At 39.4% G+C, this 68992-nt stretch overlaps 1 protein-coding gene across 2 annotated transcripts; it reads left to right on the top strand.

Annotated features, from left to right (window-relative positions):
- Positions 1–42388: 42388 nt before the first annotated feature.
- FBXO30 (F-box protein 30) lies at positions 42389–64113 on the top strand. Of its 2 annotated transcripts, XM_061428230.1 has the most exons (4): positions 42389–42475; positions 42863–42945; positions 51037–53086; positions 56438–64113. In XM_061428230.1, exons 3-4 carry the CDS (start codon positions 51053–51055, stop codon positions 56639–56641), a joined length of 2238 nt encoding a protein of 745 aa, XP_061284214.1. In that variant the 5' UTR covers positions 42389–42475; positions 42863–42945; positions 51037–51052; the 3' UTR covers positions 56642–64113. The 2 variants fall into 2 exon arrangements, with proteins under 2 accessions (XP_061284214.1, XP_061284213.1); XM_061428229.1 differs by lacking the exon at positions 42863–42945 and having other exon boundaries at positions 42393–42475.
- Positions 64114–68992: the final 4879 nt, after the last annotated feature.

Genomic DNA, 68992 nt, shown 5'->3' with positions numbered 1-68992 from the left:
AATGAAAAGTAACCACTTATTTCCTTCCAAATGCACATGGGGAGAGCATTAGAGGGGTCAAAGGTGCTAAAATGTGAACTCCAAAAGGGGCTGAAGTCAGGGATGATCACAACTATAGGGAAGAAAATAGTCCAGAATAATGAAACTATAGCAGTTTATGAAAATGTGCAGTTTATGGTTCTAAACATCGCATGCTAGAAATAAACAGAAAAGCACCATGTCTCAAATTATCTGTTTCTGTTTTGAATTTTATTTATTTCATGCTTTAGATTTACTGGACTTAAAAAGAAAAAAAGGACATTAACAGAAAAAGATAGTGCCAGTAACAACTTTGCCTACTGCTAAAGACCTAGATATGTGGCAACTGAAAAAGAAACAAATAATCATTTCAGCGTAAACTGTCTCAGAAATCTGGGATATCATCAAGCCTTGGTCCCTTTGGGCTTTTCACTTGGAAAGAATGATGTGCCTTTTCTTAAAGTTGTCTGTATCCTCCAAGCCTTTTAAAATCTCATTCATAAGCTAAATGACTTTTTAAATGACTTTATCTTTGAACCAGATACCGAAGTGTTGCCTTGTTACAAGAGGCTTTATTATTTGTTCTGTTTTTTGTTTTGTTTTTACTGTAATTGCTATTTTTACTTTTCAAAAAATGTTCCATTTCTTTTTCAAGCATCTTTCTCAATTAAATATATTTGGGGTAAATAAAAATAGTGAGGGTTATTCAGTACTAAATGTCTTTAAGGAATAAATGTGAAGATCCCCGAATTAAAGGTCCAAAGCAAGAAAAGGTAAAAAGATGAAGAATAATGAGGCAAGAAGATGATGCTACAGGCTACAGCCCTGAGGGGTTTTGCCTTAAATTAGAGTCACAGACAAGAGGAGAAGAGGTGAACTAATTTGTCAACAAGATATGAGAATAAACCACTCATACTGAGAAATGCTTTGTGGCTTCATGAAACCACTGCCACCCTTATGATTCAAATTACTCATGTGGATAAATAATAAGTAAAAAAGATTATCATGTAAGATTTTAACACAATCTACTTAGCAACAATATTCCAATAATCCCCTGGAGGAGGAAATGGCAACCCACTCCAGTGTTCTTGCCTGGAAAATTCCATGGACAGAGGAGCCTGGCAGGCTACAATCCATGGGGTCAGAAAGAGTCAGATATGACTGAGCAGCTGAGCACAACACAACAACAACCTCAACAATACATCACGAGAAAGTCTTCAAACCCCGGTATCCTACGGAGCATAGGTCCTGCTGCCTGACAACTAGCCACTTAATGAGTCAGTAAAAGCAGCAGGAAGCAGCAGCCAGAAGATGCTGCTTGTCAAAGTTACCTTTCTAAAAATACTTAGATCACGTCATTTCCCTACTTAATACCTATTCCAGCTCCTTGTTGACAATGGAAATGTCCCAAACTCCTGAGTAGGACACAACTGTCCTTTATTAGCTGGCCCAGCACTACATGTCTGTTCCCATCTCAGCCACTGCTATGAACTGTATTGTTCCCCACTCCCCAAATTCATATGATGAACCCCCGGTGTGATGGAGTATTCCCTGGTGGCTCAGTTGTTAAAGAACCTACCTGCAATGCAGGAGACCACCTGCAATGCAGGAGACCACCAGCAATGCAGGACACACAGGTTCAATCCCTGGGTAGGGAAGGTCCCCTGGAGGAGGTCATGGCAATCCCCTCCAGTATTCTTGCCTGGAGAATCCCATGGACAAAGGAGCCTGGCAGGCTACAGTCCACAGGGGTGCAAAGAATCAGACGCAACTGAAGCAGCTTTCCGTACATGCACGTGGCAAAATGCCAGCTCGCCAATGTCATTTTCATCCAGATGACTTAAAATATTTGTTGCTTATTGAAGGGGCTATACCACTTAAACTTGGGCAATATATTACAACATATGAGCATTTATCCATGCATTTCTTTGGCAACCTGGTCTTACATATGTCCACTTTTTACGGCTAGTCTCAGTTATAGTAAGCGTGTTGTTCTGAAAATTTCTCCTTTGGTTAACCTTTAACCAAAATTTCTGCATTCATTTTTCTTATTTTCAGGCCCCAACATAAGTCGTGCTTCATCTAAAAAGCCTTCACCCCTTCACCTGTGCTTCCTTGGGTTTTCTTTTGCACATTGATGATGGCACAGGGTATTATGAGCACTGTGGTATTTGATCGGCTTACACAGCCGCCTCCAGGCTGCGTGGCTGTGCCAGGTGTACCTTTATATCCTATTCATTATTACAGAGTCCGACACAGTTGTTGTTCAACGTCTGATATCCTTAGAGCCAAGTTCCAGTCTAGTGAGATTTAACACTAGGCAGAGTTTGATCTTCCTCACTCATTCATGCATCCAACCAAAATTAACTGAGCACTTACCACAGGCCAGGTACCTATTTGTGGCAGAAGCTGAAAATACTGAGACTAAGACTTCGTCCTTTCTGGCTCTAGAATCCGGGAAACTTTGGTGGCATGTAAGAGAGGGTTTTCTAAGACACTCATGGAAATAGTTTGATGGAAAACAAAGACAAAATTTTCTGTACTTCTTCAGTACTCTTATACAGGCATAAAATCTCTGTTTCAGAGAGAAATGCCACATCTCATACATTTGGAACATAGAGTTTGACACTCAAAACATGAAAGTAGTTATTTAACCCTGTCTATGCTACTGGTAAACTGTACTTTAGATTTTGTGAGTACAAACATCAGACACAATACCTGTCTTTAAGTACACATTGCACTCATCGATGATAAATACTAATGTTAAAATAATTTTAGCAGTGTAGAGGTTTCTGTTAGCATACAACTTAAATTTAAGTTGCAAAAGGCTAAATGGTGTTTACAGATTAACAATGGTTCAACAAAAATCTACTTTCAATAACACTAATGAGACTGCAAAATATGTTTTATCATTCAGAAGGAACAGAGATAGAATTCCACTTAAGGTTCAAAAGCAGTTTATACTCTTCCTGGCATTCTGACACATGCTGCTTGTCTTTCTTTTTTTCTGTTCTTCTAATTATGGTGTTCACAGCCTGCAAAGCTGACTGGCCATTGTCAGCAAAACTTCCACAGTTTTTCACATTAGTTTGGAATCAGAAACATCAATTAGAAAGTAATTCTCTAATGTCCACTAACATGTCCTCGTTCTAACTGACATCTTATTACTGCTTAGTTGGTGACCCTTACTATACTGACTTTTCATTTCTTTGTTTTTGTACTTGTATTACAAGTGTCTTTCATTTGTCATTTGAAAAGGCGCTCCCATATTGCTTTTTGGAACACAGACAATTTTGTACCCAAATTGGTATTATTATCTCCAGGCATTGATTTGACCAGATGGGTAAGTTATTCTGAATAATAATGATGTACACTTTATAGTACAAGTAAATACTATGTTCATAGAAAGAACAGCACTGAAAAGAGTACATTAAATTGAAATGTTAAATATTTATTTTGATTTTCCCATAGAAACAATGTTACAATAAAGTTCCTAACCAGAAGCCCCATGCCCAAATTCTATAAATTATGTCAAATGTCATACTAAATAAAAATAAGTAGTATATCATTTGAACAGTGTCATTTTTCTAAAGTCCATATGGATCAATTAGAAAAATGCAAAAACTAACCATCAAGAGAAAATTACATTTCATATGACAGGCTAATTAGGTGAGAGGAACTTGTTGGTCTTTTGCTGAATTCCAAGTCTGGATTCACTTCTTCAAAAGCGATTGGACCTACATTTTGCTTACGTCTGCTCTTATCTAAAAGTACATGCGTGCGTGCTAAGTGTCTTCAGTCGTGTCCGATTCTTTGTGGCCCCATGGATTGTAGCCTGCCAGGCTCCTCTTTTCATGAGATTCTCCAGGTAAGAATACTGGACTGGGTAGTCATTCCCTTTTCCAGGGGATCTTCCTGACCCAGGGATCAAACCCGCATCTCTTATATCTCCTACGTTGGCGGATGGGTTATTTACCACTAGCACCACCTGGGAAGCCCACCTATAAGTACATGCAAATACAAAAGCTGCCTGAGCAGAAAGTTTGGCTCGCTTTTCATGTTTCTGGAGATTCCCATGCTGTATATTTTATACCACCAAAATATAAGGTCCATAACAATCCCAAACACAATGGTTGAGATTAGATTTGCTTGGTATTCTGCTATGAATTATATAATGGGTTAGTGAGTCACCAAGTGATGTCTGACTCTTTATGACCCCATAGACTATAGCCACCCAGGCTTCTCTGTCCATGGGATTTCCCAGGCAAGAATACTGGAGTAGGTTGCCATTTCCTTCTCCCCAGGAATTTCCTGGATCAGGGACTGAACTCGTGTCTCCTGCATTGGCAGGCAGATTCTTTACCACTGAGCCACCAGAATTATAGCCGTGAATTATATAGACATAGAGGCAAATGACTCATTTGAAAAGACCCTGATGCTGGGAATGATTGAAGGTGGGAGAAGGGGACGACAGAGGATGAGATGGTTGGATGGTATCACCAACTCGATGGACATGAGTTTGGGTAAACTCTGTGAGTTGGTGATGGACAGGGAGGCCTGGTGTGCTGCAGTCCATGGTCGCAAAGAGTCAGACACAACTGAGCAACTGAACTGAACTGACAGGCAACTGAGAAGAGCAAAGTCAGCGTAGACCACAAGTAAATTCATGTTTGTCAGCCCCGTCGTGAGGAGCCATGAAATCCAAACCACAGAACGCTGCAGGTCTCAGTGCCAGTAGTAGAAGGGCAGGATGCTCTGTCTTCCAGCATTAGTGTTTCAAACCTTTAGATTTTCTGTAGTTCTGTGATGCATTTGTTGAATATTGTAGAGGGAAGAAAGAACAGAAGAGAATTGCTCTGTTCTTTAACAGTTTTTTATTGAGGTGTACATTCACATAATAAACAGCACACAATTAAATTTTCAGCTTTATAAATTTTAACATCAAAATATCCTCATGAAACCATCACTACAGTCAAAACCATGAGCATCTCCATCATCACAAAAAGTTTTTTCATTTATTTTTGTCATCAATCCCACCCCCACCAAATCCCCTCAATAGATCTGCTTTCTGTCACTAGAGATTCATCACATTTTCTAGACTTCTGAATGAATGAAATCAAACAGAGTACACATTTTTTTTTGCCAGGCTTCTTCCCCTAAGCATAATTTTTTGAAGATTTATCCATATTGTTACATGTATCAGTGACAGAGACAATCATAGTTCTCACCCTATCCATTTTTGTCTCAGAAGGATCTCTCTCCTGCATTGCCTGAGGTCTAGAAAACCATTGTTTTATATATTCAATTTTATCAAGGGCAGGATTTATGCTCCTGTTATGAAACAAACAAACAATAGAATTGAATCTGCAATAGCCAATGAACTAGCTACCTGCCACATGTGGCTATTGAATGCTTGAAATGTGGCTAATGTGACTTGGGAACAGTATTTTTCATTTATTTTAGTATGGGTTAATTTAAATTTAAAATAAACCTCCACATGTGCCTAGAGGTTGATGTATTGAGCAGTGCAGATCTGTCTCAAAGAAGTTTCCATTTCTCACCCATGAAAGTGAAGTCGTTCAGTCATGTCCAACTCTTTGCAATCCCATGGACTGTAGTCTACCAGGCTTCTCTGTCCATGGGATTTTCCAGGCAAGAGTACTGGAGTGGGTTGCCATTAGCATTTGTAAGATATTAATTCAAATCTATGAGAATCAAATAAAGGCTCCAGCTTCTCTCTAGAATTTCATTGTAGTCACTCTTTTTCCCCTTCCCCTCCAGACAGTACACACACACTCTCTCTCTCTCTCTCTTGCTGTTGCACTAGATGAATAGCTATTTCCTGAGTATATCTTGGGCTTCCGTGTTGCCCGGACTTTATCGCTATGGTTTTACCTGCCTGGCATGCCCCTCCCCTTTGCCTTGCAAATGTCTCTTTCATTCTCAAAAAGTCATCTTCTCTTTCTTGCTTCCCTGGTTCCCGTGGACAGGGTCCCTGGTTCCAGTGTTGCTAGGTAAAGATGATATAAAATGGAGTATCTATCAAGTCATACACAGCGAACGGATGGAGTAGCAGGGAAAGAAACAGGAGGCAAGAATATCCAAATCCAAATCAATACCACAGAACTGCAGAGGGCATGAAGTGTCCCTAGTACCACATCAAACCTCAGCTCTGCCTCAGTTATCTGTAAGATGGTTTAGGGCATATTGCTGTTTTGAACAGGGTTGCTATAGTTCCTTCAGTTGAGAAATACAAGTTTGTGTCATAAATGTACCCCATCATCTCACGTGGAGCATAGAATTGCCAGTTTGGGGCTTTCCAGTAGAACATGATGGCTCCCCAGGACACTTGGATACAACTCTCCTGAAGGGTAGAGTTCAGGAGTCTTTACTCTGTTACTATTCAATATGATCACGGTGTCCCTAGAGTTGGTAAGAATAGGGCAGACTACAAAAGAAACCTTTCAGGGCACTTTGGAAAGAGTGCTCTAAGTTACTTCTCATTACTAAAGGACAGCTGAGATGTGCCACTCACATACAAAGAACTTGCCCATCAAGCGGATGCAGTGAGCTAACATCCTGCAGCTTTGGTACCTTGGGGAACCTAGACAGCTTCCAGGCACTGCTTGGGCATGGCTTACAGGAGCCCTGCCATCTCTCTCCAATGCAGAGCTCCCCTTTAGTCAATCTTCCCACCACAGCTGCCTTTTGGGTTGGCCCAAAATAAAATGAAAACAGACTGATAGATGAGGGGAAAAAACAGGGGAGAGGAAGGTGGGAGAGGGCAAAATAGATGCAAGGGATTAAGAGGCACAAACTTCCAGTTAGAAAATGAAGAAGCCACCAGGATGGAATATATAGCATAAGGAATATGGTCAATAGTATTTGAATAACTTCGTATGAGGACAGATGGTTACTAGAATTACTGTGGTGATCATTTCATAATGGACGCAAATGTCAAATCACCACACAGGACACCTGAAAAACAAACCTCATCAGTTTTTTCATAACCACCCAGAAGGTTGATTTAGAGAAAATTAACAGTCGAGTTGCAACCAAAAAGGCATAAAATCTGAATGTGCAGTTAACTGTTGGATCCTGTGGAAGCAAAAGCCAAAAAAAAAAAAATGGATTCTTTGGGTTTTTGTCAGTTTTTGATCTATTCTTTAGCATGCAGGGTACAGAGCCTCCCCGACAGGGGTCATTAAAGCCCTTACAGATTACAAAAGAAATCTTCTTGGCTTGCCCCACCCAAGCACACTTTTATGAACGTGTTGATCAAATAAATTTAGTTTATTTGACTAGAAACAACTGTTATCTTCTCAGACAGTGTTTCCAAAAGATAAGGTGGAAATTTTTGAGTTTTCAAGGCCATATGCAATAACATTTCCTTTTAATCAGAAACGAGATCTCAGCCAAAAGGCTGAGAAGTGATTCCCTTTCCAATCAGGAAGGAACATTACTAATGGGGTAGTTGTGACCTCTACTCAGTTATGTTCCTTATTGTCAAGTTCAATTCTTCAGCTGGGTTCAGAGTGTTACTTAAGAAAAAGTTGAGGATGTGGATCATTATTTATGACGAATTCAACATCAAACTTTTCATATCGTATTCATTTACTTCTTTTAGTCGGATTTTAGGCCTGTAATTATCCAGTTTGAAAACTGCTGAGTTATCCATCACACAATGCCAGGTTTGATAGACAAAACTCTACTAGTAACAAGAACAAATAAGAAAACAGACAAGTGCCACATCATATAGGAAGCTCTGTAATATCAGAAAGAGTTAAATCCAGTTTGGTGAGAGTAAGAAAGTAAGACAAAAACTGGAACCTGAAAAATGAGCAAGGATTGGCAAGATTTCAGCAAGGTTTGGGGAAAAGGGAAAATGCTAAGTTAGAAAAAGTAGCATTTGCAAATTTCCCTGAAGCAAAAGAGACTGGATAGTGTTTAAGGTTAAGTATAGAGTTTGGAGGGCGTCTCTGGTTGCTCAGATGGTAAAGAATCTGTCTGCAATGCAGGAGACCCTTGTTCGATCCCTGGGTCAGGAAGATCCCCTAGAGAAGGGAACAGCTACATACCCCAGTATTCTTGCCTGGAAAATTCCATGGACAGAGGAGCCCCGTGGGCTACAATCCATGGATCACAGAGTTAGACACGACTAAGTGGCTGACATTACACTTTTCATAGCGTTTGGAAGAATGAGGGCAGGTGATGCTGAAAGGTAAGATTGGAGATGCAAATGGGACCAGGTCCACAAGGAAGGATGCGTTCATGGAGTCTTCACCTTTAAACTTCGTTGCTAAATCACAGGTATGCTGACTCCTCATTTATTCCCCATGACAAACACGCTTAGAAAGTGTATTGTCATTTTTATAAAAGAAATTAAATTGGCTCGGTGAAAAGTGATTTGCTACATTTATTTCATAAAGGTACTCTGTATTCTGGGCATGAGACAATCCCCTCGATATGAAAGTGACAGGTGGTCGAGGAAGGAATGTTGAGAGCCAGAAGGAATGTTGCCTTTCTTTCTGCAGCTCACAAGCTGTTCCCAAGCCACAGATTTCCACACCCTTCTGCACACCCCATTAGGAAATTCATCCATGACTCTTGTAGGATTAGACCTTAGACTGATTCCCAAGGGGGGTCTTTGGCCAAAATAAAAAGTGACTCATTCGACAGAATTAGGACCCTGAGATTCTTGCTTCTATTTTTAAAGGTATTAGATCCAGAGAATCCAAGTTATAATGACAGACTTCATGGGTAAGTTAACTGAGTAAGAATGACAAACCAAAACTTCCCTGGAGTGTAAATTGCATAGTCACAACTACTTGGCAAGGCTAAGAACAAAGCTTGTACAGTACTTGAGTAATGTGGTGACCTGTCTGTCCTCTCCATAAAAGTGACTGGTCACCAGGCTGACAGATGATAAGCTAAATCAAGATAAAAGGGTTTTAAGTAATATAAAATTAGCATTATTTTATATTGCACTTATTGCTCATTTTTCAAGGGTCCTTGCTAAGGTCCTTATAAAACAATGCCTAAAACATTGTATTAATAAATTCATATGTATTACTACATAATATGTAATAAATTAATATGTGGCAACAGCAGGATTTCTATTCTTTGAGCAAGTATAATCTTTGACTTTAGGTCTTCTCGATACCTTCAAGTTGGGAGGAATAAAACTGTTAAAAATAATGAATAAAATTATCTAGGAAACAAGTCCAGATATTTAGGTCTGTTGAGGTTTCTTATAGTTATCTGTACTCCATATCACAGTTCAACTATATCACAGTTCTGCTCTTAGCAAACTGGCAAGCTTCCCATTGGGGTTAGGGATGCAAAAAGAAATAAAAAGTATGTTCTCTCTTAAAACAAATATGACTGTGTGACTTTGCATTCCAATTAAAAATTAATGGGTATATTGGAACTTTCTCAAAATTAGGTTGGAAATCTATTGTAAACCACTTTAAGCTTTGGGGTGGAGGGGGCAGAATTTATTGCCTTAAGTAACCAGACAGGCCATTATGGGTTGGCTGTGAACAGGTTCAGGAGAACATGCACTGTCGTCAGGCTCTTTTCTCCACCTCAGCTGTGTTGCCCTCATTCCCAGGCTCTTTCAAAGGGCTGGCAAAGATGGCACCAAGCCACTCTAGACTCCATTTCCTTTATGGCTGTAGGTCCCAGTGAAAGAGAGCACCTCTCCTTGACAATTAGAATTCCTTGCCCACCCTTGAACTGTTTGCTGTGTGCAAGGGAGTGAAGGAGTCTTGACTGATCTGGCCTAGGTAGCTGCTACCTTGACCTTGGATGAATGAGGAGTGGGTAATGGGTTCGGTCTCCAGAGAAAAAAAAGTACAGAGTGAACAACAAAAAGAAAACAAAAAGAAAAAAATAGGTTGCAGATATCTTCTAGTTCAGTTCAGTTCAGTCGCTCAGTCGTGTCTGACTCTTTGCGACCCCATAGACTGTAGTACGCTAGGCTTCCGTGTCCATCACCTTCTAGACAGGCAATCAAATCAGAAGTTTCTTTATCAAGAGCTAAAATATAAACATCTTTAGAAAATAATTTTCCACAGTTCTGTCCACACTTCACAAGAATATGTTATAATACTGTTTAGAAGGAAAAACTATTTGTCTGTTCTACCAAAAAGGATTATTTCAGATCACAAAAAATTTCCCAGGACACTATATTAAAACATATTTTAAAATAGTGTATTTAAAGTCAAATGACTATCAATAGACATATTATTTGCAGTGGAAACAAAAACACTTTGCTCAAAATATGTCTTAATGGAAGTTAATTGGCTCACATATCAGGCAAAGAAAAAGAATCAGAATGACATTTTGGGAACTGACTAAAAGCTTGATTTACGTCTGAAACTTATTCATTGTGCTATACAACCAAAACCCACTAGCTTCTTGATGAAAATTCTTCAGTTCAGTTCAGTCACTCAGTCGTGTCCAATTCTTTGCGACCCCATGAATCGAGGCACACCAGGCCTCCCTGTCCATCACCAACTCCCGGAGTTCACCCAGATTCACGTCCATCGAGTCAGTGATGCCATCCAGCCATCTCATCCTCTGTCGTCCCCTTCTCCTTCTGCCCCCAATCCCTCCCAGCATCAGAGTCTTTTCCAATGAGTCAACTCTTCGCATGAGGTGGCCAAAGTACTGGAGTTTCAGCTTCAGCATCATTCCTTCCAAAGAACACCCAGGACTGGTCTCCTTTAGAATGGACTGGTTGGATCTCCTTGCAGTCCAAGGGATTCTGTAAATCCTTAGGGTCTTCAAAACTTTCTTTGTATAAGATACTTTAAATAAAATATTGACAAACATATCTTTATACATAACCTAGAGGGAGTGATCTTTATTCCATTACTGTTAAATAAAAGGATGCTTTGTTGCTGTTTAGTCGCTAAGTTATGTCTGACATTTTTGCGACCCCATGGACTGTAGCTCACCAGGCTCCTCTGCCCATGGGATTCTCCCAGCAAGTACACTGGAGTGGGTTGCCATTGCCATCTTCCTGACTCAGGGATTGAACCTCTGCCTCCCACATTGGCAGGTGGATTATTCTTCACCTCTGAGCCACTGGAGTGGGTTGCCATTGCCATCTTCCTGACCCAGGGATTGAACCTGTGCCTTCCTCATTGGCAGGAAGATTATCCTTCACCACTGAGCCACCAGGGAAGCCCTAAATAGATGCTTGCAAACATACTAAGTCACTTCATTCACGTCCGACTCTGCGACCCTATGGACTGTAGCCTACCAAGTTCCTCTGTCCATGGGATTCTCTAGGTTAAGAATACTGGAGTAGATAGCCTTTCCCTTCTCCAGGGGATCTTCCCAACCCAGGAATTGAACCGGGGTCTCCTACATTGCAGGCAGACTCTTTACCAACTGAGCTATGAGGGAAGCCCTGGAGTGGGTTGCCATTTCCTCCTCCCGGGGATCTTCTCAACCCAGGGATCGAACCTGTGTCTCTTACCTCTCCTGCATTGGCAGACAGATTCTTTACCACTAGTGCCACCTGAGAAGCCCCAAATAGATGCCTACTCTTAATCTGTTGCTATTGAAGCCAATTTTGAGAGTGAAGACAGGAGAGAAGGAGGGGTGGAGTAGGGAGAGAGAAAAGGCTACAGAGAGAAAACAACCAGTGTTTTATGTTAGACAGACAGAAAGAAAGAGACAGAGAGAGAGAGAAAAGAAGAGAAGAAAAAACAAACCAAGAAAAAAATAAAAGAAAGATTGACTTGTGAAAAAGCTGGTACAGTATCAGACCATAAACAGAGCAGATTATACAAAAGGCATTTCACAAGTTAAACAATCCCCTAACCATCAAGGTTGTGAAAGACCAGAAACTAAAAAAGGAAGCAGTCTCTCCTCTCTCTGTATTGGTTAAGACAGAAATTCCTAGTGTCTTTGAGGCTGAATCTCAATCTCATCTTGAGTTTGATTCCCTGACATGCTCTCCAACCCCTCATTTCTTCTACAAGTGTGATATACTATCTATTCCTCATGAAATTAAAGCTAATTTTATTTTAAACACATTTTATTCCACCTTTTAATTTGCTTGGGCTACACTGTGAGCTCTTCCCAAACAGAAAGTGAGGATGTAGAGTTAGCAGATGAGAGCTGCCTGGGAAGGAGCTGACCTTTACAGGCATGGTGCGTGGTGGGCTTTTCCATCCACCCTCCCTTTCTCCACTGGGTACCTAACTATATTTAAGTATAATTTCACCCTGCATGAGCTTTTTCTAGGTAAAGACTGGTTTCTGGGTCAGAACTCTGCTCTGTGAATACTACTAAGGTCCATGTTTTGCACATACAGGCTTTGAAAATCACAATTTATCTTTTATTTTAACAGTTCTGAGCACAAGATGGTTAGGTGCTTAGATAAAAAAGAACCACAGTACCTCCTTCTCGGGCTTCCCTCCTAGCTCAGACAGTAAAGAGTCCACCTGCAATGCAGGAGATTTGGGTTTGATCCCTGGGTCAGGAAGATCCCCTGGAGAAGGGAACGGCTACCCATTCCAGTATTCTGACCTGGAGAATTCCATGGACAGAGGAGCCTGGCAGGCTACAGTCCATGGGGTCTCAAAGAGTCGGACATGACTGAGGACCTAACACACACACCTATACACCTCCTTCTCGAAGAGCAACTTATGGAATTATTACAAGCAATTTTCCCAGTGGTGGAGAAAGCAAGAAAATTAGTGCCTGGTAACCAGATGTCTGCACAAGCTGGTTTGTCTCGAATAATTATTACTAATGCCTCCTTTTACTCTCGAAAAAGTTCTGGTGTGGATGAAAAATATAAGATCACTCTACAAACAACCCTAGAGATATTTTTAAAGATACCCTTGCAGTCTGTGGACATGGATATATACTATGACACACACAAGAGTTCCTTGACAATAAGTGATTAAGGTAATTGCAATAATCAGAAGTCTGAAAACATATCACAGGCATTCACTTTATTGTCCTTTTACAGATACTGCATTTTTTTACAAACTGAAACTTTGTGGTGATGCAGTCCAAAGAAATAATGAGTGTGCTGCTCTGCGTGCAAAGTGGACTCTTGAGGAGAAAACTGCTCCTGGTGAAGATGTTGAGAAGATTGTTGAAATGACAACAAAGGATTTAAAATATTACATGAAATCAGTTGATAAAGGAGCATGGGGTTTGAGTGTGTGTGTGCTAAGTTGCTTCAGTTGTGTCTGATTCTTTGTGACCCTATGGACTGTAGCCCCACCAGGCTCCTCTGTCTATGGGATTCTCCAGGCAACAATACTGGAGAGGGTAGCCATTCCCTTCTCTGGGGGATCTTCCCAACCAAGGGATCGAAGATGCATCTCTTACGTCTCCTGCATTAGCAGGCAGGTTCTTGGAGAGGACTGAGTAATTATGAAAGAAACTCCACTATGGGAAAATGGTATCAAAGAACATTACCTGCAACAAAGACATCATTCATGAAAGCAGGAGTCACTCAATGTAACCAACTTCATTTTTTTTCTTATTTTAAGAAGTTGACATAGTCACTCCACGCTTCAGCAACCACCGCCTTGATCAGAAGCCATCAACACAGAGGTAAGATTCTTCAACAGTGAAAAGAATACAACCCACCAAAGGCAAAGATGATGGTTAGCAATAAAATATTTTTAAGTTAAAGTATGTATACTGTATCTTTAGACATAATGCTATTGCACATTTAACAGTGTAGTGTAAACATGACTTTTGTATACACTGGGAAACCAAAGCATTCTTGTGACTCACTTCATTGCCTATTCAATTAATGGTCTGGAACCAAACCTGCAATATCTCTGGGGTGTGCCTGTAAGCAATTAGTGATCCATTATCTTGTTCAGTTCTAGATTTTCCACTGAACCTGCCTGTCAGTCCTGCTGAGCCCTGAACAATAGACAGTGAGCACACAGGCATGCAAAGAAGACAGGGCTGTCTGGGAAGCAGGGGAAAGGCTTGCACCACCCAGAAGAACTGGGAGAATATGAGCCCTGGGAAGGAACTCACGTGGTTTTAAGCGTGGAAGTCATTACAAAATGATGAGTCCGGAGGGGAGGGAAGGGGTGATAGGAAATCATATGTTGCCTCTGCCTGGTTCTGCTCCTGCCTATTTTATCTCACCTTGTGGCAAGGGGTGAGGAAGTTTTAAAAAAGCACTTAAGTTAAAAGCGCTTGTATTGCCACCGTCCAGCTTAGAATATACTCTGCCCAACATCACACCAACTGTCCAGGATGAACTGCCCCTCGTGGCCGCCCCCCACCCTCCCTGCATGTGTTTACTTCCAACTGTAAAAGGGAAGTTACGGTGCAAGCATGAAGGTGACAACCGCTTGGGAGACAAGTTCCTGACAGAAGGATGGCATCGTCAGTGGTCTGTTCTGTTATCAACTGCAGTGGGGACACTCATAGTCGCAACTCAAACTGCGAGAACATTTACAACCATAATCATCGCTGGAACTGCAGGGAGGAAAGAAAACCATGTGGTGAATAAACACTAGTCAGCTTAAAGAAAAGAATATTGCTCGGTATACACGCGAGTACTTTCTCCACAGCAGAAATGCCTAATTTTTAAATAAATAAATTGAAATTTATTCTTGGTTTTAAACGAACGGTTTCCTCTGGTGTTTGTTATATTGTAACACATTATGAAAGCAGATCAGCAAAGCAAGGATGTCTGCTTGGCATTACTCCTTGAGACTCTTCAGTTTTCACTGATGAAATAAGAGGAAAAAGTCACTTGTATTAGGACTCTCCAGAGAAACGAAACCAATAAGAGATATATTAAAATTTTTGTATAAAAATATATTAAAAGTTTATCTAATATAGATCATTATATATATAATTTACCATACAAATTAGACCTACATGTATATAGATATTTACATTATATATATTACCTCTTCTGTTTTTTATCTCTTCTGATATATATAAGAGAACAAGAGAGAGAGATTCATTTTAAGGAATTGCCTCATGCTGTTGTGGAGGCTGGCAAGTCCAAAATCTGCAAAGTAGGCTAGGAGGTGCAGACCTAGGCAGGAAATGCAGTTCAAGGCCACTGGCTCTCTGCTGGCTGAATTGCCTTTCTTTCTAAGAGGTCAGTCTTTTTTGATTAAAGCCTTCAACTTATTGGATGAGGCCTACTTACATTAAAGAGAGTAATCTGCTTTACCAAAGTCTACTGATTTAAATGTTATTCTCACTTAAAAAAATCCACTCACAGAAATGTCTAGAATAATGTTTGACCAAGTGTCAGGATAGAGTATCCTCACCCAATGGATATATGAAATTAACCATCACAATCAGTGACCCCAGTGTGATGCTACCTTAGTCTTGGTCACACCTTCAAAGCCCACTTAATAGTCAAAGGGACTATATTTGTAACATAAATAAAAATAAGACACCTAATAGAAAATTATTTGCAATTAGTAACATGGAGCAGAGTTCTTTCCTAATTTAGTACGAAATTAATTCTCTTGATTTTGTCCAGGTTTCCTGAACTATATTGTGAAGGATACCACCTCTAGGCAAATGATCATACTGATTCAGTCTTTGCAACTGAGAAACATAATCATAAGATGTAGATAAATACAGAAGGCTACATTGACTCATTCAGACTTGCTGCTTCTGACCTGAATAAAAGAATATGCAGTGGATTTATCTCAGAACATTGTCAGGAAATCGTGTTTTTAACTTGAAAATGCAAAAGGTTTTTTTTAATAAAGCGTACTTGAAATGATATGGAAATGTGTTTCACCACCAGCACAGCCCTTCTATTTTTAATCAAGGGTAGTTTCCTAGTGTGCAGTAGTTACTCCGCACAGCCTCTAGGACAATCTTGGAATGGAGTGGTGACCCAACAGTGACTGTCCCAAGAGGTTCTCTAGATGCCAGAATACCTGAACCCCAAACAGAGGCCCCTGGGCTGACATGTGGGGCTGTCAATAGCACAGATACTTTAAATAGAAACTTGAAACTTGCTGTCCCAGAAAACCATCCCAGTGTTTATTTTTCTTTCAGAGAAAAGTAGGCTGTCAAAGAGATTTTTCAAAAATAGACTAAGACACTTACATAGTGAATTTAATATAAGTTATCTCCATATAAATGTAAGACATCACCCTGAGATGAACTGTTCTTTATAAAAGAAGTAACATTGATTCCTGGAAATGAGAACAAAATATTGTTTGTGGTGAATGATTTCTATTTGCATTTTATCCCTGGTAGTAAATAATTATTTTTACCACTTAAGATTTAGATTAATGAAAAGTGTGAAATAGTCAATGATCTTTTCTTCCTGTTATACTCTCTTGTTTTGGAGAATATTTTCTATAAAGATGATAGTTCATTCATTTTGCTCCTTCAACATATTTTGAAAGCTGTGTGCTGGCATTGTGAGATATGCCAGAGATCGGTCAAAGAGTAAGACTCAGCTCGTAACCTCAAAGAACTCCAGCGCTAGCAGGCTAGGGGAGCAGACAGGTGAGCACCACGGGTATGTGTCATGAAAATAGAGGAACAAAGACACAGGGCAGGAGGGATGAGCCTTATTCAGAGAGAAGAGGTTAATGACAGTGTCAGCCAATAAGAAATACGTAAATTCTCTAAATGTGTGCTATGTGCCCAGCACTAGATGTCATCACCTTCTTTTGCCTGCTGTTAATCCCTCAGCAATGGAGACCCTGAATCAAGTTGAAGCTGTGTTGACCTCATGGCTCTTCAAGTGGGCTTCATGGAACATGGGATCTGAAAGAGGGCCCTTCTCACAAAGCTTGATTACAAGTCAGAACAGAAGCTCCAATGAGAGGCTGATGACTGAAGCACGGTCTTTAGGAAACTCAGAGCACATCTTCCAACATCTGTCAAACATGAGGGCTATTACCCCCATTCTCCTGTCTCGACCATCCTCCATTTGAGAGGTGTGAAATAGTCTGTGTGTATTTACTTATCAACATTTATTGTTCATACCCTGCTGCCTACTTCCAGAAAGAATTTGGGAACTCTTCCTTTTGGTAAAGATATCCATATGACATGGCCATTGAAAAAATAAAACAATACATGGTAAGTAATTGAGGAGGTAGTGAGTATTTTAAGCAAGTTTGCTGCAAGTGAGCATTAAATTTACCTCTATTAGTACACTGATAGTCAAGGGGGGAAAAGGAAAGAAAGAAAGAAGGTGGGGAAGGGTGAACAAGATGGCACTCACGGAACTTTTATCATTAGATAGAAAAGAAAATTAGCAATTCAGAAAAGTCTTTACTCTTCCTCTAGGGCAAAATCCCTAAGAGAGGAATAGTGTAAAAATGTCTCTACAAAGGGAATTATGTAAGCAATATTTAGGCAAAGGATGCAGATACATGCTCTGTGTGTGGTGTGTGTGTGGGGGGTGTGTGTGTGTTTGTGTGTGTGGCATATGTGTGTATAGCTGAAAGCAAATTGTTAAAGCTTCCAAAAGGTCCTTCTATAGGGAGCCAACATAATGATAATAGCTCGCATTTATTATATGTTGACACTGTACTAGGGCTTTATGTGTATTTTCTCTGATAATGTTGTAAGATAGATGCTGTTTCTCTGATAATGATGTAAGATTGATGTTCTTCCACAAGCTACTTAGAAAGGAACTTAGAGAGACCAAGGAATTTGGCTAAGTTGTAAAGCTAAGATATGGATCTGTCTCTGCCTGATCTAAAGTCTATATTCTTTCCACTCTACCCACCAAAGCATGTAGAATTCTGTTGATTTGACATGGAGACAGAAGTAGAACAACCTGGAAAGTGCTAATCATCATGTCCTTATATCTCCAATAACTATTGTCTAAATCCACTTTTGACACAGTCAGAAGACCAAACCATCTGAGTTTAAGATTGCTGACAAAAATCTGCAATGCTGGTATTTTGCAAAAGAAAATTTAAATGTTTTATACACCGGGACTCTAAGAAGCATAGCAGAGTTTCTTTTAAAGGAAGGTCTAGCCAGGTATACACTTTTCAAGGTGCGGACTAAATCCTATCTTCCTGCAAGGTTAGGCTGTGGGGCTGATTATGGTTAAGGCCAAAGCTTTTCTTCCTAGCCAGGTTAGCGCGCTGGATTCTACGCAATTAAGCTTAAAATAACATACGTCAGATAAGACTCTCACTTGAAAGTAACAGAAATCCGATTTGAATAAATATGGAAAAAGGATTAGTGATCTTACAAGATCAAAGGAGAGGTGAACATCCAACCACCTGAAAGGTAGAGATTGTGCCCATGAGTCAAAAGAATTTCCCACCAGGTCTCTTTTCTCTCTCTCATTTGCTGTCTCTTTCTCTGTGCCGAGTTCTTGCACTGAGTTAGGCTTTCTCCATGTGGCAGGAAATATGATCACTCACAGTTCCCGAGTTTTACACAATTCCATCATAGGGTAGGGCTGTCTCATACAAACTACTTCTCCCTCCCCAAGAAACAAATAAACAACCCAAGTAGAACATCTTGGTTTGGTTGCCCAACTGTGGAGTACTCAACACTTTCAAGGGAACAGAGTTGATCAGAGAACTGCATGATTATAGTAGAAAGAAGAGCAATTTCCAGAGGAGTTGTTTTTCCAGAAGTCAGGAGATGATTGGTAAAACAAACAGTAAGTACACTCCATAAGATTGTCTTGTGTCAGTGACTTTTAAAAACAGAGATTAGCAACAGTCAAGTATTTCTGTATAATAAAATAATATTTTTTAACTGATGGATTAAAATTTTCATTTGTTAATAATCTTATTGCAAAAGACATTCATGATCACTTAAAGGGATATATAAAATAAACCAGTTACCAATAATATATGACAGTAAGTCATAAACTACAAATTATATGAAAGTCGAAAAGTTAAACATGGAGGCAAAAGTAGAAGTAGAAATTAATTAGGTGAAGAGTGCAATCATACTGTTTATTTTGAGTTACAAATTTTGCTCTATAAAAGGGAATGATAAGACAATTCATGGTACCCATAAAATAAAAACAAATCTATTTCTCAAAATGACCAGGACTAGTCCTTATAGTAGGTCCAAAAGAGAAATGTTCCTGAGCTGCTTCATAAAGTAGAGAAAGTGTATTCCAATAACACAAGATCCAGAGGAGAATTAATAGAAAAATTCTCAATACAAACCCAGGGCTGCATACCCAGTACAATTCAAGAACAACAATTCTGCAGGGGATGTAACAGTCTGTTCTGGAAATACATCTCCTGGCCCTTAAGAGATTTAATCCAGTGATAGATTTCATACATTTACCCAGTGAACAAGCACTGTGGTGTGCCTACTAATTGCCAAACATGGATGTTGGAGATATAATGGGAACAAAATAGGACGGAAAAAGTGGAATGTGCGTCTTTCCTAAATCATTCTTGGACACTGCTTCTCTTAGTTGAGCTTTTAATAACAACAACAAAAAATAACCTGAATAACAAAGAATTAAAAAATGTACTCTCAGGTTTCCTGCGTGGCACGGTGGATGAGAATCCGTCGGCCAGCACAGGGGACATGGGTTCAATTCCTGGCCTAGGAAGATTTCACATTCTAGGGAGCAACTAAGCCCATGTACAACAACTACTGAAGCCTGAGTGCCTAGAGCCTGCAATAAGAGGAGACACCGCAGTGAGAGAAGCCCATCCACCATAACTAAAGGGCAGGTCTTACTTGCAGCAGCTAGAGAAAGCAGGCGCATAGCAACAAAGATCACTGCAACCAAAAATTAATAAATAAATAAAAATTTTTTTAAATGTACTCTCTGGCAAGTGGCTGCTGCTGCTGCTAAGTCACTTCAGTCATGTCCGACTCCAGGTGGCTAGCAACATTCTATTTTGCCAATTAAGGACACAATCATATGGCTCCTGCAGGGAAGAGTGAGGGTTAGAATAGATAATTTGTGAAGAACGAAGAACTTAACAAAGACATTTTCCCTGAAACAATTCCACTTCCTCCTGGAGGTGGAGGAATTTTTGTAGGCAGAGCCAAGATCTTTCTTAGAAAATGATGACTGTCAAAAGGCTCCAACTTTCTCCACCAGATAATTTGACAATTATTTTAGTTGACCAAAAAAAAATCATAAGGCAGTATAAGTATATTTGAATGCCAATCTCAACATACTAAGATCCCTATAAAACACTCAAGAGCACCAAGTTTTTAACTACTCTCTGATACAGCCTCCAAGAGGGAATATTTGTCAAATATACATCCAGGTAAACAGACAAGACATCATACTACATTGAATATTAATAATAAAGACTGAGAGTTAGCCACCAAAAAATAACTCTGAAGTTCTATTTTGGGGGGCTCCCTTGGTAACTCAGCTGGTAAGGAATCCATCTGTAATGCAGGAGATCCCGGTTCAATTCCTGCATTGGGAATATCCACTGGAGAAGGGAATGGCTACCCATTCCAATATTCAGGCCTGGGTCCCAAAGAGTTGGAAATGACTGAGTGACTTTCACTTTCATTTCTTTTTTTTTTTTTTGGAAGGGAGGCAATAATTGAGTCAATTGCCTGTTAAAGGTCCTACATTATGTTTACAAAATTGTACCAGATATGTCTATAAAAGTACTTTCCAGAAATCTGTAGTACAGACCTGTGGACTAGCTCTCCCTTTTAAAAACTCAAGTATAGTTGATTAACAATATTGTGTTAGTTTCAGGTGTACAGCATAGTGATTCAATTAACAGATACAAATTACTATCCATAGGATAGATGTGCAACAAGGATTTACTGGACTAGTTCTTTTTTGAGCAGACTGTATCCAGATAGACCTGCCTGGTATCCGCAAAACAGGTATCCCAGATAACTCTCTATGTTGCTAATGTTAAATCATTCCTCAGAACAGAGTTACATAGCATTGACTATATATTATTATTACTATTATTATTATAATTTTAGCACCACCAGTCAATAGGTTAAGCTGATTTATGAAACTACTTTAATTCTATAAGGGTATAACTCTTACTACTTGACTTGTCAAGAGAGCATGCATCTAATTAATACAAACCGATTTATTGGCTCTGTTTATGAATGAAATTAACCTACCAGTTCTTATCTACTCTTATTTTTACAGGTAGTCTTGTGGTAAAGTGTCTAAATCTACATTGAAAGCCTGCTATTTATATTGAAATGATCAAGGTTGGCCCATGGATCTCTATTAAACCAAAAGAAGACAATAAATGATGCACAGGTCTGATTTTTCAAAAGACACAGTCAAAGACATTTAAATAATAAGGAGGTTACATTTTCTGATACAAAGGACTTCATTTCCTGGCTACATACAATTTCTGAAGCATTTAGTCACTTAATATCTCAGAATGCCAGTTACCTCATGTGAAAAACAGAGATAAGAATAAGGCCTCCCAAATAAGTTGTCAGGAGAGTCAATCTAAAGGCTCTACTGAAAGTGTTCCTTGAACAGTAGTAGGGCATTGTGATAATTTTTCACGGTCAAGTTAGTAACACATGAATAAAATTCTCAAGAACAAACTTGACATTTGATTGCAACTTCTGTTGCTTGATAAAAATATTAATAGCCACAATTCTCAGGGGTTGCTAATATTCTCCAAAGGCAGATTGCAGATATTATGTGCCTTCTGGCTGCAGTATACTTATTCTTGGCAAGTATTCTTGCTAAAAAATAGAACTTGACTCTCATCAGGTGTCTAGATATAGTGACTGATGTACAGGAAATCTTTACAAAGCTGGAGGGCCATCAGTAAATTCTAGACTGAGGGAAACCCTCTAGGACAAATGACCTGGTTTCTTTAATAAAGAAACTTCAAGGAATAAAATAAAGAGAGGAAAAAAAGATGGAGGAGGAAACTGGAGGTTTAAAGTGATTTAAGAGGTACACAAATCAATTGCAAATGTATGGCACAGCACCCAGTTTATTCAATAAATCCTTTTTAGGAGTTAAAAAGAGACAGGGAGAGCCCAGCATTTAAGGTAGACTTCATCAAAATCTGAAAATATATGTTACTCAAAAGACATCTTAAGGGAAGGAAAAGACATCAGCAAAACACATATAATAAAGGACTTTTATGTAGAATATAATATGAATTCTCAACACTTAAAAGAAATTAATTTGCAAGTGTCAGTTTAAAACATGGACAAATGAACAGATACTTCATCAAAACGACATGGGTGGCAAATAAGCAGATGAAAGATGCTCAATATCATTACTCACTAGGGAAATGTGAATTAAGACCATAATGAGATCCTACCATGTATCTATTAGAATGGCTAAAACTAAAAGAAAAAAAAAAACCTGACAATATCAAATACTGGGGCAGATGCAAAGCAATTGAAACGCTTATACACAGCTGCTGAGCCTGCAAAATGGTTATCCTAGAAAATAGTTTGGCAGTTTCTTACAAAGTTAAACTACACTTGTGAGTCAGCAGTCATACTCCTAGGTATTTAGCTAAATTTACTTAGAAATGTGTGTTCACACAAAAATCTGTATGTGAATGCTTATAGAGGCTTTAATCATATCAAAACTGAAAAAACCCACATATGGATGGTTAAACAAACTGTAGTGTGTCCATACAATGGAATGCTGCTGCTGATGCTGCTGCTAAGTCGCTTCAGTCGTGTCTGACTCTGTGCAATCCCATAGACAGCAGCCCACCAGGCTCCTCTGTCCACGGGATTCTCCAGGCAAGAATACTGGAGTGGGTTGCCATTTCCTTCTCCCATACAGTAGAATAGTACTCAGCAAAAAAATGGAGAAATTACTAATTACATAATCAACATAAATGAATCTCTCTACTTTAAATGTGTTTGAAATTTTCTCTAATACAGCATTTATTTTTTATCTTTTTTATCATGAAGCTTGTTTTATTATAGCAACTAACCTAATAGTAAGTCTTAAAAATGCAGCATACTGTATATTGTTTAACATAAGTTAACATGCTTATTTAAACAAACTTTGGCCACCTGATGTGAAGAACTGACTCATTGGAAAAGACCTTGATGCTGGGAAAGATTGAAGGCTGGAGAAGAAGGGGACGACAGAGGTGGCTGGATGGCATCACCTACGCGATGGACCTGAGTTTGAATAGGCTCTGGAGTTGGTGATGGACAGGGAACCCCGGCGTGGTGCAGTCTCTGGTGTCACAGAGTCAGACATGACTGAGCGACTGGACTGAACTGAACTGAAGTTGCACTACTTTTTGTAATGAAAGATTTTTACTAAATATTGAGTAACAATTTAATCCACCATCTTTATAGTTCTTACTATGGTCTTTTGGCCCAAACTCTGAGTACTGCTCCCTATAGTGAGAAGATTTAAAAAATAAAAATTGCGGACTCTTTTGCATGGAAACTTAGAGTTTGTTTTTTCTTGTAATAAGAACACTTGACAAGGGATCTACCCTTTAACAAATTTGTAAGTGCATAATACAATACTGTTAACCGTAGGCACAATATTGTAGAGCAGATTTCTGGAATTTATTCCTCCAGTATAACGGAAGCTTTATACGTGGTGAATAGCAGTTCCCACTTCCCCCTCCCCCAGACCCTGGCAACCATTTCTGGGTTTACATATTATACATCCAAAATAGTTAGAATCAGGATATTAAAGAGATATCAACATTCCCATGTTCATTATTACATTATTCATAATAGCCAAGATCTGGAAACAACCTAATGTCCATTGACAGGTGATTAGATTAAAAATGTGGTAGAAACATACAATGGGATATTTTTCAGCTTTAAAAAGAAGGAATTCTTGCCATGTGCAGCAACATGGATGAACCCAGAGGACATTATGTTAAGTGAAATGAGCCAGTTCCAGGGCAAGTATACAATTCCACTTATATGAGATATCGAGTGACACTTTTAAAAGAATGGACAATAATTAAAAAAATAGAACTCTTCACTCTATAAATTAAAATATATGTATATATAGAAAAATAAATCTCTGCCAGGGAAGTCAAGGCAAATATGGAAATTTAAAGTGTGAGTTGCTTTTTAAATTCCCAGATGGTACCAATCTTCACTGGAAATCCATCATGCCTGGCATCAGTTCTTATTTCCAGACACTTACTCCACTTTAAGCTAGTTGTAGTTTGATCCTAAGGTATGAAGTCCTGAGCTTCTGAGACATTATTATCACAGATTTGCCTCATAGTCTCACATTAACCTAAAATATTTTAGTGTTCAGTACAAACCATAGGCCTCTGTATATTTCTCTCATTGTTGCTGTCTGTTCTTAGAAATGTTCTCTGCTTTCTGGTTTTAGAGTGCTTTCTCTTCTAGTTAGAATGACTATAAGAGACGGGAAAGGCTACCCACTCTGGTGTTCTGGCGTAGAGAATTCCATGGACAGTCGCAGAGTTGGAGACAACTGAGCAACTTTCACTTTCACTTTTCATACCAATGGTACAAATTTTACTTCATGGAACCCTGCTTCAGACTCTGGAAAATGCAAATGTATTCATAGGGGAAGACAACAGACAGATATATAGGGTCTTATTACAGAGTACTCAATAGTTGGAGGAGGTCCTCTTATGATGGAGTCACTTCTGTTTTTAAAAAGTCCTCCCATTGTATATAGTCTTCAAGTCTTCAGTACGCCTCTGTTCTTCATTCCTAATGAAGTCACAGAGGTCAAGAGTCAGAGCAGGAGAGTCAGGGCCACAGGCAGAGGAACACCACCAAACCCGTGGACCAAGGCCAGCCTGGCTCAGGCCAGAGCAGGAAGCAGCCAGCAGCAGCCAGGCCAGCAAGAACTTGGCATGGGTGTCCGGGTCATGCAGCCAGAGGTAAACAGGTTGGGGGAGGTCAGAGCCGAGCAGGGCCTCTCGGAGCTCACGGGACAGAAGGCTTGGCCCAGCCCTGCCTTTCCCCGTGACCAGGCATTTGTGAAGTGGTTGTATTTCAGGCACTGACTCGAGCTGCCTCGCTGTTCTCGCCTGTCTCCTGCACTTCTGAACGACAGTAAACTCCTTAGTTTTTGCCCCTTCAGCGGCTCATTCTGAATCTACAGTTGCAGTAAATATTAATCAAATATTTAACTAATATTAATCAGGGCAAATTGCAGAAACTATCAGTAAGCAATTTGGACTGTCAGACTTCTATGAGATATGTGGGTTATTTTTTTAAGTTTAAATGCCTCATTTCCAAACATGATATTTTTCTTGTATTAAAACAGTATTTTTTTCCTGTGTGGTTTATAGTAGAACATTTTATGAAATACTTTATTTAAATGGAATTATGAATGAAACAAGACATTTAAATCTATGGTTCTCTAAATCACAAATATAACAAAACACTATTAGGATATAGATGACTTTTTGAGGTGTCTTTTAGTCTAAAATTAGAAACTAAACTACCTTTCTTTCTTTTTTTTTTTTTTTAACTTTACCATATTGTATTGGTTTTGCCATATATCGAAATGAATCCACCACAGGTATACATGTGTTCCCCATCCTGAACCCTCCTCCCTCCTCCCTCCCCATACCATCCCTCTGGGTTGTCCCAGTGCACCAGCCCCAAGCATCCAGTATCGTGCATCGAACCTGGACTTGTGACTCGTTTCATATGTGATAACTGACTTCAATCTGGGCATCACTAAAAAAAAAAATATGAAGAAAGTGGTTTGTTTCCCTTCCAGGAGCTACTGATCCCCACAATCATAGGTATCTTTCTTGTTCCACTGAATTCCCTGGTAATTAACCCACAAATCCTTAATGCCTATAGAATGGATTCAGGACCTAGTTCCTAATCTTTTCACCACCAAAGCTTCCCAAATAGATAATTCCTTTTCTTCTTCTCTCCATGTATGCAGAAATAACACTATAAATGATAATTTCATTGCCACCCTGAGAAGGAATAATATCACTTACAAGTAAAGAAGCTCAATCTTTCCTTAGCCTCTGCAGTATATAATGTGTAGTGGCTATACTCAGATAGAGCATACCGGTGGCCTCATTAGGAACTGCTGGTTGTGAGGTGTACAACTACAGAAAGAAACCCTTATAAACACTCTGAAAAAGAAGGCATCAGTATGTTGCTCTTTTTAAGTGCAGCCTCAAAGTGGTACAGGTGAACTTATTTGCAAAACAGAAACAGAGTCACAGATGGAGAAAACAAACATGGTTACCAGAGGGGAAAGGGAGGAGGGATAAACTGGGAGATTGGAATTGACATATACACACTGCAATATACAGAATAGATAATTAATAAGCTCTATATAGCATAGATCTCATCACTTCATGGGAAATAGATGGGGAAACAGTGGAAACAGTGTCAGACTTTATTTTTATGGGCTCCAAAATCACTGCAGATGGTGATTGCAGCCATGAAATTAAAAGACGCTTACTCCTTGGAAGGAAAGTTATGACCAACCTAGATAGCATATTCAAAAGCAGAGACATTACTTTGCCAACAAAGGTCCGTCTAGTCAAGGCTATGGTTTTTCCAGTGGTCATGTATGGATGTGAGAGTTGGACTGTGAAGAAGGCTGAGCGCCAAAGAATTGGTGCTTTTGAACTGTGGTGTTGGAGAAGACTCTTGAGAGTCCCTTGGACTGCAAGGAGATCCAACCAGTCCATTCTGAAGGAGATCAGCCCTGGGATTTCTTTGGAAGGAATGATGCTGAAGCTGAAACTCCGGTACTTTGGCCACCTCATGCGAAGAGTTGACTCATTGGAAAACACTCTGATGCTGGGAGGGATTGAGGGCAGGAGGAGAAGGGGATGACAGAGGATGAGATGGCTGGATGGCATCACTGACTCGATGGACGTGAGTCTGAATGAACTCCAGGAGTTGGTGATGGACAGGGAAGCCTGGCGTGCTGTGATTCATGAGGTTGCAAAGAGTCGGACACGACTGAGCGACTGATCTGATCTGATCTGATCTGATATAGCATAGAGCTCTAATGGCCTATATGGGAAAAAAAATCTAAAAAGAGCAGGTATATGTAGATGCATAACAGGCTCACTTTGCTGTATACCTGAAACTAACAAGACATTGTAAATCAACATACTCCAATAAATTTTTTTTTAAGTTTGTCAGACAATTAGTTTGCTGAGTTTCAGCTGTTCTGATTCTGCAGTTAACACCATGATCTTGTACAAGTATTCAGTGTCTGTATTTAGTGTCTTTATTTATAAAACGATGGGTTAATCATCTCTAAGGTCCAACTTATTTGCTCATCTTATTCCTGAAAGAAGGAAAATACAAAACCAGCGGACCCCAGCTCTGCTTTCTGTTCTGTGGTTCTGTGTTGTGAGACCTGGAGGTCAAACTCACTTGCACGCTGCTTGCCCCTGTTTCCTCAAGTGCTAAGTAGGGATAGTTTGACTAACTCATGAGATCGATAGTGAAGTTACAATAATTGGTTATATGAACGCTTGAAATAATTTATTATACTATAGTGTATTATACAAATGTAAGGAAACCTCCACTTAAAATTGTGCTCAGTTGCTCAGTTGTGGCTGACTCTTTGCGACCCCATGGACTGTAGCCCGCCAATCTCCTCTGTCCATGGAATTCTTTAAGCAAGAATACTGGATGGAGCATGCACAGGGACCCATGGGGAATAAAGAGCACTTCTTTACCACTTCCCCCCTCAGTCAATTTTTTTTTACCATCCACCGGCTCCGATTCCTGATCCTGAGGTCCTTATCTTTTCAGGCATCTAGGTCAAACTCAAGGGTGCTTTAATGTTGCCCTTTATATCATCCCAAGTCAGGGGCCTTGTAAACCATGAGTTTGTACAACAGTTAGATTAGGTGCATTTACTTTGATGTATTTTGCATCAAGGCCAGTCCTGAAAAGTACTAGAGTAGTCCCTTGGTATCGGTGGGGCGTTGGTTTCAGGACTGTCTGTGGATACCGAAAATTCGAGGATGCTCAAATTCTAGAGTTGGCATGCCATATATGGTAGCTCTCCATCTGCCCTAGATTAAACCAACCGACCCTATACTACTGTATTTGTTGAAAGAAAAACCTGCACACCAGTGGATCCATGCAATTTAAACCCATGTTGTTCAACAGTCAACTGTATTTTTCTCTTCTTTCCAAAGTCTGCTTTCCTCTATTTTACAAATGCATATGTTCTTTAACAAACATGAAAAGCATTTAACCCAATGTGGGAAGCAATTGAAAGTTATTCTAGTGCTGAGGCATCAGTCAGTTCTATTTCTATAATGTCAAGGAACATTATTGTGTGACCTCACTAGGAAGGGAAGAGATAATGTTGTTTATAATGTTTCTCTGCATAAAATATGCTGAGCAGTGAGTGAGCAGAATCAGGGTGTGGCTGGCTGCTTTAACTCTGGACACAGATTAGGCCCCCAGAAAAGATGACGAGGCATTTGAATTGTGGTGACATAGGCTTTAATAAATGAACTAAGTGGGTTTGCTCTAGACCTCTCCATTTCTGGTTGGAAATGAAATTAAGCTTCTGATAAGTAAACTGCAAGTCCATTTACGGTTAATTTAATTTTTTTATGTGTGTTTGTTTTCAATATCTTGTTAATTAAATCACAGTGTATGGTACTTAGGTCCTCGACTCGAATCCTGGATCACAAATTGATTTTGCTGTCCCTTCTACTCACAAATACGGATGATATGAAAATCCGTAATGCCTTGGATAACATAAAATGACAATGAAGTTAGTTCCAGGATTTCCACGAAAAGGATATTAAGGGGAATGCACGTTGGCCTTCCTTTGTGTCCAAAAACTTCGTAAAACTTCTACATGGATCAAAACTTGCCCAGCACTATCAAGGAAAATTGACGAAGAGGATGTCAGAATTGTAACCCATGCAATTCTGATTATACTACAACTTAGTGTACAAACTGGGGCTTCCCTGGTGGCTCAAACTGTAAAGAATCTGTTTGCCAATGCAGGAGACCTGGGTCCAACCCTTAGGTTGGGAAGATCCCCTGGAGAAGAAAATGGCAACCTACTCCAGTATTCTTGCCTGGGAAATCCCAGGGACAAAGGAGCCTGGTGAGTTACAGTCCAGGGGGTTGCAAGCTTAGGACATGACTTAGCAACTAAACCACCATCACTGTGCAGATTGTATGAAAACAAACAAACAGATGCAGACCTAGACCTGGGATCACTGAGACTCTCTCCAGAGTCCATCGGTGAAACAAAAAGGATATGGATATAAACTTCCAGAGCTAAATTTGGAAGCTTCCATTTCTCCTTTTAATCTTCTCACCATCCTGAGCCCCACATTTCAGATCTTCTTCAGACTTTCAACTGTCCATAATCCTTCTAAATAAAGTACTGCCTAGTCAAGGGTTATCTGTCTTTTAATAGGTGATCCTAGAAGACCTCATAGTCATCAAAGAAACACAGTGATAAATTGGTGTCCCACCCAGAGGACTTGTCTTTCACATAGCTGTGTAGACCTCAGATTTCCCAACCTTGAAGAAGACAAGACACATTCTCTGCTAGAATCTTGTTTTCTTCAAAGGAAAGTCGAGAGAGAAACCAGGAGGCCATTCCCCAGACAGTAGCTTCAGCTTAGTAAAGAATGGAGAAAGCTCTCACTCTTGAATCCTCTGAATTCTGGAGGAGAGAATTAGAAAGGCCCACTCTCATCTACACTCTGAAAGACACCTAATTTTTGTTTTACTGGGAAAACGCCCCTAAGTTCTCATTTTGGCTTTCAGTACTGATGTGACAGACCCTTTCCTATTGCAAGCCTTTCCTACATTCCTGCGGACCTGCTAGAATGATCGCTGGTATCAGCTAACACTTATTGGACCTCCCCAGTGGTCCAGTGGTTAAGACTTTGTGCTTCCACTGCAGGGGGCTTGGGTTCTACCCCTGGTTGGGGAAATAGGATCCCACATGCTGCATGGCCAGCCAAAAAAAAACACAAACAAACAAACTTCTTTCTTCCAGCCCCATCATCTATATTTTCCCTCCAGCCCCATCTTCTAAGTTCTGAACACATACTGAACCGTTTGTCTACCTAGAAAGAAATGAAAGTGTGTGTGTAGGCATGCTAAGTTTCTTCGGTCGTGTCTGACTCTTTACAACCCTATGGATTGTAGACAACCAGGCTTTTCTGTCCACAGGATTCTCCAGGCAAGAATACTGCAGTGGGTTGCTGTGCCCTCCTCCAGGGTATCTTCCCGATCCAGGGATCAAATCCACCATCTCTTACGTCTCCTGCATTGGCAGGAGGGTCCTTTACCACTAGGGTCACCTGGGAAGCCCAGAAAAGACATGAAAGTAATGCTGGTTAATTGATTTATTCAGGAAACGCTCTGTCTAAGCAAGACAAACTAACCAGGCTTGTCACTTCAGCTATTTCACTGGGGTGGGAAATAACCCATTGATCCTGAAGATCAGCTTGCCTCTGCTCCTAGAAATATGCCAAGGTAACTGTGGGCAGGTGAAGGGCTAGCCTAATGTTATTATGCACTCTCTTTCTTTTATTCTCAACATGTAAGGTCTTGCAAGAGAAAAGTCTGTGAAAACTTGCTGCCATCTCAAAGTACAAAATAATAATAATTTACTACTACTGGGGCAACACAAATGTCTTTTAACAAACATTTGTTTAACATCATCTGTATCATAATCCCCTGTGTTCTGGGGAAATAAGCAAAACAGACAGTAAACCCTGACTCTAGGTCATTTGGGCTTACTAGATTGGTACTCCAAGGCTTAATAGAAGCATTAAGTTATAAATCTTGATGGTAGGACTCACCGCCTTTCACAGGCTCATCTCACAGGCTGCCTCAGTTGTTTCTGGGTTTTCCCACGGAGTTCAACACATGTGCTCAAGAATAAACCCACTAATGATCTTCTGCACTGCCTCTTCTTCAAGGCCCAGTGCCTTCCATGAGGACATACTCTTACCCCTGGTTTCCATAGGTAGCCCTGTCATTCTGTCAGGCTCTTCAGCAGTTTCTCCATGGTTGTACACAAATGGGAACAAATTTTCCTCTACTCAACACAATATCACAACTTGGCTTGAAGCAGCACAGAAATAGCTCTTCCAGCTTCTACTACTACATCTTCCTGGCTAAGATGCCTGACTTCACTTCTAGAATCTGCCTGAGGATAAGATGCCCAACATTACTGAGTGCTCATATGTGCCAGGCATTGTTCTAAGCACTTTATGTGGATGAACTCATTTAAACCTCACACTAGCCTATGTTAGGCGTAGGTGTGGGCTGTGCTATTACCTTTTCCACCTTAAAGATGGGGAAAATAAGGCATAGTATGTTAGTTATCTACTGGTACACAACAATTGACCACAAAGTTAGCGGTTTAAAACAATAGATACTTATGTCACATTTTCTATGGGTCAGTGTATAACTTAACTGGTGCCTCTGCCTCAGGGTCTCTCATTTGGCTGCAATCAGAGTGTTGGCTAAGGTTCAGGTCTCATCTGAAGTCTTGACTGGGAAAGATCTGTTTCTGATCCCATGTATATAGCTATTGGCAAGAGTCACTTCCTCTGGGACGTTGAATTGAGGGCCTTAGTTCTTAGCTGGCGGTTGTCCTGTGGACACCCTCAGATCTCTGCCATGTGGGCCTTCCCAACCGGGTGAATTACTTCATCAAAGCAAGCAAGGGAAATAGTCTGGCAAGAAGATAAAAGTCACAGTATTTGTAGCCGAATTGTGGAAGTGATACCCCAACTCCTTTGACATATTCCATTGGTTAGAAACAAGTCACAGCTCCTGCCCACACCCATAAGAAGAAGATTATGTAAGTGTCCATACATACAAGGAGACATGAGTCATTGGGGGCCATTTGGGGGTCTGTATGCCACATGCAGAGAGGTTAAGTAACTTACTCTCTTATCCCTTTGGGACAGCTATAACAAAATATCACAGATTAAAGTGACTTACAAATAACAGGCATTTATTTCTTCCAGTTCTGGAGACTGGAAAGTGCAAGACCATGGCACCAGCAGATTCAGTGCCTGGTAAGAGCCCTTCACTGTACCCTCACTTGGTGGAAGGAGCACAAAGACTGCTGTAGGGACTATTTTGTAAGAACACTAATTTTATTTATGAGAGCTCTGCCCCCATGACTTGATCACATCTTACAGGCCCTACCACCTAATGCCATCACCTAGGGGATTGGGTTTCAGGATATGAATTTGGGTAAGAGCCACAGACATTCCATCTACTGCACTTACCCAAGAATTAACAACTAATAGACAATTAAGTCAGCATTTGAGTACAGGAAAACTAGCTCCAAAGGATAGTGAAGTTCAAATGGACTGTAAATTAGGCTACACTCAGAACAAGGATGTTCTCTTTTATCATCCTTGGAATGAGTCACTAAAATAAAAGTTGCTGAAGATGGAGGCTTTTTGTGGTTATTGATTTTTTCCCCCATACAGGTTTTCAAAAACATGAAAACAACACTATGTGACTTAAACACAATTATCTAGATTGCCCTGGGTTCATGGGTGCTCAGGAGTGTCCGACTCTGAGTGTCCACTAGACTCCTCCCTGGAATTTTCCAGGCAAGAATACTGGAGTGGGTTGCTATTTCCTCCTCCAGGGGATCTTCCCGACCCAGGGATCAAACCCATATAGCCTGCATTGCAGGTAGACTCTTTACCACTGTGCTACCTTGAAAACATACTTAGGCTGCCAGGAGCTTTAAAAAAAATAAACAGAAGATGTGGTAAGCCTGTTTCCTTCATTTTCAGGTTGCAACAACTATTGTCTACAGCTAAGTAACAACTTAGTAACAATATGCTTGTCTGATTCCAACAACTCCCTCTGAGCCCATTTCCTGTTACTAGCATGCCCTTTGACTGTAGGCATTTGATTTTGCTACCATTAAAATTGAAAAGAGGGCATAGTAGGCCTGAACACAGAATTAGTTCAGTTCAGTCGCTCAATCATGTCCGACTCTTTGCGACCCCATGAATCGCAGCACGCCAGGCCTCCCTGTCCATCTAGTCAAGGCTATGGTTTTTCCTGTGGCCATGTATGGATGTGAGAGTTGGACTGTGAAGAAGGCTGAGCGCCAAAGAATTGATGCTTTTGAACTGTGGTGTTGGAGAAGACTCTTGAGAGTCCACCAACTCCCGGAGTTCACTCAGACTCACGTCCATCGAGTCAGTGATGCCAGCCAGCCATCCTATCCTCTGTCTTCCCCTTCTCCTCCTGCCCCCAATCCCTCCCAGCATCAGAGTCTTTTCCAAAGAGTCAACTCTTCGCATGAGGTACCCAAAGTACTGGAGTTTCAGCTTTAGCATCGTTCCTTCCAAAGAAATCCCAGGGCTGATCTCCTTCAGAATGGACTGGTTGGATCTCCTTGCAGTCCAAGGGACTCTCAAGAGTCTTCTCCAACACCACAGTCCAAAAGTATCAATTCTTTGGCGCTCAGCCTTCTTCACAGTCCAACTCTCACATCCATACATGACCACAGGAAAAACCATAGCCTTGACTAGATGGAACTTCGTTGGCAAAGTAATGTCTCTGCTTTTGAATATGCTATCTAGGTTGGTCATAACTTTCCTTCCAAGGAGTAAGCGTCTTTTAATTTCATGGCTGCAGTCACCATCTGCAGTGATTCTGCAGCCCAGAAAAATAAAGTCTGACACTGTTTCCACTGTTTCCCCATCTATTTCCCATGAAGTGATGGGACTGGATGCCATGATCTTCGTTTTCTGAATGTTGAGCTTTAAGCCAACTTTTTCACTCTCCTCTTTCGCTTTCATCAAGAGGCTTTTTAGTTCCTTTTAACTTTCTGCCATAGGGTGGTGTCATCTGCATATCTGAGGTTATTGATATTTCTCTTGGCAATCTTGATTCCAGCTTGTGCTTCTTCCAGTCCAGTGTTTCTCATGATGTACTCTGCATATAAGTTAAACAAACAGGGTGACAATATACAGCCTTGACGTACTCCTTTTCCTATTTGGAACCAGACTGTTGTTCCATGTCCAGTTCTAACTGTTGCTTCCTGACCTGAATATAGGTTTCTCAAGAGGCAGGTCAGGTGGTCTGGTATTCCCATCTCTTTCAGAATTTTCCACAGTTTATTGTGATCCACACAGTCAAAGGCTTTGGCATAGTCAATAAAGCAGAAATAGATGTTTTTCTGGAACTCTCTTGCTTTTTCCATAATCCAGTGGATGTTGGCAATTTGATCTCTGGTTCCTCTGCCTTTTCTAAAACCAGCTTGAACATCAGGAAGTTCACGGTTCACATATTGCTGAAGCCTGGCTTGGAGAATTTTGAGCATTACCTTACTAGTGTGTGAGATGAGTGCAATTGTGTGGTAGTTTGAGCATTCTTTGGCATTGCCTTTCTTTGGGATTGGAATGAAAACTGACCTTTTCCAGTCCTGTGGCCACTGCTGAGTTTTCCAAATTTGCTGGCATATTGAGTGCAGCACTTTCACAGCATCATCTTTCAGCATTTGAAAGAGCTCAACTGGAATTCCATCACCTCCACTAGCTTTGTTCGTAGTGATGCTTTCTAAAGCCCACTTGACTTCACATTCCAGGATGTCTGGCTCTAGGTCAGTGATCACACCATCGTAATTATTTGGGTCGTGAAGATCTTTTTTGTACAGTTCTTCTGTGTATTCTTGCCACCTCTTCTTAATATCTTCTGTTTCTGTTAGGTCCATACCATTTCTGTCCTTTATCGAGCCCATCTTTGCATGAAACGTCCCCTTGATATCTCTAATTTTCTTGAAGAGATCTCTAGTCTTTCCCATTCTGTTGTTTTCCTCTATTTCTTTGATTGATCGCTGAGGAAGGCTTTCTTATCTCTTCTTGCTATTCTTTGGAACTCTGCATTCAGATGCTTATGTCTTTCCTTTTCTCCTTTGCTTTTCACTTCTCTTCTTTTCACAGCTATTTGTAAGGCCTCCCCAGACAGCCATTTTGCTTTTTTGCATTTCTTTTCCATGGGGATGGTCCTGATCCCTGTCTCCTGTACAATGTCACAAACCTCATTCCATAGTTCATCAGGCACTCTATCTATCAGATCTAGGCCCTTAAATCTATTTCTCACTTCCACTGTATAATCATAAGGGATTTGATTTAGGTCATACCTGAATGGTCTAGTGGTTTTCCCTACTTTCTTCAATTTAAGTCTGAATTTGGTAATAAGGTAATAAGGAACACTGAATAGTGAGCCTGTTTATGGGGTAACTTAAAATTGGTTTCTCCCTTATATCTAACCTATATCAAGTTTCTTTGAATAAGGCAGTGTTTATACACATAAATTAAATATCACCCTCAAGATGTGCTATCAGCTTAACAAAGTTACACATATTTATTTGTAGACCATTGATATAAGACAATGTCATTATTACCCTCACCTTCGAGAAGGCTAACTTCTTATCTGCTTATGCACAAACTATTCTACCTAGTGGTAGCTACCTGAAATATAAATGCAACACCTTAGAGGAACTCAAAAACCTTTTGGGAAATAGGATTATTCATTTGTTCCTTTATTTGATCAGTAGACATATATTCTGTACGCTAGGGCATGCTAAGTCACTTCAGTCATGTCCAACTCTTTGTTACCCTATGGTCTGTATGCTAGTAACTGTACTAATAGGCCTAATTATAATAACTAAAATTGTGAAACACTGAATGCAGATGATTGATAATATCAACAGTGTCCTATACCAAGTTTGTGGTATACAGGAACAATACCTGGGTCCTTGTTGTTCAGTTGCTCAGTCGTGTCTGACTCCTTGCGACTCCATGGACTGCAACATACCAGGCTTCCCTGTCCTTCACCATCTCCCAGAGCTTGCTGAAATTCATATCCATCAAGTCAGTGGTGCCATCGAACCATCTTGTCCTCTGTTGTCCCCTTTTCCTCATGCCCTCAATTTTTCTCAGCATCAGGTAGCCAAAGTATTGGAGCTTCAGCTTCAGCTTCAGCACCTGGGTCTTCTACTTTTCGCAAAATTCCAAGCTGCCTTGGTTCAAATCCCCTCAGTGGTAGTGGTTTAGTTGCCCAGTGGCGTCCAAGTCTTGCGACCCCATGGACCGTAGCCCCCCAGGCTCCTCTGTCCATGGGATTTCCCAGGCAAGAGTACTGGAGTGGGTTGCCATTTCCCTCTCCAGGGGATCTTTCTGACCCAGGGATTGAACCCATGTGAAAAAGTGTCTCCCGCATTGCAGGCAGATTCTTTACCACTGTGTCACCTAGGAAGACTCAAATCCCCTTGATTATTTAAATAAAATGGCAAGGTTGATTTGGGGTTATGAACATTATCCTTGGCAAGCTGTTTCTAAATTACCATATAATTGTATGTTATTTGTCACATTATCCATACTTCAAATAAACTATATAAGAAATATAATTAAAGCTATTAGGTTCTAAAGTCTGGCAATTAGGTGATTCAAACTGGCTCTTTCTTTCTTATAATTCCTTAGGCACATATCATAAAAGAGGAATGGTATCCCCCACCGCAGCCCCAGCTGGCAATTCTGATTGTCCCGTGATTTCACAGCTGCAAATCGGCCCCCACCCTTTCACACTTGTCTCAGGCCAGGGATGCTTTCTTTAATTAGTACATGACAAACTTGAGTCCTGATTTGTCTGTTGCTTTGGTCCCTGGGTTACCTGAGTGCAGGCTCGTCTAATTGGGAAAGAAAACCTACTTAACCAGTGATGCTATTTGCCTGACACTGAAAAAAGGGGAGAGTAATTTTTCTGGTTGTTGAGTTTGCTTTCTTTATCTACTGCATTTGCACTCACTGGGAACTTCTCTCTCTTACAATTAGTATCATGTCTAAGCTTTGTACCTACATTTCTGCTGTTATTTTCATTCTTATGGTTCTTAAACCTTCTCCAACTTGAAAATGGCCTCTTAAAAAAGCCACTAAGAGCTAAGCCTGTGAGAGACAGCCTGCAGAGTGTGATTTGAGGAGATGCAAGGCCCTCCTTTTTGAGGGCAGAGGTGAAGCAAACCAAATACTGCCCTTTCTTCCTTTTTTATTTTAAATTGTCAGGGTTGCTTAACCACTTCTCTCAGTGGTTAAGTCACATAGATGATAGCTTTGTTCTAGAAGTCCAAGTTGCGCACAGGTAGAGAAGAGAGCTTAGGTAAGGAAATCTGTGATTCCTGGCATTCTCTCTGCTTGAAACAAAAGTTTAAGACCTATTTTCTTAAAAAGTTACCAAGAGGTTTCCTGAGGAATGAGACCATAGGACAGACAGTGAAAATGGGGATAGGATAAAATGAGAGAAGCATATGTTTTATTTGCTTTGGAAGTGACAAACAAACATTAAGCATCTACGTTATACAGGAGGTAGTCAAGGCTATGGTTTTCCAGTAGTCATGTATGGATGTGAGAGTTGGACTATAAAGAAAGCTGAGTGCCGAAGAATTGATGCTTTTGAACTGTGGTGTTGGAGAAGATTCTTGAGAGTCCCTTGGACTGCAAGGAGATCCAACCAGTCCATCCTAAAGGAGATCAGTCCTGGGTGTTCATTGGAAGGACTGATGTTGTAGCTGAAACTCCAATACTTGGGCTACCTGATACGAAGAGCTGACTTATTGGAAAAGACCTTGATGCTGGAAAAGATTGGGGGCAGGAGGAGAAGGGGACAACAGAGGATGAGATGGTTGGATGGCATCACCGACTCATTGGACATGAGTTTGGGCAGACTCCAGGAGTTGGTGATGGACAGAGAAGCCTGGCGTGCTGCGATTCATGGGGTTGCAAAGAGTTAGACATGACTGAGCGACTGAACTGAATATTAGATACTGAGGGGAGATACGAAAACAATGCAAAACATGCTTCCGTGGGGCTGGAGATACTGCAGGCTGATACACACTGGTGAAGCAGGTGACAGTGGCATGAGGCAGAGGTCAAAGTGCTGCACACAGGCAGGCTGTACTACAGAAGTGCCTCGCAGAGGACATGGGGTCAGAGCTTCACAGCTAAGAGGGAAGAAGTTCAGACACTATTATTACATGAGCACAGATGACTTGGAATTGGACTGTGTATAGTGTGTGATGGAGACAAGAAGGAAACTGATCAGGGTAGAATGAAAGATTTACCTCGGGCAGTTGAAGACAGGAACTGAGACTTACCCCATGAGCATTAGATAGTCATCATAGATATCTGAATAGAGAAATGACAAAATGAAATGGATGTCATAGGAAGAATGAAGTTGGTGGTGGTTTTGAGGTGGGAAGCACTGGAGGAGGAAAGACAGGTCAGGAAATAGCAGAAGTCCAAATGTGCTTAGGATGGTAACAGGAAGAAGTGCACAGGATGGGAAGAAAGGATTTTTTTGTTTTTTAACGCCTGCACATAGGATATTATTGAGATGGAGGGGGGCAAAGAAGACTGTGAGGTCTACCCCCTAAATGACTCAGCTTGAGAGGGGTTGAGAGTGACTCAGTGTCAGCTAGGTGACTTAGTAAAGGGGAAAACCCCAGATTTCAATAAGTATAAACACAGAATCAAGAGAATTTAAAGCTACAAAGGGCTTCAGAGATCATCTATTCTAGCCCCTTCATTTGATAGGAGGTCAGCTGAGGCACAGGGCAGATGTGTCACTCAACCTAGGGCAGTGAGCAAATGTAGGGAAACCGAGGAGCAAAGGAGGGCCAGTGTAGCAGCCCATGCAGATGGCTGCCCACATCTTTTCCCACTGGGCCATCCTGCCTGCTTCACCATTCATTCTGTCTAGTTCTCAGGACAGTAGCTCTCAAACTCAGGACTAAGGACCAGGGCCCATCTACTGCCAAATTATTAATAGACAAAATAAAAATAGACTAACTTTTTCAAAAAGCTAAGTTCATTTATTTAAAGAACTAACCTTTATTAAGGGAGTATGTCCTTGTTTAATAGTTGCTGTTACAACCCCCTTTCATTTAGGAAATGAGGCACTGATATGCATGGTACAATTTTTCCTGTCTTTTTTAACACTAGCTTTTATATACTGTTAGTCATCATTTCTTTATCCTTCTCTTGCCTTGGGCAGGAGCCCTCAGGATGGACACTGGGGTAGAGGTAAGGGGAAGTGAGAGTGAAAGTTGTTCGGTCGTGTCGGACTCTTTGCAACTCTATGACTATACAGTCCATGGAATTCTCCAGGCCAGAATACTGGAGTGGGTAGCCTTTCCCTTCTCCAGGTTTCTTCCCAAACCAAGGATTGAACCCAGGTCTCCTGTATTGAAGGTGGATTCTTTGCCAGCTAGGCCACAAGAGAAGCCCATGAGGGGATATAAGGGATAACTACTACCGGGCACTTTTACTCCCTGTCCCTTGGCCTTGGCCAAGGCATGGCAGTAGTAGTGGGAAATGAACCCCAGTTCTTTGATATGGCTCTGTGATATTTCTTCAACCCTTAGTCATTTGCAAAGTAACCTGCAAAAGCAGTTTCTAGCTGCCTTTCCATTAGATCGCACTGTCTTTCCCACAAAGTCAACCTCACTGCTATGGTCTGTGTGGAGGATCATAGTCCCTCACAGAAGCAGACTTTGGTGAGCTGCTCCATCAGGGCTTCGAGACAGCTGCCTGAATCCTGCTGGGCTGAGCTTGGTCCCAGGGGAAGCAGAACTTACAAGAATCTGGACACCCCAAGAAAAAGAAATGCAAAAAGTCAAAATGGTTGTCTGAGGAGGCCTTGCAAATGACTGAAAAGAGAAGAGAAGTGAAAGGCAAAGGAGAAAAGGAAAGATAAACCCATTTGAATGCAGAGTTCCAAAGAATAGCAAGGAGAGATAAGAAAGACTTCCTAAGTGATCAATACAAAGAAATAGAGGAAAACAATAGAATGGGAAAGACTAGAGATCTCTTCAGGAAAATTAGAGATACCAAGGAAACATTTCATGCAAAGATGGGCACAATAAAGGACAGAAATGGTATGGACCTAACAGAAGCAGAAGATATTAAAAAGAGGTAGTAAGAATACACAGAAGAACTGTACAAAAAAGATCTTCATGACCCAGATAACCATGATGGTATGATCACTCATCTGGAGCCAAAGTCAAGTGAGCCTTAGGAAGCTTCACTACAAGCAAAGCTAGTGGAGGTGATGGAATTCCAGCTGAGATACTTCAAGTCCTAAAAGATGATGCTGTTAAAGTGCTGCACTCAATATGCTGGCAAATTAGGAAAACTCAGCAGTGGTCACAGGACTAGAAAAGGTCAGTTTTCATTCCAAACCCAAGAAAGGCAATGCCAGAGAATGTTCAAATTATTGCACAGTTGCACTCATCTCACATGCTAGCAAAGTAATCCTCAAAATTCTCCAAGCTAAGTTTCAACAGTATGTGAACTGAGAACTTTCAGATGTCCTAAATTGCCAACATTTCAGAGATCAAATTGCCAACATCTGCTGGATCATCGAAAAAGCAAGAGAGTTCCAGAAAAACATCTATTTCTGCTTTATTGACTACACCAAAGCCTTTGACTGTGTGGATTACAACAAACTGTGGAAAATTCTTTAAGAAATGGGAGTACCAGACCACCTTACCTGCCTCCTGAGAAATCTGTATGCAGGTCAAGAGGCAACAAACAGTTAGAACCTGACATGGAACAACAGACTGGTTCCAAATTGGGAAAGGCTGTATATTGTAATCCTTCTTATTTAACCTATATGAGCCACCAGGGAAGCCCTAATATGCAGATTGCTGCTGCTGCTGCTAAGTCACTTCAGTCGTGTCCGACTCTGTGCGACCCCATAGACGGCAGCCCACCAGGCTTCCCCGTCCCTGGGATTCTCCAGGCAAGAACACTGGAGTGGGTTGCCATTTCCTTCTCCAATGCATGAAAGTGAAAAGTGAAAGTCAAGTCGCCCAGTCGTGTCCGACTCTAGCGATCCCATGGACTGCAGCCTACCAGGCTCCTCCATCCATGGGATTTTCCAGGCAAAAGTACTGGAGTGGGGTGCCATTGCCTTCTCTGAATATGCAGATTACATCATGTGAAATGCTGGGTTGGATGAAGCACAAGCCGGAATCAAGATTGCCAGGTGAAATATCAACAATCTCAGGTATGCAGATGACACCACCCTTATGGCAGAAAACAAAGAGGAACTAAAGAGCCTACCAATGAAAGTGAAACAGGAGAGTGTAAAAGCTGGCTTAAAACTCAACATTTAAAGAATTAAGATCATAGCATCCGGTCCTATCACTTTATGGCAAATAGATGGGGAAACAGTGGAAAAAGTGAGAGACTATCTTCTTGGGCTCCAAAATCATTGCAGATGGTGACTGCAGCCATGAAATTAAAAGACGTTTGCTCCTCGGAATAAAAGCTATGACCAACCTAGACAGCATATTAAAAAGCAAAGACATTACTTTGTCAACAAAGGTCTGTAGAGTCAAAATTATGGCTTTTCCAGTAGTCATATATAGATGTGAGAATCACACTACGTAGAAAGCAAAGCGCCGAAGAATTGATGCTTTTGCACTGTGGTGTTGGAAAAGACTCTTGAGAGTCCCTTGGACTGCAAGGAAATCCAACCAGTCCATCCTAAAGGAAATCAATCCTGAATATTCACTGGAAGGACTGATGCTGAAGCTGAAGTTCCAATACTTTGACCACCCGATGCAAAGAATTGACATTTGAAAAGACCTTGATGCTAGGAAAGATTGAAGGCAGAAGGTGCCGACGGGGGATGAGATGGTTGGATGGCCATCACCAACTCAATGGACATGAGTTTTAGTAAACTCCGGGAGTTAGTCATGGACAGGGAAGCCTTACGTGCTGCAGTCCACGAGGTCACAGAGTCGGGACACAAGTGGGTGACTGAACTGAACTGGGCCCTATATCACACAAGACTAGGGCACATTGGGTCAGCCGGCAGGAAGGCCTGCTCATCAAAGATTCAGTGACAGCTGCCGCATTTTCTAAATATGACGTAAGGGGAAGACTGCTGCACCCAGAATTAAGGTATTTGGGTTGCTTATCCTACAATTAAAAGTAGTCACTTTCAATTGGGTCTGTTTCCTGAATTCCAAAACTGCGTGCCTAGGATTCCGTTCAGGAATACAAGCTTCTAAAATCGAACAGGATTCGGTAGACTTGCAGGGCAGAAGTCACGTGGAGTCCAGCTGGAACCACCCCCCCGCCGCAAGCTGAACGCGCGGAACCCAGCGAGTTCTGACTCCAGACCACACCCTCCTGCCACGTCCCTTCCGGGGAGGAGGGCGAGTGACGGTGGGAGCTCAGCGTGCGCGCCCCCGGCAGGCTCGGCGCGCGCGTCTCCGCCCGACTTGCCACAGATCCCGTCTGGGCTGGGTGGGCGGGGCACAGCGGAGAGGAGCGGAGCGGGGCGGGGCGCGCGGAGAGGACCGGCGCCCCGATAGGAGGCCGAGGAGGAGGAGTAGGAGAGAAAAGCCGGCGGCCCGGTGGGGCAGAGGGGCGAGCAGGAGGCCGGTTGCACGGGTGTGTGGGGCGCGGAGCGGCGCCGGGACAGCGGGGAGCAGCTGGGCACGGGGGCCGCGGCAGCCGGGATTTGGGCCGCGGTTCGGCCGGGCCGGCCGGTGAGTGTCGGGGGCAACCTGCCCGGGAGGCTGGCGCGGCCCGGGCTGTGCCCGAGGGCAGAGGCGGCGGCCGAGCCGGAGGCGGCGTTGCGGCGGGCGGGCCCGGCCGGGCCTGGGGCGGAGTAAACACGGCCTCACAGGGATTCCGCGAGTCCCAGGCCGGGTCCTGGCGGCGAGAGGGCGGCGGCGGCTTGGCCTCTGCGCCCAGCCCGCTGCCCGGCCGGCCCTGGAGGCCGCCGGCAAATGGCGCCTCAGACCCCGCGGGCCGACCCCTCGGTGCCACCCGGGCTCGCGGGTCTGTGGGTGAGGGTAGGTGGGGGAGAAGCCAGAGTTAAACTTAGGAAGCCCTAAGATCCTCGAAAACCCGGCTTCTCTTCCCTTTTGCAGATTAGAAACTTGCTTTGTTTGGGAACAGACGGGTGAAAGTAATGCTGAGAGGCATCGCAGACTGTCTCCACGGGATGAGTGAAGTTGGTAACTTTTCCATTCATGGAAGTGAGAGGATCTTAGTCTTAGCCTCAGTCCTCGTTAAAGAGGAATATCCTGATTTTATAGGTCTGAGGGATATGACCATTTCCAAGTTGTTTGTGTCCTGTCTCGTGGAAGTGCATTGCTGGGAAGGTAGCATAGCGTGCACGTTGAATTCAAAGTAATCTCCTTTGAGCGCGTTTTTTTACGCGTGTATTTAGAGAATAAAGCCAGAACAGCGTTTTGTTTATCATGGTTCTAGTACTCCATTCCCCGCTCTCCCTGTGTCTTGTTTTTCTTTCTGAGCCATGTCGTAAGTCTTGGATAAAAGATGCTTGGGAAGGAATTGACCTTTTATTCCATAATTACTTTGTTGACTCGGATCCAAGATGAAGTTATTTATGGGCATTCTGGTATCAGTGTAGATTAACTTAAAACTTTACATACAAAACCCCAAGCTTTCTAAGCTTTTAATTTCTGTTTGCTACATTTCAATCCATTTTTGTGTCCTTTAGAGTCCTAGAAATTCTATTAACAGATTTTGCATTTCCTCATATTTTTTAAGCTTTTCCAGAGTTGTTGACGGCCAAGAGGGAAGAGAGTAGCATAAAATGTAAGATGAGGGTTTTCCTAAGGGATCAGGTTTTCAGTTTACAGTTTTCGCTGAATCATGTTCTTTATGCTTAGTCACTGTTTCTTACTACAGAAGTTTAATCGGGGATAACATGATGTTTTGCTAACTTTTTAAGTTGCTAATTTGTTTTTATTTGGTATTTTAATGCGGTGACATAGCTCTTTTGTGTATGTGTGATTCTGGAATTGTTAGTGGGTGGAGTTTTGAGAGTGTTATCAGAGAACTGAAGTTTCCGATATAGGCAAACTTTTATGCATTCCAAGTGTACTAGGTATTTAATTTCAATCCAGTACTTTTGTATGGCTAGCATTGGAGACTTTTTTTTTTTTTTAAATAAACAAAATGTCCTAATATGCTATTAAAGAAAAATAGTACATATTTTGGGATACTGTATATAGTTAGAGAGGTGCTTTAAGGTCACCAAAATAGGTCTTGTTTCATGTGTGTTTACTATTTGATACGCTGTGTTACTAAAATGTGGCTTTTAATGGCATAAGCCTTATGCTATTTGGGGTGGTTTTGGTAACTCTTGTAACTAAGTTACCATGACTGCTTGTTTCATTAAAAGAAGTTAGCACATGCTTTGGAATGACATGGTATTTGTAGAATTTATTAATGTTCAAGTCTTCAGTCAAAAGGCTATAAAATATTATTTAATTTCAAATTTATTTTTGATGAAATAAGTGAGATTGGCTTTGGACTAGTGGTTTTTACACTATAGGTAGCTCAATAGTTAAATACAAGATAAGCATGCCTCAATTACAACCCAGTCTTTGGAAATCTTTTTCCAAAAAGGTTTGTCTTTTTTTTTTAAGAGTGGGTAATGTTAGCATTAGATCCTCATATGATTGTTTTTAATAAACTTTTTAAGTATAAATGCCCTGATATAGAAATATATATATATAGATAAAGTTTTGTGCATGTGTGTGTGTCTGTTGTGTAAAGTGATCTGTCTTCTGAGCAATACTTGTTTGTGTCGTACTGGACACGCTAATAATTATAACCAACCTTTGTAGAGTACAAGGTGGTTTTCACAGTAGAGTAATTACATCACGGTCACAAAGCTGAGTTCTTGGAAGCCCATTCCCCTGTTCCATGCTGCCCGTTGTAATAAGTTGAGTTCCACCATTCTGGTGGATTATTTTTATCTGAGTATCAACTCAAATAGGTTCTGGTATGAATATTAAATATTAATATTTGTTATTTTAATTTCTGATATAAGTCTATAGTAATTTCTTTTGTTTATTTAGTGGAGAACAATTTCAAGTAGTTAGGATTTTCACTTTGAGATGTTACCTGTATGTTACCTATGACTGTATTTAGAAATGCAAGATTTATGTTTTGATTATATCATAACTGGAAGGGTAAAAACTTGAAAACAAAATTCCACATAATTAGGTCATCATTCTATTAAAAAAAAAAAAGGCAGAACCAAAATTTAATAAAAGAATGTATACAGTGTAACCAGTTTAGCCATTTTGAACTCATCAGTAGGCCAGGTAGTTTGAGATGGGAGTTTAATGATCTTGGATTTTTCAGTCTTGGCTAGTCATCCCAGCCCCCCTTTTTATACCAATAAAGTAAAATATCCAATTGAGGTTATATTTTTATTATGGCCTTTCAAACTGAGTGCACCTATCAGTAAATCAGCAGCAATGTTTGTATTTATTGTGCAGTAGCACCTCTGACTATGCAGTAAGCATGGGACTTGCTCTGGAGGAGTTAAAACTGATTGCTAAATATGAAATTTCAGTCATAGACTTACTGGTTAACTAATGAGCCAGTCTGTCTGTCTGTAGTTCCATTTCAGCCTTTCAGTGAAGCAACATTTTATTGTCTCAGTGGAATTTTTTTTTAATCTAATATCATTCAGTTTAGTCGCTCAGTCATGTCCGACTCTTTGCAATCCCATGGACTGCAGCACGCCAGGCTTCCCTGCCTATCACCAACTCCCAGAGCTTACTCAAACTCATATCCATCGAGTTGGTGATGCCATCCAACCGTCTCATCCTCTGTCATTCCCTTCTCCTCCTACCTTCAGTCTTGCCCAGCATGAGAGTCTTTTCCAATGAGTCAGTTCTTCACATCACGTGGCCAAAGTATTGGAACTTCAGCCTCAGACCTTCCAATGAATATTCAGGACTGCTTTCCTTTAGGATGGACTGGGCTGATTTCCTTGCAGTCCAAGGGACTCTCAAGAGTCTTCTCCAACACCACAGTTCAAAAACATCAGTTCTTTGGTACTCAGCTTTCTTTACGGTCCAACTCTCGCATCCATACATGACTACTGGGAAAACCATAGCTTTAATATACGGACCTTTGTCAGTAAAGGTCTAATATCATATTGTAATATTAAGGAAGTAGACTTATGACACTTCCTTTCCTCACCCTCTGCGTACTTAGTCACCTGCACACATGTGGAGACCTTGATTTCTGCTTTTCTTTTTGAATTGCATCCCTCTATAGTCAGTAAACTAACCAGACTGCAGGATTCATTAAAAAGTTAAAGAAAATATACAGTTAAACATTTCCTTCTGTGCCTTTTGTTATTATTTTTTTAAACAATGGAAGATTGAAATTAATTTTCTTTATTTTTCCCTTTGATTTGCTTTTTTTGATGGACAGTTTAGCTTATTCCACATATAATGCCTGGAACATATGCCCTAGATGCTCAGTAAATATTTGAATACTTTTGACTTTTTGTAGAAGGTACAATGAAGTAATTTTTGATTTTGACTCAATCTGGTTGACTAATAATAGATTTATAAAGTATGTTTTTATGATGTATGTAGCTTTCCATGGATCAAGAATTGTTTTGGAATCCATTTGGTTATTTCTTATACTATAATAATTTCACTCATATTAATAAACGAGGCTCTAATTAAGGCACAATCTTGAATACAAGGAACACTGGAGATCCCCTGGAGAAGGAAATGGAAACTCACTCCAGAATTCTTGCCTGGGAAATCCCATGGACAGAGGAGCGTGGCAGACTACAGTCCACGGGGTCATGAAAGAGTCAGGCATGACTTAGTGACTAAACAGCAAGAGCAACATGACTGGTATTACCAAGGAAAAATGCTGTGTGTGATGAACACATGAGTATATGGAATCTGTGTCTTACCTTGCCTTTGCGTATGTGGAAGAGTACCATTTAAGTGATAAAGATTTGAGACAACAGGAAGGGGGGAGGAGAGAGAGAGAGTATGTGTGTGTGTGTCCGTATCTGTGTCTGTCTGTCTTTGAGTCAGAGGCAGACCTTAAGATCAGCCTGAGGCAGCAAGTTGTGTTGAATATTTGGATGACTTGATTTAGCATATTTTAAAATCAAGTTAATTTGCAGTTCTTTATTTATCTATGTATTGTAATGAATTTGGAAAAATAATTCTTTTTTGAAGGCAATATCTTTATGTCTAGAAATAGCCTTAAATAACAAGATCTCATTTCACTGTATGGGCAAATGCCATGTCTTAAAATTGTTTTTATGGATTGCTTATCAGCCTCAGATTATGAGTTGGCCTAGAATTTCTGTTGGAGAAAATTGAAACTATTGTAAAGCATTTAATCATTTACAATATTTTGCAGTCTAATGAAACTTTTTCCAGTCATTCAACTTTAAGTGTAAATAGATATGTTATTTGGAAGATTAAGATTCTGGTTTAGAGTTTTTTAAAAAAACTTAATATTGGGGAGTTTTAAATTAAGCTCATCTTGAGCTTGAAGCTCAGTTGTAACAATATGTTTTCTGCCGGCCCTGCTGTGTCACTGTTCAACTGATAAATCAGGAATCAACATTTTAAACTTGTTTCATAGAATTCCTGAGCGATTGTGAAATACTTTTTGGAGGCATATTTAATTTGATAATAGCGATTTTGAAAGAGGATGGATCTGAAAGTTTTAAATTTTGAAAGAATACCTGAGAATACTCTTTGGGTATTGTCTAGTGCATTCTTAAAAATCTTATTTCTTAATATATTTAATTGTAAAATTGACTTAAACTTGATTGCTTCTTTGTATAACTGTTTTGAGTAAACAGCTCAGTGTACAAACAGTAAATTTGTACTGTTTTGTACATTTATATTGAGCATTACATATGTAAGTTTTTAAAAAAATAATTTAGTAAAACACTAATGTTCAAAGCAAAGTAATGTGCTATTATAATTAGAAAGGACCAAGAAGACTTTCTTGACCACAAGAGTGATTAAGTGCTGGGATAAACTACAAGCAAAGCAAAGTTGTGTAACCTCCATTCCTCAAATAACATCTTAAAATTGCATCACTGGTTACTGAAGTGCTGTCTTATTTTCTTAAACTTTTGTAAGTAAGCATATCTGTTTTTGTCCATATATATTGATCAGATATAGATTGCAGTCCTAGCTCTGCCACTTACTAGGTAGATGACCTTGGGTAAGTCACTTAGCCCTTCTGTACCTCAGTTTTCTCTGGGCTGTTACAAGGATTAAGTGACATTAACATGGTATATATTAATACCAAGAAGGATAGAGTACCTAGTTAATGTTCCTTTTTCCTTTAAGCCTACTTCAATAAATAATAAATGTTATGGACTTACCGCTGTGGATACTTGTTTTTATTATTTTTTTAAACATTTGTCCAAAGGAGGAATAGTGTGGAGGAGTCTATTTATTTTGAACCTTGAGAGCCTTCTACTTCAGCCTTTTAAAGTTGCTGCTGTTATGCATTAACTCAGTTGTTTGTAACAGTTGCTATTTTAAACACATCTGAATTAAGGGATGTTTTGAGATGTGTTCTGTCTGGTGTGGTCATGTGATGTGCATGTAACATAAAGTGTTCCTATTAGTTCTGAGAGCATTGGTCACTTCTGTTGGAACTGCTTGTATTTTTAGGTTTCTCTCTTAGTAACAGTCAAGTTTATAACCTTCAGCATGTGAGATGAACTCAGTCTAGTTGTTGCAAAATAAGAAAGCTGCAGCTGTTTTCACAATCTAATCATTCAGTAAAATTTGTCGTCTTATTAAAGTTTCTCTGCATAAGTTACAGATGTCATCAGTAGCCTGTCATTTGTTCTATTTTGACCCCTTTAGCAGTATATCTTTAATTTATAGGTCATTTCCTTGGCTTTAAATTTCATAGGGATAAACATTCAGAAGTATTCATAATTTGTAACTTTTAAAAACATTTTAAAATGTAGTTTTGTCGATAAATGTGTGCCTTGTTTTCTTCTGTCCCTGGCATCAGTACATACCATAATATCAACTCAGAACTTTGCTGCTTAATCAACAAAAACTCTGTCAAATAGCAAAAAAAAAAAAAAACTTTTGCTATTTGAGTTTGAGGAAAATTAAGTCTGTCCTAGAGACAAAGAAATAGCTATCTGGGGAATAATTATTTTACATTAGCCACCTAGATGCAAGATTTGAATTTATGGAAAAAAATATTGAAAGAGCTAGCAATCTCTTATGCACTGAAGTGAAGAAAATAGGCTAAAAATTGGCTTCTTATCCAGGAAATTATTAATTTGGGGAATTTTGAGGTGAGTTACCTGTGCCATATGCAAGTGGAGGTATATACTAAATACGTAGCTGTAGAGATCTGAAGTTTGGACGAGGGATCTGGGCAGGAGGTACAGATAAGTTTTCAGCATATAAATGGCAATTGAAGCTTTTGAGAAATTGAGAGCACCCTGGGAGAATGTATAGATTGAACCAGAAAGAACATGGATCCTTGAAGAAGAGAAATATTTTAGAAGAAAAGATTAAGGAATAACCAGAAATAGGGGGAAAAGCAGGGAAATGTGAGATCATAGAAACTAAAGAAAGTAGTTCGGAAAGGAGGAGGAATTAGTCAACAAAGTGATGTAATGGCTAAAAAGATGAGGTCTGGAAAAAATGCCCTTTGAATTTAGCACTGGGAATCTTGATGCAGCGGTTTTAATGAGTGGTTGTAAAAATAAAGCCATGTTAGAGGGCTGAAGAGTACATGGGACGTTAACAGGCTTTGTTTATTTGTTGCTTTTCTTTTGAAAGCTTGAGTGAATAGGAACAAAGTAGTAGCAAAAGCAAGATACTGCTTTATTACTTAGGGTTTAAAGAAGAAATAGTCTTCTAAGTTTTTGCTGCTAATAGGAACAAGCCATTAAAGAAGTTGAAGATTTACAGAAAAGAAGACATTGAATAGGCTTAGTAATTATAATTTAAATTGGTGCATTGTGGCAGTGCTTTCTCTGTGTATAAAACTTTTCTTGATAAAAGCAGGGAAAACCATTAGTTATCTGTAATCCTTTCATGTTATTTTATGGCTGCTATTTCTTTGCTTAAAATCCTCAGTGATTTCTAACTACTTGAAGTCTGAACGCTTTAGAATAACATACAGCACACTTTCCGTGATCTGTCTTATTCCTGTCTGGCCTCATCTCTCACAGGTACTTTGCATGTCACCTGTGAGCCAACAACACTGGGAGACTTGAGGGCCCCTCAGCATGTTTTGCCAGTGTTTGCGTTCTGTATTTGCATATGCTGTTACTTCAGCATTGAATACCCTTCTTCCTTTCTAACCCTACCCTCCTATGCTTAAGACTTCTCATCTTTCAAGACTGCTGTGAATTCTTCTCTACTCTCTTCTCGTATTGATTATTTTCTCTGTCGTGTTAATCATATTAAAAAGTGGCATGACTTTACTTTCATCTCTGATCTTGTGCTGTAGCTCCTTGAAAAGTGGCACTGTGTCTCCTAATCTTTATATTGCCATACCAAACACATGGTACATGGCAGTTAAGCAATAAATAAGTGTTGAATAAATGAATGGAAACCATGGCCCTCAGAAGTAAGTGATTTGCCCACTGTCACAGAACTGGAGCTAGAACTTATATTTTTTGGTTAAGTGCCCTCTATGTTTTATTAATAATAAGGCTTACTCTCTTGATTTGTTACAGAATTTCTTAAGGCATATGTAGAAGGAGAGGTCAATAGCTGAAATCTGAATTTATGTATTTAGAAAGAATATAAAGAAAACTTCTAATCAGATTCTAGTTAAGTATTTTCATGAAATTTAGATTATTTTAGGAATATGATGAGGTCTGTGCAATGTGGGGTACATTATAATCAGTTTAATTAAAATGTAAAAAAATACAAGTGTTCTCTGAAATCTCGAAGTTAAATATGTATTAACTTGTTTTTGACATTAATTTATATACTAAACAAAGTACTAGAATTTAAGTATTATATTTTGAAACGTTTGGCCTTTTGAGCAGATTGTTATGTGTTATGTAAAAATGAATTTTTGACTTCTTGAGTTGATTTCTTAAGTCGGTTCAAGATAGATCAATTATATGTAAAATAAACTCGTTAAATGTTTATTTTATATATTTCATTCCGTATAAGCCAATATACCTTCATGATTTGATTTTTATTCTTAAAACATTGTTTTAAAAACCAACTGCTTTTTGCCTAACATCTTATTTCTTTTCCATCTCAATAACCAGAGCTGGACTGGCCATCATGGAGGAGGAGCTGCAGCATTCGCACTGCGTTAATTGTGTCAGTAGACGATGTATGACAAGACCAGAGCCTGGGATTTCCTGTGACTTGATTGGTTGTCCATTGGTTTGTGGAGCAGTTTTCCACGCATGTAAGGCTGATGAGCATCGACTTTTATGTCCATTTGAACGAGTGCCTTGCTTAAATAGTGACTTTGGATGTCCATTTACAATGGCTCGAAATAAAGTTGCTGAACATCTAGAAACGTGCCCTGCAAGTGTGGTGTGCTGTACCATGGAATGGAACCGATGGCCAGTTAGTTATGCAGACCGGAAATCATATGAAAATCTAAGCAGAGATGTTGATGAAGTGGCACAATTAGACATGGCCTTGGCCCTTCAAGACCAACGGATGCTCTTAGAATCTCTCAAAGTAGCCACCATGATGTCAAAAGCAACTGATAAAGTGTCAGAACCTAGAGAACAGATCTCAGTTAAACCAAGTGTCTCAGAAATACCACATACTAATGGTTTGGTGTCAGTTGATGAAGAATCTTATGGTGCACTTTATCAAGCTACTGTTGAAACAACCCGAAGTTTGGCTGCTGCTTTAGATATTCTGAATACTGCTACAAGAGACATTGGCATGCTAAGTACGAGTCTTTGTGCTTCCCTAAATGAAATGAATGAAGAGCAAAAAGCCAGAGAGAGCTTACAGAATAGAAACCAGAAAGACCAGGACCATCTTTATGAGGATGAGATGGGAGCAGTAGGTGGAATTGACCATAAGGACACGAGTCAGAATGCCCAGTTGGAACAAAATGGTTCAAGTGATTTATTATGTGACTTTAATGCCAGTTCTTATGGCACTTCTGCTCTTTGTAATGGCTTTCCTTTGGAAGATATATGTGCACAGGTCATTGAGCAGAACCAGGATTTACATACTGACTCAAAACAAAGTAACTTAACAAATGGAGAATGTGTAGCATCAGGTGGCTCTTCAGAACCTTCTAGTTCACTTTTAGTAGCAGCACAAGTTCGGGAAGTAATACCACCTAATGCTTTGCCTAATGGCACGGTTCAGCATATCCTCATGCCAGATGATGATGAAGACTTGTGTTGGAAAAAAGTAGACTTAGGGGACCTACGGAATGTGGATGTCTTATCTTTCAGTCACCCTCCTTCATTCAAATTTCTTTCGAATTCATGTTGGTCTAAACCAAAGGAAGATAAAGCAGTAGATACATCAGATTTGGAAGTTGCAGAAGATCCAATGGGTCTCCAAGGAATAGATCTAATCACAGCAGCATTACTGTTTTGTCTAGGAGATTCTCCAGGTGGGAGGGGTATATCTGATAGTCGCATGGCTGATGTTTATCATGTTGACTTTGGGACTCAGACTTTTTCACTTCCATCTACCATTTTAGCTACAGATACAATGGTTGGGGAAATAGCTTCAGCTTCAGCTTGTGATCATGCCAACCCACAGCTTTCAAATCCAAGCCCTTTTCAGACACTGGGGCTGGACTTAGTATTGGAATGTGTCGCTAGGTACCAGCCCAAGCAGCGTCCAATGTTTACATTTGTTTGTGGACAATTATTTAGAAGAAAAGAATTTTCATCACATTTTAAGAACGTGCATGGTGACATTCATGCTGGACTCAATGGCTGGATGGAACAGAGGTGTCCTTTAGCATATTATGGTTGTACCTATTCACAGCGTAGATTTTGTCCATCAACACAAGGAGCAAAGATTATACATGACCACCATTTGCGGTCATTTGGAGTTCAGCCGTCTGTATCTACAGTGTTAGTAGAGCCTGCTAGAAACTGTGTGCTGGGTTTACATAGTGACCATCTAAGTAGTCTTCCTTTTGAAGTCCTGCAACATATTGCAGGATTTCTCGATGGCTTCAGCTTATGCCAGCTCTCATGTGTATCCAAGTTAATGAGGGATGTGTGTGGCAGTCTTCTCCAGTCTCGCGGAATGGTCATACTTCAGTGGGGGAAAAAGAAGTATCCAGAAGGAAATTCGTCATGGCAGATAAAAGAAAAGGTTGGTGTCATTTAATTGTATCAACCCCATATTTGACATATAATAGGCACTTAATAATGTTGTTGCTGTGAAATTGATCATCCTTGTTGTGAAATTGCGTGCATGCATGCTAAGTTGCTTTAGTCATGTCCATCTCTTTGTGACCCTATGGACTGTAGCCCGCCAGGCTCTGTCCATGGGATTCTTCAGGCAAGAGTACTGGAGTGGGTTGCTGTGCCCTCCTCCAGGGGATCTTCCGACCCAGGGATCAAACCTGTGTCTCTTAATGTTTCCTGCACTGACATGCAGGTTCTTTACCACTAACGCCACCTGGGAAACCCATTGTGAAATTGACCATCCTTAAAAATAATTCAGTATGATGACAAACTTTTTTATAAAGATAATAAAAATGTGAATACATTGTTAGAATTGTTAGTCATAATCACATATTTACTGCAGACATCCTAGAACTAGATTCTAATGTCATATGACAGAGGCCACTTGTAGTTCTTCAGTTGAGGGGTTCTGTTCCTACTTCTTCTGAAACAACTCCCTTTGCTTGAGTCCATATTAACCACCTTCTTTCTAATTTGGGCTCCATCTGAAACATTTGCACTGTAGGATGATGGAGGAATCAAGGAGAAGGTTTCTTTTTAATTGCTTGCAGTTGTACATTCTTAGCCCTTTCTTTCTTAGAACTTGGTTGTTACAAGTAAAACTTAAACAAGGAGACATGAAAAAAAAGTCTCCTACTAGCAGGTGACCAGTGGAGTATTTGGGGTATGTTGTTCAGTCCCTAAGTTGCATCTGACACATTGCAGCCCCATAGACTGCAGCAGGCCAGGCTTCCCTGTCCTTCACTATCTCCCAGAGTTTGCCCAAATTCATGTCCATTGAGTCTGTGATGCCATCCAACCATCTCATCCTCTGCTGCCCACTTCTCCTTTTGCCTTCAGTCTTTCCCAGCATCAGCATCTTTTCCAGTGAGTTGTCTCTTCACATCAAGTGGCCAAAGTATTGGGGCTTCGGCATCAGTCCTTCCAATGAGTATTCTGGGTTGATTCCCTTTAGGATTGACTAATTAGGTCTTCTTACAGTCAAAGGGACTCTGAAGAATCTTCTTCTGTATCACCACAGTTTGACAGTGTCAATTTGGGATATAGAAAACAAAATGGATGGATGTGGAGATGGCTTGCAGTGAAATAAAGGCAGTAGGATTTGTTGGTGGTGGTGGGGACTTTGGGTTTAGCACGAAACAAGGGTGTGTTGAAGATTGGAAGCTTGACCAGGAGATTTAGGCAGGTCTGGGAACAAAGCCTAGCTCCACCATTTTCCTTGTGTGATATCTTATTTTTGCCAGCTTCTGTTTGAGGCACTATCCAGTAGAAACTAGAAGGCATTACAACTGTCTTTGATTGAAAGTGTTTTTTCATTTTAGAGCATTTATAAAATGAAACTTTGATTTCATAAAGTACAAAAAACTTTAATAACCTTCATATTGGTTGAACAGGGGTCATATTTCTGGGTACTTTGTTTTTACCACCCTTAGGTTTTCTCTTATTTTTACTCATTGCTCCAGTTTTGTTTTTTTTCATTGCTCCAGTTTTTGAGAATTTTGCATCTGCTTCTGTGCTCTCCTGAAACTTTGACCAGTAACTGAGCACGTTAATTATTTTATGTAGAAGATTTCATAGTTGCTGTGTATATGTGAGTATGTGTTTGTCTTCATTTACTACATGATGTGGTGTATTTCTGCCATTGGGCTGGGACACTCAGAGCATGGTCCCTTTTTGTCCTTGCCCACTGGTATTGATCTATGAGGTGAAATATTTTCTGGGGATTCTATCACTACAGAAAATGTCATCTACTCATGGAGTTTAAATTGCCATCATTTATACAAATTGCTTACATGTGTATATCCCTGGCCATTTTCTCCTCTGAATTCCAGGTCATTATATATAGGCACCTACTGGACATCTCCATTTGATTATCTTCAGTAAACTCAGCTTATCCAGCCTACTCCATTTCTCTACCCCTCTTAATCTCAGAAAGTTGCATTAGCATCTCTTAAGTGGCCTAAACTAGGAATTTGGGAGTTAAGGTTAGCCCCTTTCCCCCCTTTATTCCCTTCTCCTGGTATTCACACAGTCCTGCTGTCCCCCTTCTTCACGCCCCTCAGGTTCACTTCCCTTTTCTACTGCTGTTTCCCTGATTGGTCCTGCCTGCCGCTCTCTTCTGGGTTACTATAGCAGCCACTTCCTTACTGGGCTTCTGTTTCCAACTGAGTCCCTCTCCAACATATTGCCTGTAGAAGACGTAGAGTGGTAAATAATTTCTTGAATACAGTTCTTACGCTGTAGTGCTTAAACACTTTTAAAATGTCTGTCCATTGCCCTGGGTTAGGGGCAGATTCCTTAATGAAACATTTAAGAGTTTTCATAATTTTGTCCTTACTTGCCTCTTCAGTTTCCATTCCAGCCATGGAATTTACTAGTAGTTGTTGAATGTTTTCTTCTTGCCTTAAGGTGTTTGAGTACACTGTCCCTGAAACGTCCGTTTGAATGCTTGAAATGTGTAGACAGTGTGCACTTTTATTAGTTTATTTAATCTACTGTCCCTATTTATGGATTAAAAAAAACTGGTTAAGTAACTTGTCCTTGGATTCAGACCTGGGAACCTGTTTCTGGAGCTTGTGATCATCATCTCCTTGGTATATCCTGTTTATTCTTCAGACCTTATCTTGTCAAGAAAGCCTTCTCCAAAAGTTCTTAGGTGCATTTTTTCCCAGAAATGCATTCTATAATGATATGGAATTAAGAACTGTTCATTTTACAAAAAGTTCTATAAAAATTTCCAAAAACATTGAAGTGCTTGTATTCGTCAGTATTACTAAATGCCTTTACTATTTATAAATAGTGAAGAGAAAGGTTCCTCTGCACAGTATCCTAGAGTGTTTTTTAGTATACTTCATATGGTGTAATGGACATTTTTTTGGAGAAAAAACACTTGTATTATCAATATCTCCTATATACATAGTCCTTTGGGTAGGATGAAAATCTAGTACAGTATATGTTATTTTAGGAAGTGACTCTAAATGTTCTATAGAAATTAAAACTTGCTTAATAAGCTAGGTTGGATATGATTTTTTAATGCTAAGTTTTTTTTCTTTTTTGTTATTAGATTTCTTAAAGTCATAATGTCATAGAAGTTATCTTATAAATATTTAATAAAAAGATTTGTATCAAAACGAATTTTGTGGCAAGCCACCTGAAACTTATTTCTCATAACAGAAATGAATGTAGTTCGAGCAAAAAATATGTTTTAATTCTTATAAATTGGCTGGTTTAAATCTGAAGTAGAATTTTGTTCTAGGTATGGCGATTCAGTACTGCATTTTGTTCTGTCGATGAATGGAAGTTTGCTGACATCCTGAGCATGGCTGACCACCTGAAGAAGTGCAGTTACAACATTGTAGAGAAGCGGGAGGAAGCGATCCCACTGCCGTGTATGTGCGTGACACGAGAACTCACTAAAGAAGGACGTTCACTTCGCTCAGTTTTAAAACCTGTACTTTAAAAAGTCAAATTCCACTTGCACATACATGCAAGCTCCTAGTATAATTTCTTTGTAATATGTGACACCTTATTAATGTATTAAAGATTACAACTAGCTAAATTTATTGTCACTATGTATATAATGTTTTGAAGTGACATATATTTTTATAAAGTACTGATTAGTTGGGAAAAAGTTGCCTTAATATTTGAAATGTGTGAATTTTTTGGAACTTGCTGGACAGGGTGATTTAATTTTTGGCTACATAATTTTCAGAATTAGTATTTTTAATGGTGTGCATATTTTGGTTCTTACATTTTTTGCTTCTTAAACTAACAAGATCCTGACCAAACAGTTTACTCCTCATTTTCTGTGGGTTACAACCCATGCATTCAAAAAGCAAAACTTTGATTCTGATTTTTCATCATAGGCTCTTCAGATAAAACATTCAGTTGCTTAAGCACTGCATAAAAACATTATAAAATTTTTATTTTCTAGTGTTCCCGTTACATAATTGTTGATATGGAAATGATCTGTAATGTAAACATAATATTTAAATCGTGAATGATGTTGATAATGCCATTTATCGTGTTTTAAAAATAATCCACAAAAATATTATCTCCTTTTGTATTTACACCTCTCATACAGAGAGTTACCATTTGCACCTTTTTTTGATTAGATGCCACATCCAAAGACTCATAGCAATATGTTACATGACAGGTTAAAGCAAAATCAAACCCAAAAAAAGCCTGTGAATTTAATTTGAAATTGTATATATTTGCTAGGAATTTGATATTTGGAGAGAAGAAAATACAGTCGACCCTTCATATCTGGATATCCATGGATTCAATCAAAGGATGGAAAATGTTTGGGAAAAAAAAATTCCATGAAATTCCAAAAAACACAACTTGAATTTGCCACTCATCTTCAACTATTTACATAGCACTTACATTATATTTGGGCTTTCCTGGTGGCTCAGACGGTAAAGTATCTGCCTGCAATGCAGGAGACATGGTTTGATCCATGGATCAGGAAGATCCCCTGGAGAAGGAAATGGCCACCCACTCCAGTATTCCTGCCTGAAGAATTCCATGGACAGATGAGCCTGGCAAGCTACAGTACATGGGGTCACAAAGAGTCAGACATGACTGAACAACTAACATTACACTACTACTACATTATATTTACAATTATTTACATGGTGTTTTCATTACATTCAGTTCAGTCGCTCAGTCTTGTCTGATTCTATGCGACCCTATAGACTGCAACGTGTGCCAGGCTTCCTGTCCATCACCAACTCCTGGAGCTTGCTAAAACTCATGTTCATCGAGTCGGTGATGCCATCTAACCATTTCATGCTCTGTCATCCCCTTCTCCTGCCTTCAGTCTTTGCATTAGGTACTATTAATAGTTTAGAGATGATATAAAGTGTATGGGAGGTGTGCATGGGTTATGTGCAGATACTGTGCCATTTTATATGAAGCAGTTGAACATCCGTGAATTTTGGTACTGCAGGGAGTCCTGGAACCAATCTTCTGCAGACACTGAGGGACAACTGACTGTATGCCCCATTTTAAGTTTGAGTTGGGCATGTTCTGTGAATAAATTTCAGATATTCACAGTGCAAAGGGCTTAACCTTTTTCAGAAGTGTTTAAAATTTTTGCCTTTTGGTGTTTATAAAAATCACAATTATGTTGTTTTAAGACATGTAAAAATGTGCCATTTGCTGTCCTTTTAAGATGACAATCATGAACTGCAGAGAAGCCTGTCTTGGTTGACAATCTCTTTAAAATATTTCCAGGTTAATATTCCATACACTTCTCTACCAAAAAAGTTAAGAATTGCACCTTTATGTAAAAATCAAAATTTAACAGAAATATCTTCAAGGACCTGTTCTTGAGGTATTTTATTATAGTTTTCAAATCGATTTATGCTATCATTAACCTGATATGGTCAGTTTAAAAAATGAATATATCAGTATTAAGAAATAAATGGCAAAGATGGGGACATGTACTTAAATAATTTAGGTAACTTCTGGCATTTGGTAGTCTGAAATGGTTACAAATTACATTGTTATATATAAAATTTCAAAACTCTGTTTTGTCTTCTCTTCCTACTTTTGTCCCTAAGAGTGCTCTATTGTTAACTAGATTCTTGATTCCCATATATGGCAATCGGGCTGGGAAGAGGCATTCTTTGGGCATTACAAAAGAATTCTGCATTGCTTAAAACCTGATTTGGTTGGATCAAGTCCTTATTACAGTTGAAAAATACAGCATTGAAGACTAATCAGTTGTTTTGCCTCACCTGTCATTTTAACTAGTAGAATACTTATTTCTCAGTACTTAAACTATCATTTTGAACTGTGAGATTTGAATTACATAAACAGTCTATTTCTGTGAAAAAGTCAGAAGTAAGATATCAAATACTGTAAAATATAATTCTGCCTCTTGAAGTTTTGCTGAAGAATATGTCTGGTTAGGATAGCACAAACATTAACTTTTTGTTTTATGGTTGTGCTTTTTAAAAATCCTTGTTCGTTTAAGTTTAGACTCCTTATTTTCACACTAGATCCAGAGATATTTACCATTTTTCACCTTTTATTTTCTTTTACACATCTTTGGCTGTTTTCTTTTTGTCTGTTATGCCACCATATTATTTTGTTAAAATGTTTTCTTTGTGTAGTATTTGTTCAAGTTCTAATAAAATTAATATTTTCCTTTATATGGCTCAGTAACTTGAAAAAAACCTACATTTAAATAAAATATTCATCCTTGTTTGACAAAGTTGAGACACAGTCATACTGTTTCTATAGTGCGGTTTTCTGCATGTTATAGGAGTTGCTTGATGATTATCATTGCTCACCCATGTTTTACTGGTGAACATTATTACTATTTTTATTTAATACGGAAAACTCAATAGTTAGCTTTCTCTGCCCCTTCAGTGTCTTCTTTAAAGTAGCCCCACCTGGGGCTGTTGAATGGCTGAAGAGTTTCTGGCAATAGTATTTTTCTAAAACTTGTAGTGGGAACAATCTGTCTAGCCTTTTAAGCATGAAAAGGTTTGTGTGTTGGCCAAGTATGTTGTTATTTGAGGTCTTTATTGATTCCTTAGTCTTTGCTAGCCAGCAAGATAAAGGCAAGTATTAGGAAGGAAGGAAATACCTGAATTCACTTTTCTCCTCTGCCTTCATCCCCAGAACTGCCTATTAGCTTAATCTCAACCTTTCTTTTCCCCCTTCTCTCTCCGTCCTTGCCTCTTTCTCTCTCTCCCTCTCTTTACCCCCTCTCTGTCCCTCTTTCCTTCTCTCTCCCTCACTCTAGCTTCTGAGGTTCACAGATCACTTAAGAGTAGTATTTCCCAAAGTATGGTCCCTTGACCATCAGCATCACCTGGGAATTTGTTCAAAATGCAGATTTTTGGACCTCTTCACAGACTTACAGCATCTGAAACTCTGGGGTGGGAACCAGTAATCTTTTAACAAAGGCCTCCCCAGAGGATTCTGATGCATGGTAACGTGAGAATTTAGAGGAAAGCCTGGGACATGCCCAGTTTTCTCATGAGTAATACGTTGTTAGAACAGATACATGTGTGTATGTACCTACATGTATAGTCCCCAAATTAAGAGTAATAGTAATTTATTAGTATTACTTAAGTGATTAAATTTAATGATATATGTTGTCTTGATCTTACAGCCATATGACAAATATTAATACATTGGGTACCATGATTGTTGGACATTTTTTAAAAAGCTAGTATTTACTAGTATTTTAAATTTACTTATTACTAGTGTTTCACTAGTGTTTCTTCTGGTCGAAGTAAATTGCAGATTGTTTATTAGCACTAACAGTTAGCTTATCGTCATTCATTCTCTTGTTTAGTGATTGTAGACTTGTGAACATATTAGATTTCTAGGATAAATGGGGTAGATATAAAAAGATACTGGATTAAATTTGAAAAGAATTCTGTAGTAATTCTTTCAGTGCTATCAATAAGAGGTATTAAAGATTGGGTTTCTGATTTATCAGTAATACTGACTCTCTTTTGGTCTTTGACCCTGTGCTACATGTCCCAAGAATATTGTTACTATTATTAACTATCCTTTAACATTGAAGATTGGGATCCTTGCAGATTTGGTAGATTATTCAACAACACTGCTAATAGATTTTTAATTTCTGGCAATTTGTATGTAGGTGTTGGTGTTTAGAAGCAAAACATGATTTCATGTTTTGCATCCCAGTCTAAAAAGACAGTTTATTTTTTAAATTTTCTAAGGGATAGTTTTGGAAACATTAAAAAATATATCATGCATGACACATCACACTGGAAAGTGATTAATTGGAACCTGTAGAGGTGAGTGTTAAGAACTACAGTAGAAAGAAATCCCTCATTCTTTCAAAAGGCTGGACAGAGCCTTCTGATGGAAATAATTTCTCTGATGTGTATTTAGCTGGTTAACTAAATGTAGCTCTTTGCAGTTTTGACAAGCCTGTGAGGTCTTGGAAGCAAGAATGTGTAAGTCATGCCTTTAATGAGTTTATCAGTGACTCATCCATTGTGGTTAAAGTAATTCAGTGATATTTTTAAGAATTTGATATAAATCTGATTTCCGAACAAAAAAGTATAAGGTGTACAAAGTAAAGGCCAACTAGTAAAGTCCTTTTTAAGTAAAATGAAGAGGAAGAACAGTTTCCTTTAAAGTCATCTTTTACACTGTTTTTCCTTGATTTAAAAGCACTAAGTAAGTTCAAAACGTAAGACCTTTCTTTTAAGTTAGCATTGTATGGATGAAAAAACCTAGGTACTGATGAGTGTATTAGAGTGAGAGCAATGTGTTCTGACACAGTTGTTTACAAATGCATAAAGAGAAGGCACATTCAGATGTAGGGAAATTATTTTGGAAAATATTGTTGCATAGAATATTTGATTCCTAACAAGTGTTTTAGAATGAGTTATTGGGTAATACCAAAAGGAAACAAAGTATTAATAGAAATCAAGTGCAGAATGCTGCTCTGAAAATCCTTTGCAAAAATATAGTCTTTTGCTGAGTTTTCAGGAGTATTTTGCTGCATCTGTGATTTGTAAAATTCTGTAAATGTATTGTTTATACATATATTTATTTGTATATGAAATCTCCATAAATCGGCCAAGTATATTTTAATAAACAACATGTTGAGATATACTAATGGAGATACATCTTGAAGTGCTGTTTTACCTTAGGACATTTCAAAACTGACGTTTTGTATTCAGAATGTTCGACATTCCAATGTGTTATGTGGGGAGTGATTTTAAATTAATTTAATAAACTACGTAGAAACGAGTTACATACAAGGATGATGCATGAACATGCTCTATAGAAATACAATAAAATTCATTGATGAATCTCCTATTTTATAATTTTTTATTTTTGACATGCTGTACTGAAGCATCTTATTTACTATGAAGAAAAGCATTTTCTGAAGCAAACTGACAGCAGAAGTAATGGAAATCTGTTTCTTTTTCACTAACACCAGTGGAATTTTAAGCATCCCCCAATCGTATTATTAACCTGTTTGCTTGTAAATATGATAAGAAATGATCCTCCAGTACCTGAGTTGTAGTAGTGGTGTTTAATTGTTTGTTTGAAAGAAAGAAAACTGCATTTCTGTTGAACTCTTTTAAGACTAACTGACTAACCAGGTCAAATTGTCCTTTCTCAGTAAAAGCAAATTTATCAGGTTTAATTTTTCCCTTTTTCTAATAGAAATTATTAGAATTTTTTACTCAGATCTTCAAACAGGTAAATAGGTAGATATATGTGTTGTTTCATCCTTGTGGTGGAGGAACTGACTAGAGTTAGATAGCTTTCTATACCCCTTCCAGTCAGAGAGTAACACTATTAAATTACTATTCAGTGGTCTAATACAAGAACAGGAGCAATAATTTGTTCTCGTTCAAAAGATTAAAGTTGAAAAAAGAAGATCCTGCCTTTTGTTGTCCTAGATTTTTTTTTTTCGCATTGAAGTCTTCCTTTCCATATTAATTGCCATTGTTTCCTGTTTTATCCTATGACTTCAATTTTCTGATCAGGTGATCAAAAAACCCAGATTAAGCACACAGAGTTTTCAGAAACTTTTGCTGATCAGCCTATGTTTTGTCACTTGGTCAAGAAAGTTCAGATTTGATAAAGTAACTTAGTTTTTTTTAAAGTCTTCTTTTAAGGCTCACAAGTTTGTAGGGTTGAAGAATTATCAGTATTCAAGTTTCATCACATTATTTGATTAAAAGAAGTCAAGTCATAGAAATAGAAACAATAATGGGTTACTACATCTGTTCAAGAGTAAAATTACCCAGTGAATATTTAATTATGTCAACTGGATGTCTTTTATATCAACCAATAACTTTAAAAAGCTGTTAACCAATTAGAGATTTGAAATGAATAGTTTTGATTGCCTACAACATTCCAGTAGTCTATGATTAAAAACTCTGACATATGAAATACGTTGTTTTAAATGATTACTAAATCAGTGGATATGAATTCTAAAGACTTTTATGCTGCATTTAAAGTGTTGAAGATGTATTGTTCATCGGAGCAGTGTTTAAGCACCAATCAATCCTGAAAACTTGAATTGCATTCTGAGAGGTAATTGCACTGACTTGTTAACTTACCTCAGATGTCATTTAGTTTCCAAAGTATCTTCTTTTCTTTCTGATTGACATAGTTTTCTTTATTTTAATTGCAAAAGGGTATGGTATTTCTTGAAAAACATGCTAAGCGAAAGAAGCTATACACAAAAGGCCCCATGTTGTAGGATTCAATTCCATTTATATGAAATAATCCAGAATAGGCAATTCCATTGAGAGAAATAAGATTAAGGGTTGTGCAGAGGGAATACTAGGAAGTGACTGCCTAATTGGGTACTGGTTTCCTTTCAATAGTGAAAATATTCTAGGACAAAACATTGTGGATCACACAATGCTGTGAATGTACTGAATGCTACTAAATTGTTCATTTTTAAATGGTAAATTTATGTGTATTTTACCCCAGTGTTTTTAAAAAGAGGGAGTGTTTGCAAGTCATTACTAAAGCCAAAAAGCAAAGTGTTCTCAAGTGTGCATGCTCAAGCTGTGGTTTAGAATCAAATAACAGTGTTAGTAATGTAACACATTTATTCAGTTTAAAGTCCTGGTGAAATTCATGAATTCCATCACAGAAGTACTGCTGACAGCAGCAGAAATAAAATTGTAATTCATCTTAATTCTTCTTATATTTAAAGAACTGTTAACAGGGAGTATTGGCATCCATGTTCATTTTTCACCTTTTACATTTTCTATTGATTCTTTGCGGCACAAATCAATCACACTTTTTAAAGATCCGTATATAAAATCATGCTTTGAAAAAATGTGTATAATTTTCATGGTCATTTTTTATAGTTTTATATTTTGTGTTCCTTTTAAAGAGCAAATACACTGATGTATTAGATAAGACTAAATTAATAAATTGAACTGATGTGTATACATTTTGTATTTTGAATTGTCTTGTGGGAAAATACCTGAATCTTGGGATTAGTAGGGATTTTAATGATTTAATTTCTCACTTTGTGTTTGGAGAAATCGAACTGTTTGTCTGTGTTTGTTCATTAAACAAGAATTTCTTGAGTGCTGATGCCAGGCACTGTGTCGGCTGAATTCTGGAAGGTTATGACATGCCTCATGAATTAGTACTACCTGCTTCCTCCTCCTTCTCCTCCTATGACTACTGTGTATGTGGTAACTAAGCCAGATACACGGACAGGTGGATAAGTTCCAGAAAAGGAAAGACTTCAGGCACTTCTAAGTGTTCTTCATATATATCTTCCTCAAATTCGAAAGACATATTCTTTAGTACAGTAAAATACACATGATTCCAAAGAGTCTACTACTTGAGGAATGCATTTATTAACAGGTTTGTTTTCACGACTTTAGAAAGGAGGTATTTTTAGGTTACTTTAAGCCATTTACTTTCCATTGTGTTCTAAAGAGCTGACTCTGAAAAAGTGTTGATTAAAATTGATGTTAAAAAAGTTAAATTCACAAATAACTGTGCATCTCATGATTGGGGGTATATATGCCAACTAAGGCACAGGTGTGCTCCAACTTGAGCAATAAGTAAAATGAGCTGAATAGACTGAAGCTGCCAGTATGATCTAAACTGTTAAGATAAATGGGGTAGACAAAAGGAGACTTACACCACAATAGGTCCACTTACACCCTGCAGTGAGGTCCACAGTCAAAGACTAGGAGGAAGGGAAATAATTGTGATAATTCATACTCAATTTGTTGTGATTTTTTACTTTCATGATTTATCAATTTTGCGATATTTCTACAATAGCTAGGACTTCTTATCAAAGAGGTTATTTGACCCAGATTTCCTTAATCATTACTTAATCATCATAATCTGTCTTCTTGTAGGCTACATTTCTGCACCATTTCTCAAACAGTTTATATCCTTTCACATCTCTGAGCCTTTACATATGCTTCTTTTGCCTACAATGAAAAGGGAAATTGTTAGTTGCTCGGTGTGTCTGGCTCTCTGACTCTTTGTGACCCCATGGACTCTATCCATAGAATTCTCCATTCCTTTCTCCAGAGGATCTTCCTGACCTAGGGATTGAACCCAGGTCTCCTGCACTGCAGGTAGATTTCTTTATTGTCTGAGACACCAAGGAAGTCTTGCCTAGGATGGCCTCCAAATTCTTTGGTAAACTTCAGATGCTTGGTAAGGATCCAGTTCTGATATCACCTGCTTTTTCATAGACCATCCCAAGCAAATGAGTTGCCCTCATCTATGTCCTCATCCACTTTTTAAAAAAATCGTATCTTTTTTTTCAGTATTCATTACACTGCACTGTCATTTGCTCATATCTACCCTCTAGGCAGAAACCATGTCTTAATTAGCTTTGAATCCCTGTGCCTAGCAGAAGGCCTTACACACACAAGGCATTCAGTAGTTGTCTGCTAAACTAATCATGAAAAACAATTGAATATTTTTAATGCTATTTCAGTTAGCTGTTAGTGGTAAAGAATCTGCCTTCCAATGCAGGAGACTCAAGAGACACAGATTCAATCCCTGCTTTGGGAAGATTCCCTGGAGGAGGAAATGGACTCAATCCCATGGACTGAGGAGCCTGGCAGGGCTCATCAGGCCACAAAAGTGTCAGATACGACTGAGAACCTGTACTTAGCTTTTGCTGCATAACATGCCACCCCAAAACTTTATGGCTTGAAACTAGTTTAATTAACTTATGATTAGTTGACTGGGTTTGATCTGGCCTGACTTAGCTGATCTCTGTCTGGTTGGCTTATGCACCCACGGTCAGCTGATGGGTCAGCTAGAGGTTAGGTGATCTAAGACAGCATTACAGACATATCTGGCAGTTGCCAGGTTGTTGGCTGGAGTGGTGGGGATCATTAGGCCACATGTCTCTCATCATCCCTCAGGCTAGCCCAGGCTTATTTATGTGGCAGCAGCAAGAACACAAGAGAGTAAGCCCCAGTGTGCAAGCTACTGCTTGTCACCTCTGTGAATGCCCCATTTCCCAAAGCAGCTACATGCTAAGCCCAGATGCAAGGGATGGAGAAATAGATTCTGTATCTGGGTGGGAGAAGAAGCAAAGGCATGTTGCAAATGAGTGTGTGTATAGAAATGGGGAGAATCTGGCCATTTAAATCTACCACAAATGCCCAGGAAATTTCCAATCTGGTAGTCCTGCCTTTCCTCTTTAGATTTTTCTAGCAAAATCCCCTAAATATTACACACTATTCAAAAATTAAGAGCCAGTTCCAAAATGGAGGAGAGCATCATGATTTCTAAGGGCAGGGGGAGGGGCTGCACAGGTCAGAGAAGCAGCAGCAGGAGGGGAGCATTGTGGTAGAAAAGGGACTCCTTTTTATACTTTTAATGTTTACAGGATCTGTAGTCATCACCTATCTCTCATTGCTAATATTAGTAACTTGTAAGTTCTTTTTTGTTTTTCTTAACTACTTTTGGTAGGGCTTTATCTCTGAACTTTCTATCCTGTTGATTGGTCTATATGACCCCCCACTCCTAGGCATATACCTGGAGAAAACCATAATTCAAAAGATACATGCAGCCTAATGTTCATTGCAGCACTGTTTACAGTAGGCAGGGCATGGAAGCAATCTAAATGGTGATCAATAGAGGAATGGGTAAAGATGATGTGGTACATATATACAATGGAATACTATTCAGTCATAAAAAAGAACAAGACAATGCCATTGGCAGCAATACGGATGGACCTAGAGATGGTCATACTGAGTGAGCTAGAGAAAGACAAATATGATATCACATGAAATCTTAGAAAAGGTGAGCTTGTTTACAAAACAGAAGTAGAGTCACTGATATAGAAAACAAACTTATGGTTACCAGGGAATAAGCGGTGGGAGGAGGAGAGAGAAATTGGGAGACTGGGATTAACATATGTACTGCTGCTGCTGCTGTCGCTTCAGTCGTGTCCGACTCTGTGCGACCCCATAGATGGCAGCCCACCAGGCTCCCCCGTCCCTGGGATTCTCCAGGCAAGAACACTGGAGTGGGTTGCCATTTCCTTCTCCAATGCATGAAAGTTTAAAGTGAAAGTGAAGTCGCTTAGTCGTGTCCGACTCTATGCGACCCCATAGACGGCATCCCATTCCTGGGATTCTCCAGGCAAGCACAATGGAGTGGGTTGCCGTGAAAGTGAAAAGTGAAAATGAAGTCGCTCAGTCGTGTCCGACTCTTCGCGTCGCCATGGACTGCAGCCCACCAGACTCCTCAGTCCATGGGATTTTTCAGGCAAGAGTACTGGAGTGAGGTGCCACTGCCTTCTCCAGACATATGTACTACTACATATAAAATAGATAACTAATAAGGACATACTGTATAGTACAGGGAACTCTACTCAATAATTTGTAATGGCCTTCATGGGAAAAACAGTGGATATATGTATATGTATAACTGATTCTCTTGCTATATACCTGAATCTAACACAACATTATAAATCAACTATACTCCAATAAAAATTTTAAATAAAAAATTAAAAAATAATGCAAAAGATATATCCTGCAAGCAATAATCAGAAGAGTTGAGTGACTCTACTCATATCAGACAAAATAGACTTCAGTAGAAATGTGTTACTAGATATGAAGAAAGATTTTATAATGATAAAATGAGCAACCCATCAAGAAGATATGACAACTATAAACCTGTGTGTATCTAATAAGGGAAACATAAGATATAAAACAAAACCTGTCAGAATTAAAAGGAAAACTAGACATTGAACAATAATAGTTAAACCTTCAATAATTCACATTCAATAATGGATAGAACAAGCATCCCAGAAAATCATCAAGGATATAGAAAACTTGATTAAATACTATTAATCAATTAGATCTAAGAGACACCTATGAAACATTCCATCTAACAATGGCAGAATACCTATTCTTAAGTGCACATGGAGAATAATCCAATGCAGACCATATTTTAGACATGAAACAATATATTTAAAAGGATTAAAATCACACATAATCTCTGACCACAAGGAATAAAATTGGATGTCAATAATAGAAGGAAATTTGGGAAAATCACAAATATGTGGAAACTAAGCATCACATGCCTAAATAACCAATGGATCAAATAGGAAATCACAAGGAAAATTAGAAAATAATTTGAGATGAATGAAAATAAAAACACAAAATACTGAAATAGGTTGAAGTTAAAGCAGTGCTACAAACACCTTTATAAATGTCTACATCAAAAAAAGAAACATCCCAAATATCTCAATCAATTAGCTAATCATCTACCTTAAGAACGTAAGAAAAAAAGAACAAAGTAAACTCCAAGCAAACAGAGTGGAAATAATAAAGTCTATAGAAGAAATAAAGGAAATGGAGAATAGAAAGTATCAACCAAACCATCAGTTAGTTTTTCAGAAAGATCAATAAAACTGACAAACCTTTCCCCAGACTGACCAAGCAAAAAAGAAAGAGGACCTGTTACCAGAACAAGAGATGAATGGGAGGACACTGCATCATTCCATTTGTACGAAATGTCCAGAATAGGCCAACTCATAGAGAAGGGAGGTTGATTACCAGTTTCCCAGGACTGAGACAAAAGGAATATATGGAGTTACTCTTTATAAGTTGGGGATTCTTCTTCAGGTAGTGAAAATATTTTGTAAAAATATACTTGAGGCTTCCCAGGTGGCTCAGTGATAAAGAATCTGCCTGGCAGGTGACGCAGGAGATGCAGGTTCGATCCCTGGGTCAAAAAGATCCTCTGGAGGAGGAAATGGCAGCCTACTCCAGTATTCTTGCCTGGAAAATTCCATGGACAAGAGGAGCCTGGCAGGCTGCAG

The sequence above is a fragment of the Bos javanicus genome, chromosome 9, assembly GCF_032452875.1.
Source record: "Bos javanicus breed banteng chromosome 9, ARS-OSU_banteng_1.0, whole genome shotgun sequence".
Lineage (NCBI taxonomy): Eukaryota > Metazoa > Chordata > Mammalia > Artiodactyla > Bovidae > Bos > Bos javanicus.
Note: the sequence above shows the minus strand (reverse complement) of the source record. Positions and strands in the feature narration are given on the sequence as shown.

Bases quoted from the DNA above. Each gene is read 5' to 3' on its own strand.
- FBXO30 (XM_061428230.1), top strand. From the start codon at position 51,053: ATGGAGGAGGAGCTGCAGCATTCGCACTGCGTTAATTGTGTCAGTAGA. The intron at 53,087-56,437 runs GTTGGTGTCATT...ATTTTGTTCTAG, and splicing joins CATGGCAGATAAAAGAAAAG to GTATGGCGATTCAGTACTGC.